The following is a 72,089-nucleotide window of genomic DNA, read 5'->3' on the forward strand; positions in this document are numbered from 1 at the left end:
TTTCAGGAATGTTGTTGTGCTGAATGCTTCAAGAAAACTCAATCCATATGCCACCTTTGTCAATAAGAAAGATATAACCAGTTTATGTAAATGACTTGCATAACAAAATCATCTGTATACAAATACAATCTTGTGAATGTCTACATGTATCGATCTTCTTAGTTCTACCACAGGTGAAGATTATAAATCCCTATATAACAGAACCAATCAATGTTTTGAATCTACAACTAATAACTTGTTAACTAGCTCCAAATCAAAATTTTCAACATCAGTACAAGATTGTCTCATACATACACATCACTGCAAATGTATCAACATCCAAGTGAAAGCATCCAATCACAGTAACGTGTATTGCCTCACAAAGGTATATGTCCTTTTTAACTCGAACTAGAGTACTAATAGCAACAATGGAGCTCAGGCTTTAAGGTTAATCAAACTATCAAAGCAATTCAACATCTCTATTTTAACCATACCAGATCAACCAAGCTTATACAGATATCAGATAAACAACATAAAATTAACTTCAAATCTTTTGGTAAAACTATAGATATAAACAGCAGCAAAATCGAAGCATTCTCAGAACTAATCAAAGGAATAAACTCCTGTACCTGATTAAGCAGAGATGGTTTGGCCGCCGACAAAAAAGTTGACAGTAAACTGGGTCGCCTCAACATTTCTCGATCTCAGATACACCTCTATGTATGTATGTATGTACTTGAAGTTATGAGATGTATAGGAGCACTTGGTTCGGATTAGAAAGTCAAAACTGAGATCAGTTAAGTTGTAGATAGTAGCGTTCCTCACCTCCCAAGCTTGTTTTTCACGGCGTGTTTTCCTGATTGGGGGCAAATGGTTAACGTGATCGGAATCAATTTCACATAGGCATTTTGTCGAACACCTTCCGCGCCATGTGCAGCTGTCTACTGTCGTTGGGTGCTTCAATTTTGTTGGAGCTTTTTGTATTATTCGAGTTGTGTAGGGGGTTAAACGCCATAAAGTGTAGAATCAATTGAAAGTTTGGTCAATCAACATGAAAAGTCCGTTTTACAAAAATCAAAAACCTTTGCTCAAGATTTGAACTTCTATTGATATTAGAGCCACCATTTCTTATACACTTACAAGTTATACCCGGCCAAAAGCGGTTTAACCCAAGTGCGGTTTTGGGCTGCCCGGTTAATGCTCCTCTAGCCCAATTGTTTTGTATTGGTTTCGATTTTCTATTAGAAAAACAATAGACTTTATGACGAAAGGAAAAAAAAAAAAAAACTTATGTTTATTCCATAAGAAGTGAATGTTTTTTCTTTCCATGGATTATTATAATGAGAAATTAAATATCTTCCTATATTTTGTTCCTATCAATCCTTCTACCTATTTAAATGATGACATGTGTCATATTAGTATCCTAAAATATCATTAAATTTCATTAAATGAGCATGAAATGTTACACATGTCACCATTTTATTGGATAGAAAGATATATAGGAATAAAAAATAGGAGGATATTCTATTATAATTACAAAACTAGTTGTGCTACCCGTATATTATACGGATTGACCAAAACAAAATATTAAATACAAATGATTAAACGACAAGTTTATTTGTTTGAAATTTGAAATAAGTAAAAATTATGAAAAAAAAAAACATTAAAAAACATGAAAAACTTAAATTAAAATTATGTGTTTAGTTGTCAAACCCGTGTATTAAATGTGCTAATTATAACAATATGTTAAATACAAAAATTTCAACTGTAAATTTATTTAAAATTGAAATTGAAATTGAAGTTTGAAATTCGAAATTTGAAATTTGAAATCAATATAATTATTATGGTATGTTTAATTTATAGAAACTAAATTAATGATATATTAAAAAATAAAAATGAAGTAAATGACAAGTGGAAAATAAATATTTAAAAATTATGATAAAATGACATGTGGCGTAATGCATGAGAGAATGACATGTGGTAAAATTATTTTCATTTATTAGGTAGGATTTTAAATTCATATAGCGTTCAATAAATATTAATCTTTAAAATTTTCAAGACATCGTATAAATGAATTTTTTTTATTTCCAAACAGTAAATAAAAAATATTCTTTTATTGTAATTATATTTTAAGATTTTCGTATTAGTTGGTTCCTTTAATTTTGTAACTTTTTTTACATCATATATAACTATTTTTAACTATTTTCAAAACATATACAATATAACTTGAACAAAATAAAATATATTTATGTATAATTATGTTATAATTTATTTTTATTCAATTATTTTTTTTAAGTTAATATTTTTTTATTTATCAATTTTATTTTAAACAAACAACATATTTGAAAGACTCATTTTATATTTCTGCGACTTAATAAATCATGACAAATGAATGTAATTACATGCTCATTCATTCATGTTATTTGTTTCATTCCTTCATGATTACATTCACTAATACTATTAATTAAATTAGATTATGACCCACATAAAACGCGAATGAATATATAAAAGTATAAAAAGTTGACACAATAATTAAAAAAAAGTAATATAAATAGAATTAGCTTTATTGGTAAGATTGAAAAAAAACAATAAAATGTTTGAATATCTATAATCGATGAAGGACCTCTTTGTAAACAACGTCTTTTGTTTTATTAGTTGGACGACCTTGTCACATATGAGTACATTCAATATTATATCTTTTTAATTTATACTATTCGTAGGTTAAAGAATCAATGCCAGTTGACTTTTTTCTTTCTTGTTGATGTATCAATTAATTCAATATAAATTGGTACTACATTTGGAACTTTTAGTGCTATTAGTCGATTTATTAATGATCCTCTAGTAAGTTCATGTTTTTTTAAAAAAAATTACAACTTTTTATATTTTCTTCGAGTTAATGTTTTATTGATTTGTAATAATAATAATAATATGATTAGTTTAGGAGGGTCCTCAAACACTTGTGGGAATTACATTTGACTCATTACAACAAGTTGTTGTTGTTGTTGTTATTATTATTATTATTATTATTATTATTATTATTATTATTATAAAAATTAACCTTTCAAAAAGAATTATTCCTTCAAGCTCTTTTGCATTTTTTATTGCAACCATTGATTTTCTTAGTTCCCGACATATATGATGTTTACACTCCTCTCCCATCTGATGTTATTGTTCAACTTTCTAAGGTGATGAAGTTACCAAAGACTGGTGTTGACGATCATTGAACATTAGCAAATAACATAAATGTTTTTTCAAGAATCATGTAAGTAAATCTATTTCTAACTCAAGTTACGACAACACCCTTGAGTTTGTCTGTCCTGTGTTTATCATAACATTTATTAAGGGTATTAGTATCAATTTATATATATTTTCAAATATAAGTCAATTTTGATGAAGGGGCAAAATACTCCTTTTTCTTGAGTTGGCAAAAAACTTTAACTTAGAGAACACAAGTGCGGCCTATATGAAAACTGTCAAATGACCTCTAGAATCTGAAATGTTATAAGTTGTCTTTGTAGTTGAATTATCTGCCATTTTTCATTTTCATTTAAGTTCTTTTTGGGATTAAACAAAAGGAAAAACAACATAATTTTGTTGTATGAAAAAAATTCGAAGTACAAGTCTACAATTGGTATAAAACCCTAAAATGATAGCTCATGACATTGACCTAACTTATCTAATTTTGTATCATACACTAAAAGAACAAATAAAAGAATAAAAAGTTGTTGCAATGAAAACTTTGTTTTGTGTACTAATAAGTTGGCATAAAACTCAACAGTTCTTAAATATAGGAAGAGTCTGCTCTTCAAAAATGAAATTGGAAACTATAACAAGTAACCAGTTCATGTAGATGTGCAGCCCGTAATCAAATTCAACCATCCAAGTATACTTGAATGACTAATTTTCTTATGGAGAGCATGATAAAATCACCGATGAGATATTCCTTTAGTGACAAGTTAAAAATCTTTTTGAATGTCGAATTCTATGAGGTGACTTCAGATTGAGCTGTCAAGAAGTTAGAATAATTTGTATATATGTGCAGTCTATAATCAATACTCCTATAATGCAAAAGTTAAAAGATTTTACAAAAAAAATGAAAATAAAACGCCCTAAAAAGAAGTGTAAAAGGGTCATTTACCAAACTTTAGATGACTACAAAAAAGAAACGCTCTTTGTTCATACTTACTTCACACATAGATCATTTTAATTATGCAAATGTCAATTTACCTATAAGGAAATTAAAAATAAATAAATAAGCCAAACCTGAGATCCTTTTTGACAACATATGCATTCGACTTAACTATATTGGATCTTGCAAAGCAAATGTATTGGTTAATTATGACATCCCCAAAATCTCGGCCAGAAAAGACCGATTTTCATTTATGCTTTTAAAATAATTTCAGAGTAAATCCTTTTGATTTGAAAGAGTTGCGGAGTTTGTTCCCAAAAACAAAACGTGATAAAATAATATTTACCAAAGCATTTTATAAAGAAATGTATTTTCATTATATAATCAAAACTCGGGATGTCGTGTTCCGATATAGACCATAAAACATAAACGATAACATTACAAGTCGTTCAACAAATATATACATATACAGACTTGTAAACAAAACAACTTGATGATTCATCCATCTTATGCCCTTGTGCCACTTCATGTATTACAAATAAACTGAGTGGGTCAGACCTGAGAGCCTGGTGAGCATATAGGGTTTTCAACCCACAATAAATAATTATATTTAATTTCCACCAACCAACAATAACCCAATTACCCATTCCCGTTATTCTCACTTTACGTCCCTAAGACAACTAACATAAGAGACCTAGTCTAAGAATATTTCATCGGGGCGACAACACATGCTTCGGGGGTTCCTCAGCAATATAAGTCAAATAAGGCAACCATGAGGGGGATGGAGTACAACGAATGAACACCCAAGTTCATTAACACCTACAGGTGGCGAGTCTGCTAATGTTCCACAAGACTATCTAGAAAAGTCTGTGGTCATCATCTAAACTCGCTAGATGACTGAATCAAAATAACATCGAGGCCTCTCATCTGTTTATTACACACCAATTATCTACCATGTTCTACCCAACGTATTAGTAGATAAAAATTTACATTTTTATACATATTTTAAAACCTGTATAGCATGCTCAATCAATACATTTTCCACATAACAGATGAGGCACACACACATAACACGTATTTCATAGAGAAATAATCAGATCTATAAGATAGAAGAAAGTGAATATACATTCACACACATAACAACAAAATATATACACATAGCACGTATTTCGTATAAAATACTTCATAATAATGTGTTGGAATAAAAGTGACTACACACTCACTTGATCAGAAGATGATCGGACAGCACTACGGCTTATAGAAGTAGTGTTTCTCCATAGATCTGGAAGATCTTTACAAAAATCGGGCTCCTCGTGGGTAGGGCTTCGGCTCGGGAATAACACTCTTCGGGATCCTCGGGACTTCGGATCTTGCTTCGGGGCTCGGGAATGATACCGGGGCTTCGGGATATGATTGGCACGCAAATCGAGGCAAAAACTAGAGAGAAGAAAGAGTTTGAACAAAAGAAAATGGCTGATCTCGGTTTCTATTTATAAGTTGGTGGGTCTGGGATTACGCTGGGCGTAATTTCAATTTACGTTGGGCGTACTCAGTACGTTGGGTGTAACTTGGTTACACTGGGCGTACTTTGACGTCACTGCATGCGTCAATTGGTGGCACTCGAGTATTGGTCAGGCAACTAGCACCCTTCTGAGTACGCTAGGCGTACTCAAATTACGCTCCGCGTAATTTGACTCGTCAAACTTCTAAATTGCGTAACTTTCGCATACGAGCTCCGTTTTCGACGTTCTTTATATCCACGCGTAGGTGAGACTACGCTCTACAACTTTCGTTTAGATTCCATCGGCTAATTTTGACTTTATTTTTATTATTTATTTTTAGTAGGCCCGGACAGGAAAACTTCGTTATAAATTCATAACTTCTTCGTCCGACGTCTGTTCTCGCCTAACTTTTCATCGTTTCGCTACTAACAACGAGATCTTCGATTCTCATTTAGATTGTTTCGGCTAAAAACCGCTCGATCTCAAATCGAGTATTCGGGCTGTATACTGCCAAGTCGAAACTTCAGAAAATCATAACTTCCTCATACGAAGTCAGATTTGGGCGTTCTTATTATGCATGCTCTCGGTTTAAGGAACTCTACGACTTTCGTTTAGATCACTAAGGCTAAATATCGCTCTATCTTAAATTCATATTTTACGTCATTCGGCGTCGTGCCGGTTCTGTCACAAAACTTCGACAGGTGATAACTTCTTCGTTATAACTCGGATTTTGGCATTCCTTATACCTCCAGAATCCTTGTTTCGACAACTACAACTTTATGTAAAGATATCGGGCTTATCTCACACTTTAATTTTGACGCTTATTTTATTCTTTATTAATTACATCTTTATAATTAAGTAATAAACACACAAATACACATAATTCACATAATACTCAATTATTTCATCATTAATACTTCAAAAAGAGTTACAAGGGTTAACCTAGACTATTACATCAACGAAAATGCCTAGCCTGGAAACGCGGGCGTTACAATTCTCTCCCCCTTAGGATGATTCCGTCCCCGGAATCACACTTAACAAGCAAATGCGGATAGCGACTCAACATGTCACTCTCCGTTTCCCAAGTGAGATTTGACCCATTCATATGTTTCCAACGGACAAGCACTAATTTGACCATCCTGCGTCAAAGCTTCTTAGTCTTTCGGTCAACAATTGCCTCTGGTTCTTCAATTAACCTCTTGTTTTCGTCAATTCTTAATTCCGAAATTGGAATTATATCGGGAACTTCTCCCGTGAACTTCCTCAAATAACACACATGAAAAGTGTTGTGAATTCCATTCAGTTCTTCGGGTAATTCGAGCTTGTAAGTTTGGTTCCCAATTCTCTGAAGAACTTTAAACGGTCCAATAAACATTGGACTCAACTTTCCCCTTTTACCAAATCTTACAAGTCCCTTCCACGGAGAGACTTTAAGCAAAACCGAATCTCCAACCTCAAAAGTCATCGATCTTCGCTTCTTGTCAGCATAGCTCTTTTGATGATCCTGAGCTGCTAACATTCTTTCCCTGATCACTTTCAACTTCTCAGCAGTTTGATGGACCATCTCGGGACCCATAAACTACTTTTCCCCAGCCTCAAGCCAACAAGACGGCGTACGACAATTTTGTCCGTACAAAGCTTGATAAGGTGTCATCTTTATGCTCGAGTGGAAACTATTATTGTAGGAAAATTCTACCAAAGGTAAATGTTCATCCCAATTACCTAGGAATTATAAGGTACATGCTCTCAGCATATCTTCAAGTGTTTGTATTGTTCTTTCACTTTGACCATCAGTCTGCGGATGGTAAGCTGTACTTAAACATAACTTGGTACCCATTTCCTCTTGTAGACTTTTCCAAAATCTTGAGGTGAAACGGCTATCACGATCCGATACAATCGTTAACGGAACACCGTGAAGCCTCACAATTTCCTTCACATAAGAATTCGCGAGCTTTTCCATAGACCATTTCTCATTGGCTGCTATGAAATGCGCACTCTTAGTGAATCGATCAACGACCACACAAATCATGTTGTGACCACTTTTTGTTCTGGGTAGTTTAGTGACAAAATCCATCGCAATGTCTTCCCATTTACCCATAGGCACAGGTAAAGGTTCTAAACTCCCATATGGTTTCTGATGTTGTGTCTTGACTCTCGCACAAGTCACACACTCGGCCACATACTTTGCAACATCAAGCTTCATCGTTGGCCACCAGTAGTAGGGTTTCAGGTCCCTATACATTTTAGTGCTACCAGGATGAATCGAGTACATGGTTTTGTGAGCTTCTTCCATCAGAAGATCTCTTATCCCTCCGGACTTAGGTACCCAAATCCGACCTTGGAACACCTTTAGTCCATGACTGTTTGTAACACCAACGTTTTGCCCAAACGTTCCTCCTTTCGGTCATTCTTCTCAGAAGCTTCCCCTTGAGCTTTCTTTATACTTTCCACAATCGTCGAGACAACTTCTATTCTCAACGCTCTTGGCCTTTTTCCTTCAAGATTGACTTTTCGGCTGAGAGCATCAGCAACAACATTTAGCTTTACCGGGGTGGTAAAGTATCTCACAGTCGTAGTCCTTAAGTAATTTTAGCCAGCGTTGTTGCCTCATATTCAATTCTTTCTGATTAAAGAGATACTGGAGACTTTTATGATCAGTGAAAAGTTTGCACTTTGTGCCATAGAGGTAATGCCTCCATATTTTTAGAGCGAAAACTACCGCTGCCAACTCCAAATCATGAGTCGGGTAATTCTTTTCATTCTCCTTCAGCTGTCGAGACGCATATGCGATCACCTTTTCTCTTTGGGTCAAAACACAACCCAATCCAACCCCAGACGCATCGCTATAAACAGCGAAGTCTTCAACTCCATCGGGTAGAGATAGAATCGGTACCTCACATAGCCTCTTCTTTAGCTTCTCGAATGCTTCTTTATGCTTATCACTCCAAGCATAAGTAGCTCCTTTGTGGGTCAAAGCTGTCAATGGATTAGAGATCGAAGAAAAGCCTTGGATAAACCTTCGGTAATATCCGGCTAATCCCAAAAAGCTTCGGATCTACGTGGGACTTTTTGGTTGTTCCCACTTCATTACAGCTTCAATCTTTGCTGGATCAACCATTATCCCTTCTTGGTTGACCACGTGACCCAAGAATTGGACTTCTCGAATCCAAAAATCACATTTGGAGAACTTTGCATACAACTTCTCCTTCTTCAAAACTTCTAACACTTCTCGCAAGTGTCTGCCATGCTCCTCTTGGCTTTTCGAGTAAATCAGAATTTCGTCTATGAACACTATCACAAATTTATCAAGGAATGGATTACAAACCCTATTCATTAAATCCATGAATGCTGCCGGAGCATTGGTTAGTCCAAACGACATAACCATGAACTCGTAGTGTCCATATCTAGTTCTGAATGCAGTCTTCTCGATATCTTGCTCTCTTACTTTTAGCTGATGATATCCTGACCTTAGATCGATCTTCGAGAAATAACTTGAACCTTGAAGTTGATCAAATAGGTCATCAATCCTCGGCAACGGATATCTATTCTTTATTATTGCCTTGTTCAGCTCTCTGTAATCGATGCACATTCTCATACTTCAATCTTTCTTCTTCACGAATAACACCGGAGCTCCCCAAGGTGACGAACTAGGTCTAATGAAACCTGTGTCCAATAACTCTTGAAGTTGCATCATTAGCTCCTTCATCTCCGTCGGTGCTAATCGATAAGGTGCTTTTGCTATTGGTGTGGTCCCTGGTAACAAGTCTATTCTGAACTCCACTTGTCTATCAGGTGGTAATCCAGGAAGATCTTCGGGAAATACTTCCGGTTAATCACACACCACTGGAATACTCTGCATCACCTTCTTTTCCTTCTTAGCATCAATCACGAATGCTAAATATGATGTACATCCCTTGGTCAAACACTTTCTGGCTTTCATTAGAGAAATGATTCCAGAATTTACTCTGCGTTTGTCCCCATACACCATAAACGAATCTTTCCCAGGCGGGGTTACTTTAACTATCTTCTTCTTGCATAAAATTTCGGCATCATTGGCGCTAAGCCAATCCATTCCCAAAACGATTTCAAAACCATTAAGTTCGATAGACAATAATTCCTCGTGAAACTTATTCCCATTCAGGTCGATTAAGATGTTTTTCATACGATGGCTAACAGGTACAAACTTGCCACTAGCGACTTCGACTAATAAAGCATTATCTAGTCTATCAACAGGCAAGGCTAGTTTTCTACCAAACTCATGCGAAATAAAGGAGTAGTTGGCTCCAGAACCAAACAAAATTTGAGCGGGTAATTTGTTAACAAGAAAGGTACCTGAAGCGACATCAACTTCATCTTTCGCAGCCTCAAGTGTCATCTGGAAGGCTCTCGCCTTCGACTTTGGTGGAATGTTGGGCTTCGCTGCCTCCTTCTTCTTCGGACAATCTTTCAAAATGTTTCCCTCTTCATTATAACCAAAACACATCCTTTTGTTGTTCGGACACTCATTGGAAAAATTCCCAATTTTTTCGCACTTGTAGCAGGTTACTTCCTCACTACATTTTCCAAAATGCTTTTTCTTGCACTTATCACACCATTTCACTTCGCCTCCCTTTCCTCCAAACTTCTTCGAATTTGACTTTGAAAATTTACTTTTCTTATTGGAACTTGAAGTTCCTTCAATTTTTCTCTTTTCGCCAACTTTAACCTTGTCGGCGTTCCTTCCCTTGATCACGTCCTCAACAGACTTGGCAGCCCAAATGGCTTCCTGTAGAGTAGGTGCTTGACGCACTGGCACCGCGTACTCCCATGAAAGTCCTTTTGCGTATCGATCAACCTTTTTCAGCTCATCTGGCACGATGCGCAAAGCAAACTCCATCTTATCGGTGAAAGCGTTTGTGTATTCATCAACTGACATGCTGCCCTTTGTCAATGTCAGAAACTTGTTCTCTAACTCCAACAGATTTTAGGCTGAAACAGAACTTGCGCTTGAACTGCACCAAGAATTCTGCCCACGTCAGTTGCAGTGGCTCATTAGGGCTTAAATTCTTTCCTAGAGTGTTCCACCAACGAACGGCTCCACCTCGGAACTGACGCACTGCATAGATAGTCTGCAACTTGCCTCTGCAGCCACAAGTCATGAAGGCTAACTCCATTTCTGAGATCCAATCCATAACTCCAATCGGATCCTCCTTTCCATTGAAGGTCGATGGTTTGCAAGTTAGAAAGTCCTTGTACTTGCATCCCATTCCATCATTCCTTCCATCATGGTTGTTTTGCCTAACTATCAGTGGGTTGTCTTGACCAACAGATCCACTGAAGTTTCCGCCTTCCGAGTGCCCTTCATTCAATTCGGGCTCTTCCACTTGAATTGACAGTTCTTCACGATTCTGTTGAAGCAACCGCTTAGTCTCCTCCATTTGACGATCCAACATCGTTTGAATCATCAATTGTTGTCGGCTCAGGTGCTGCTGCTACGACAGGTATTTGCTCAATCACTGGTGGTTGATTCCTATTTTCATCAGCATTTCCAACTCCACTTCTTGTTCTCACCATTTTTGATCTGCACACCGAATAAGGTGAAATTAGATCCTCATTCACGATAGATATTCAAATCATCATTATCACTCAGAAACGTTTACATGCTAGTTCTAATATCGTAGACGTACACTTAGAATTCTACACACATAAGGTTTCCAGATCCGGACGGCAACAGACCATAGATCCAAACAAATAATATCATATATGACAACATATAACATTTAGCACATAAAAGCATTTTAGGCAACTTTCCTAAAATAAACTAGTGCTCGTGTCTAAAATATCACAGACACACATCTCAAAATTTCACTTAGCATTCTAAGTTTAAGTCTAGAAATCCTACAAATTCCTAGTTCGCTTAAACTAATGCTCTGATACCAACTGTGACATCCCCAAAATCTCGGCCAGAAAAGACCGATTTTCATTTATGCTTTTAAAATAATTTCAGAGTAAATCCTTTTGATTTGAAAGAGTTGCGGAATTTGTTCCCAAAAACAAAACGTGATAAAATAATATTTACCAAAGCATTTTATAAAGAAATGTATTTTCATTATATAATCAAAACTCGGGATGTCATGTTCCGATATAGACCATAAAGCATAAACGATAACATTACAAGTCGTTCAACAAATATATACATATACAGACTTGTAAACAAAACAACTTGATGATTTATCCATCTTATGCCCTTGCGCCACTTCCTGTAATACAAATAAACTGAGTGGGTCAGGCTTGGGAGCCTGATGAGCATATAGGGTTTTCAACCCACAATAAATAATTATATTTAATTTCCACCAACCAACAATAACCCAATTACCCATTCCCGTTATTCTCACTTTACGTCCCTAAGACAAGTAACATAAGGGACCTAGTCTAAGAATATTTCATCGGGGCGACAACACATGCTTCGGGGGTTCCTCAGCAATATAAGTCAAATAAGGCAACCATGAGGGGGATGGAGTACAACGAATGAACACCCAAGTTCATTAACACCTACAGGTAGCGAGCTTGCTAATGTTCCACAAGACTATCTAGAAAAGTCTATGGTCATCATCTAAACTCCGCTAGATAACTGGATCAAAACAACATCGAGGCCTCTCATCTGTTTCTTACACACCAACTATCTATCCATGTTCTACCCAACATATTAGTAGATAAAATTATACATTTTTATACATAGTTTAAAACCTGTATATCATGCTTAATCAATACATTTTCCACATAACATATGAGGCACACACACATAACACGTATTTCATAGAGAAATAATCAGATCTATAAGATAGAAGAAAGTGAATATACATTCACACACATAACAACAAAATATATACACATAGCACGCATTTCGTATAAAATACTTCATAATAATGTGTTGGAATAAAAGTGACTACACACTCGCTTGATCAGAAGATGATCGGACAGCACTACGGCTTATAGAAGTAGTGTTTCTCCATAGATCTGGAAGATCTTTACAAAAATCGGGCTCCTCGTGGGCAAGGCTTCGGCTCGGGAATAACACTCTTCGGGATCCTCGGGACTTCGGATCTTGCTTCGAGGCTCGGGAATGATACCGGGGCTTTGGGATATGATTGGCACGCAAATCGAGGCAAAAACTAGAGAGAAGAAAGAGTTTGAACAAAAGAAAATGGCTGATCTCGGTTTCTATTTATAAGTTGGTGGGTCTGGGATTACGCTGGGCGTAATTTCAATTTACGTTGGGCGTACTCAGTACGTTGGGTGTAACTTGGTTACACTGGGCGTACTTTGACGTCACTGCATGCGTCAATTGGTGGCACTCGAGTATTGGTCAGGCAACTAGCACCCTTCTGAGTACGCTAGGCGTACTCAAATTACGCTCCGCGTAATTTGACTCGTCAAACTTCTAAATTGCGTAACTTTCGCATACGAGCTCCGTTTTCGACGTTCTTTATATCCACGCGTAGGTGAGACTACGCTCTACAACTTTCGTTTAGATTCCATCGGCTAATTTTGACTTTATTTTTATTATTTATTTTTAGTAGGCCCGGACAGGAAAACTTCGTTATAAATTCATAACTTCTTCGTCCGACGTCTGTTCTCGCATAACTTTTCATCGTTTCGCTACTAACAACGAGATCTTCGATTCTCATTTAGATTGTTTCGGCTAAAAACCGTTCGATCTTAAATCGAGTATTCGGGCTGTATACTGCCAAATCGAAACTTCAGAAAATCATAACTTCCTCATACGAAGTCAGATTTGGGCGTTCTTTTTATGCATGCTCTCGGTTTAACGAACTCTATGACTTTCGTTTAGATTACTAAGGCTAAATATCGCTCTATCTTAAATTCATATTTTACGTCATTCGGCGTCGTGCCGGTTCTGTTGCGAAACTTCGACAGGTGATAACTTTTTCGTTATAACTCGGATTTTGGCATTCCTTATACCTCCGGAATCCTTGTTTCGAACACTACAACTTTATGTAAAGATATCGGACTTATCTCACACTTTAATTTTGACGCTTATTTTATTCTTCATTAATTACATCTTTATAATTAAGTAATAAACACACAAATACACATAATTCACATAATACTCAATTATTTCATCATTAATACTTCAAAAAGAGTTACAAGGGTTAACCTAGACTATTACATCAACGAAAATGCCTAGCTTGGAAACGCGGACGTTACATTAATGCAAGTGAAGGATATGAAATTGATTTTCCAACATCCATTTTTGGGTAACATCCACTTTCATATCCCTTTTACACATACCTCAGCTCTCATCATGTGCGAATCTTGCTTCAATTAAAAAATACAAAGTTATACAACCATATAAATTAGATAAGTATTGTACTTTTAGAAAGCATGCATATTATGGAATAAGGTTAGAACACGTTTGGTCTTCAATGTAAGAATCTTAAGAATGACATAAATACAAAGATTCCCATGTATAGTGTCCCACAATTGGTTTTTTATTCCAATGAAGGGGATTGTATCCTATTACCTTGATGGTATATTATCTAAGAAAGTAAGACAGAAGGCTAAATGGAACTTGATGGAAAAACGCCATTGTTTCGTTGGTTGTACTGAAAAATATATAAATTTTATAAATTCTTGGAAGTGGATATATTATGTTTTGATAATCAACCTTCTATACATAAAAATACCAAATCTTCCCGATGATAAAGTTTGATAGTACACGGTCATTACAATTTTTTTGTCTCAATAGCTTAAGCATCTAATAACAGCTTAAGGATATGAATATAAACTAAAGAACTGCATACAATACATACCTAATAACCTCAAATGCTCCAGAGCTTCAAATATTCTTCTCACACTTCTTCTCTAAACTTTTACATATTGACGACATGTCTCCAATGGGTTGAAGCGCTTCAAGACTTATGAAATTGTTCATAATTTGTAATGATAACAGAATAGTTTTTAATCTTAATCCAAATATAAATTCTATTCGAGTACCTAAAAAACTACATTATGGTGTCCCTGCTTTACAGTATTAGGAAAATAAATAAGAAAATTCATACATTTTTTGCAACTTTTTCATAAATTGCATGAAAAGATCTATCAATATTTTTTTTGTCGATGATTTAATCTCCCTCATCATACCAAAATCATAGTATATTGATGATTCATGATTCATGATTCATCCAACCCAATTGCAAGGTTTCAAGGATGAGGATCAACATGAAAGAAACCGGTTGGTATCTACATAAAATAGGAAAAGTATATTAAAAATTCAGTAAAAAATAAAAACATTTTTTATTTTTTTTAATGAGCGTGTTCATTTGAGTGTTGGGCGTCTTATTTTGGGAGTTTTTCTATTTTATAAGCCCCGAAATACTCTTTTTTAGTCCAAAAGAAAAGTTTCATTTTATTTTACAGGCAAAATTATAAAAATATTTGACCACGTCTATTTTTTATGATCATACAGATAAATGTTGACCATTTTTTTATATTATTTTACCAACTACTCAATCAATCTGAACTCTGGAACTAATAACTCACCTAATATCTTTTGATGACAACTTCTCTGTCTATTCTATCGTTTTCTACAATTAAAAGCAAATATAAAAAAGAGATATATTTAACTATCATATTACTTGTTCCATCACTAACAAAAAAAAATCTAGCAAGAAACATATTTGATGATTAAATTGCTACCTAATGCAAATCGGCTCCTTTTTTTTTTTATTCCCCTTTTTGTTTATCATTATCTGTTGATACCATAAAAATGGTATTCGCAAGATGGTGTTAGATGTTCTTGAGGTACTGAGTGAATGCAAAGCAAGAGGTTAGAGTGGTGTAGAAAACAAACCTATGAATAAATCAAAAAGTCGAACGCATTAACTATGTGTGTATGTCGTCTTTCTAGTTTCTGCAACAGATAGAAAGAGGGAGGCGGAGAAGGAGCGATGATTCCCTTAATTCCTGAAAGCAAGTGTAGAAATTAGGTTTTTTTCATCAAAATTGAGAAATAAACACCAGAAATCGAAACATAAAAATTCAATTATAAGTCATTGTGTGGAGAAACAAATAACTGACTTGAAGAAGGAGAGCCCTAAGGTGAAACGCAAGAAATATGAAGAAAGGGAAAGAGACGAAATAGATGAGTGCTTGCGGTTGTGATAATAAGATGAAAGGGATTCGAGGTTACATAAGGAGGAATCAAAGAGATAAGATTATGAATTGTTTGCGCATAGAGACATGTGAAGAGAAATTGTATCTGGATTCGAGGTCGTAGAAAGGAGAATCGATTGAATCGTTGTGAAAGAAGACGAATGTACCATTGAAATTAGTGGGAGAATCTTTCTTATGTATCTTCCAGCATCATTGATCTTCATATTTTCTTCCCTGCAATAAATTAAAAAGAAAATAATGCTTGTGTTAGTGATTTTCAAACCAGAACGACAGAAACGACTAATGAGGGTGGGGTTGACCAAATAATGATGTCATTAATAAATTTCCTAATTTTAAAAATAAATTTATTTTTGGTGAGATTTAATTGTCATTATAGATTTCCTAATTTTAAAAGTAATTTTATTTTTGGTGAGATTTAATTGTCATTAATAGGTTTCCTAATTTAAAAAGTAATTTTATTTTTGGTTAAATTTAATTGTCATTAATAGATTTCCTAATATTAAAATTAATTGTCATTAATAGATTTTATAAAATTGGTGGACAAAAAAAAGATTGACCAAATGATGATGTCAGCATAACGATCTAAATGTAAAAAATATATGAATGAAATACAATCAATAACCCTGATTGTTGAAAATGATGTCACGAAGTTTCTCTTTTAATAATATTTAAAGATATCTTTTATAATGGTTAATAATTTGCAATAGTTTTTTTTATATAACATTAACTAATTTATCCTCCTTTATTTAAAATATTTTATAAACCTTCTCATTAAAATTTAGAGTAAATTACTGAAATCGTCCTTGTGGTTTGGTCAAAATTGCACGTTTGGTCCCTAACTTTTTTTTGCACTCGGATCGTCCCTGTGGTTTGATTTTGTTGCGTTTTTAATTTATTGCGTTTTTTTGCACAAAGAGATAAGATTATGAATTGTTTGCGCATAGAGACATGTGAAGAGAAATTATATCTGGATTCGAGGTCGTAGAAAGGAGAATCGATTGAATCGTTGTGAAAGAAGACGAATGTACCATTGAAATTAGTAGGAGAATCTTTCTTATGTATCTTCCAGCATCATTGATCTTCATATTTTCTTCCCTGCAATAAATTAAAAAGAAAATAATGCTTGTGTTAGTGATTTTCAAACCAGAACGACAGAAACGACTAATGAGGGTGGGGTTGACCAAATAATGATGTCATTAATAAATTTCCTAATTTTAAAAATAAATTTATTTTTGGTGAGATTTAATTGTCATTAATAGATTTCCTAATTTTAAAAGTAATTTTATTTTTGGTGAGATTTAATTGTCATTAATAGGTTTTTTTCTAATTTAAAAAGTAATTTTATTTTTGGTTAAATTTAATTGTCATTAATAGATTTCCTAATGTTAAAATTAATTGTCATTAATAGATTTTATAAAATTGGTGGACAAAAAAAAGGTTGACCAAATGATGATGTAAGCATAACGATCTAAATGTAGAAAATATATGAATGAAATACAATCAATAACCCTGATTGTTGAAAATGATGTCACAAAGTTTCTCTTTTAATAATATTTAAAGATATCTTTTATAATGGTTAATAATTTGCAATAGTTTTTTTTATATAACATTAACTAATTTATCCTCCTTTATTTAAAATATTTTATAAACCTTCTCATTAAAATTTAGAGTAAATTACTGAAATCGTCCTTGTGGTTTGGTCAAAATTGCACGTTTGGTCCCTAACTTTTTTTTGCACTCGGATCGTCCCTGTGGTTTGATTTTGTTGCGTTTTTCGTCCCTGTGGTTTGATTTTATTGCAATTTTCGTCCCTTACATACATAAAGTTAGGGACCAAACATGCAACTTTTACCAAACCATAGGGACAAAAAACGCAACAAAATCAAACCACATGGATGATCCGAGTGCAAAAACAAAGTTAGGGACCAAACGTGCAATTTCGACCAAACCACAAGGACTATTTCAGTAATTTACTCTAAAATTTAACTAATTTTTCCGTATATACCTATAAGAAAAGGATGATTAGAGTTTTAACTGTGTTGACTTATTTTTTTATTAATGATCCTTTTTATGTCTTTTCTGGCCATCCAACTTAAGCAACCCAAACCAACACATTAATTAATTAAATAACTCTTAATTATATTGTTTAATTTATAATAAATAAACTTATTTAATTAATAACTTATTTACTTTAGGTAGTAAATAATAATTTATACACTATAAATTATTTATTAGTTTAATGTTCTTTATTATGTTATCTTGTAGGTTTGTATGTAATTAGTAGTGTATAATATTATTTTATTCCTTTCATATTATTTTGACAAAACTGCAAATTTGGTCTTTGTGGTTTACGAAAACCTTTGGATGGGGTCCAAAAAGTTTACAGCTTGCACTGAAGGTCCAAAATCAAGGTTTTTCATTGTTTTTGGTCCAAAAAAACTTAAAAAGTTGATTTTACCCTTTTTCATTTTTTTTCTATTTTCTTTATTTATTTTGGTATTTAAATAATTAAAAATAAATAATAAAATAAACCCCACAACCCCGCCCTCCTCTCTCCCTCTCTCTCACATAGACACACACACAAATTGATATACAGATCGTCTTCATAGACATTCACACACAACAGGGACCAATCTTACAACAGCCTTTGCTGCTTCATTCTTCTCCTTCCTCCCGATTTGTATTGTTAAGCTTCTGCCAGCCTTATCCTCTCCGCCGGGAGAACACCTCTATAACCATTGAAGCGTCTCTGACAGTAGCACCTTTGACAAAATTAGACCTACCTGCGGTCTCGTTTTTGTTTCCCCCCTCAATTGTTTCTGACATATTTCACGTAGTCCACTTCAAAATCTTCAAGCCACCCGATGATGGCTATGCAAGTTGTGCTGATATCGATCTCCATACCAAATGGATATGAAGATGATAAGTCGATTATGTATGTAGAAATTGGGTTTGTGAAAGTGGTGCTGATATAGGTCTCCATATCAAACCATAAACCATCTCTTACCCGATTAATCGCTTCTGAAACCCCTAAGGGTTTCTGTCAACAAACAGGGTATTAATGGTCGGAGAACAAAAGCCCCCTGCTACAATCGAGATCCCCGAGGTGATTTGCGTTCAATCCCAAGGCCTCTGAGAATAATTGGAAAAGTATACCTCCTATTTCATCACTTTATTTGATTACTCGATTTGAATGTCTCTTAAACCTCCAACAATTGCATCACTTGATTTTATGCGATGTTTATGGTGATTGGCAGAAGATGGGAGGGATTTGGCGGATTCCAGCATCAACGAGGCCCTTCACACCAGTTTTTGTTTGGTCGAAAACTTTGAGCTTATATGGTCGATCTAGCTTGAGACTACTGAAGTAATGGTGGCAGCCATTTTTATGAAGACGATCTGTATATCTATGTGTGTGTGTGTGTCTATGTGAGAGAGAGGGGGGGGGAGGGAGGGGTTGTGGGGTTTATTTTACTTTCTATTTTTAATTATTTAAATACCAAAATAAATAAAGAAAATTGAAAAAAGAAATGAAAAAGGGTAAAATCGACTTTTCAAGTTTTTTTGGACCAAAAACAATGAAAAACCTTGATTTTGGACTTGTGGTGCAAGCTGTAAACTTATTGGACCCCATCCAAAGATTTTTGCAAACCACAAGGACCAAATTTGTAGTTTTGTCTATTATTTTTAATAATCAAGAGTTGTTTGGAGTCTCGGGTTTAATGTCTTCGGGGGCCTCAGAAAATTTTGTAGTATAACTTTTTTTCCCAAGAAAATATAATAACATAAAAAAAATACAATTTCATAAGTGCATATGATCTTCCAAGTTAATGTTAACATCTATTTATGAGAGTATTACCTGGCGATGAGATGCTAAATGATAAACTGAAACTCTATCACAATCATCAAAAATATATAGATACTTAAAAATCAAAGACCTATTGCACCTATGAATCTCTTATATAATAAAATTCATGGTTACTTAAAATTCTCTTTATCTATATATTAAAACTTGGTGTGAGATCATGTATTACATGAGTTTTCTAAAAGAAAAACTAAATACAAAATTCTAAACATTTGAGAAATTGAATTTATAAGAAAAGTGAAAAAATATTGAATTATAAAAATTAAAATATTTTTTTTCTTGTAAATTTAAACAAATAATTTAGATAATAAATAAAGAAAAATAATGAATCTTTAATTTAAATAAAGAAAATTAATGAATCTTTAATTTAATAATTTAAAATTAAAAGGAAAGTTCATTAATAAAATTGATAGACATTTATTATTGCATTTAAATACTATTTGGAATTTAATAAAATGAAAAAACCATAAAATGACATGTGGAATAAAAATTAATTTAAAATAACCACAAAATTACAAGGTGCAAAATAAATGAGAATGTGACATGTGACAAAAAGATCTTTATTTATTAGGGAGGATGTTAATATAGATATATTCGTTTTCCATGGGTACAAACTCAAGAAAGATAGAAACAATTAAGGTAACATATAATGAACTGTCATATGACAGACAACTCGAAACTGCAACAAGTGGAGAAAATGTAAAAAAATAGCATTGTACTTCAAAAAAGTATTATAGCATTTCCTTTAAAGAAATATGGAAAAAATCATTCACAATAAAAACAACAATTATTTGATTTTTCAACAAATCAACTTAATTCTCCCATTTTTTTGTCCCATTTCAAAATAGTTTGATAATGTACTTTAATGTCCCTTTTTCAGTCCCACAACACACATACACCGCAGATGCAAAAATAGAAAATAGTCAATATAATTGTAACGACTCAACATTATGAGGTAAAAATTTTATTTTTAAATCAATCAAAACATTAGTTATCTTTAAGTCAACATTCAATATTTGCTTATCCGGATATTCAAAAATACTTTTATAAGAAAACAATTATCAGAGTACAATCCCAAAATCATCATGATGCGAAAACATGGGTGGATGTGCTGCGATCAAGCCGAACTCTTCTCTTTGAAACCAGAAGTACCTGAAACAAAACTGAAAACTGTAAGCACAAAGCTTAGTGAGTTCCCCAAAATACCACATACCAACATACAATTGGGCCTCGCCCTGGGTATAATCTAACCCAATAAGCAAGTATGGGCCCTGACTTGGGGTATATTTCAACCTGATTATATGATAGTGGGCCCCGCCTTGAGGTATATTTCAACCCGACATGCAATAATGGGTCCCGCCTTGGGGTATATTTTAACCCGATCATGCCATAATGGGACCTGTCCTGGGGTATATTTCAACCATATCATACAAGCACAAATATATGTGATACAACAACTAGCATCCTTCATAACCGAATAATGGGTCGGCATTGGTGCCTTCAACCCATGGATACAGGGAGGAGACTCACCTCAATCTGCTGATAATCAAATAACTGCTCGTACCATTGAACCGGATAACCTCGCGCCAATAAACAATAAATACAATCTTAATCAAGAATTATCCTGATAACCCACAACCTAAGGCCCACTCCATAAGCTAACTCCTAAAGGGTAAAAGACCATTTTACCCTTTTCTTACTTGTTCCATAACCAAGGCCCAGTCCGAAACCCAAAATGGCAATCCAAAGCCCAAATCAAAAGAAATAAAAGCCCATTATGGCCCAATAACTCGATTGGGCCCCAAAACCATCATGGAACTACTTCCAAGAAAACCCTAAGTCCATCCATGGTCTAAAGTCCAAAGTTCAATGGCCCAACAAGGCCCCAGCTTCAAAAAGCCCAAAATGCCAAACTGGGGAGCACACCCCGCGTACTAGAATGGTATGCCCAACATACTCACCCGAGAAGCACAGATTACAAATGACTAATGCACGAAAAATTCATTACGCTGAGCGTACTTCCTGCTTATGCCCATCGCACTCGTCAAGGACCAAAAATCCATATTAAGCTTTTAATGGTTAAGCCAAAGACTTCCAAACTCAAATATGACCCTAATGAGATGTATTAACATGTAAAGTTGGCAACTTTGCTCATTTACATGGATTAGTGGGTCCAAAATCCTTAATAACATCCATAATGAACATCCAACTTATGCATGGTCCAAGATAACTCACAAATATTACATTTTTATGAACTTGGGGCTGAATGGAGCTAAGATCTAGCATCCATTGCTTTTGGAGTAGATCAAAAGCTCACCTTTAGCACTAAAAGACTCAAAAGCCCCAAGATACTCCATAAACTAAATCTAACACATATGATCATCAAGATAGAAACTTTATACCTCCAAACTGCAGATCAAGAAGCAACAAGCTTGGATCCAAAGGCTTCAAGCAATCCCACACTTCTCCAAGAAGTTCCTTCTTCTTCAAAGATCACCAAAATGCTTAAAATACCTCCAAAAGCTCAAAAGTCACTAAAATGGGGGCTAGGGTTTCATTTATATGGTTTATAGGGATGGAGGCTGAAGATAATAGGGTTTGGAAAACATACTCCTTTAAGGCCTCGTGATCCATCAGAGCAATACGCCCATCGTACACCAAAGTACTGTAACATCCTTAAAATTTCATAAAATTTAAACTTTTCAAAACAACCTTTTTTCTATAGAAGTGTTTACAAAAACCGTTGTTCCCAAAACATTATTTAAAAATCAGAATATCTTTCAACATAGTTTTCAAAACATTCACATTATTAGAGTTTCCCCGAAATCATAAGTCCAAAACGCGAGGATGTGTATGGTCACGCCTTCACCTTGCCACGATCCACTGAAGTACTTGAAACCATAAACCAAAACTGTGAGCAAGAAGCTTAGTGAGTTCCCCCAAATTACCACCACCCAAACAGACAACATATACAAATAACAACATTCATATAGAGCCTTCAACATGTTTGGACTGCCTCACCGGGCCTTCAGCCTGTCTGGACCGCTCACAGAACCTTCAGCATGTCTGGACCGCTCATAGAATCTCACCGGGTGTTCAGCCTGTCTGGACCGTTCTCCAATCCTTTGTCCTGGCTGGTCTGCCTCACAGGCCTTCAGCCTATCCGAGTCGCCCTGGGTCTGTTGGCCTTCAGCACAAAGCAGGTCTGCCTCAACCCAACTACACACACAAACCATGTCGAAGTATACATAACAAATAAGCATACATATAATGTACCGAGATAAACGTTACCGGGTTTGTTGACTAGCAGCACAAAGCAGTACAGTCTCAACCCAATCCCACTACATTAACACATGCTACTCGAAAACATATAGCCAGAACAGATAACAGGTAGATCTAACAGATCACTGAGCATAACATCATCTTATCTACCAGGATACAGATCTAACAGATCACCACAACATAACAACATACTTAATATCAACAATCTAAGGAATGCATAGCCTTATATATTCAGAGGTGAGATAGTCACCCGGACAAATGATCCCACTCTAGAACCACAACCAAACAAGGAACGGGTAAGAGAGCTTGGATCAAGAGACCTCAGTCTATCCTACATGAATATATACAACCCTTAAGGCATCCCTCTACTAATAGATAACCAAAACTAGTGCGCCAACATTAGTGCCTTCGACCCACGAGTACAATGAGGCGAAACTCACCTCGAATGCAGAAGCTCCCTAAAAGAAAGTCCTTAGTTGTTGCCCTGTTGGCTTTCGAGCTATCAAAACCAATAACATACACAATTAGCAATTGATTCCCTTGCTATAATCCATAATCCATACTTCGGGTAAAATGACCATTTTACCCCTAACCCAAAATGAACCAAAACTGAGGCTCAAAACCAAAAGATCCACGAAGGCCCACTAATGGCCCGATTTTCCGAATTGGGACCAACCCCATATGGTTCCTATCCTAATCCCATATTTTCCTTAAATCCAAATCAGGTTATCACAAACACCCCTCGGGACAAACTTGGTCAAAGACATACGTCAAAAGTTAAAGTCAACGGTCCAAGTTGACCCAACTTGCTGAGTTGTCCTTCAACTCGTCGTGTTTCTCCATCAATCTGCACAGATCGGGAAAAACCAAGTCAACTCGCCGAGTTCCTCAATCAATCTGAAAATGTCGGGGAAAACTGAGCGAACTCGCCGAGTTCGCCATAAACCACCTCTTAACACATTAAGCACGTAATTTATGAAGTCATGACTCCAAAACATAGATCTGACTTCCATGATCCAGAAAACCACGTAAATTTGCCAACTTTACGCTCATGCTTGTCTAAATGAAGCTCTTAAGCTTGGAATGGACTTAATAATTGACTTAATGCATGCATGACACCAAAATCCTCATAAAGTTTGCATCTTTAAGCTCAAGGTACCAAAACCAACCCAAATCTGAAAGAACAACCCCTAAAAGACTTTAAAGAGGCCAAAACACAACAAAACCCAAAATAAGGAGATCTAATCAAATATTAAGCAAGGTTAGGACTGTATACCCGAAATGTGCTGGAAATGGAGCAAAAAACCCAGATCTGAAAGCACCTACTCGAACCACCACTTTTCACCCAACTTTTCTTCCTTCAATGATCTTTAAACACACCAAAACACACCTACAATGAACTCACAACACTCAAGGAGGCTTTAGGGTTTCAAGATTAGGGTTAAGGGCTATGGATGCTAGAAATGAGGCCAACACCTAGGACTTAAGGTGTTTAAATAGAGTGCAACACCCTAAAATTAGGGTTTCCTTCTAAGTGGCTAATTTGTCGAGTTGAGGCTCCTCAACTTGTCGAGTTGCCTCATTAAACTTTGCAGTCAAGCCAACTTATACTCGCCAAGTTAAGGCTCCTCAACTCGTCGAGTAGACCCATTAAATCCCCACGATTCTTCATCTTCAACTCGCCGAGTGCAACTTGAAATTGGCATAATCACACAATTAACCTTATAGATTACAGGTGTTACAAGTAAGCCCCACGTACTGGACTCAACACTAGTACGCCATGCGTATACATGTGTACGCCCCGCATACTTGTTTCCCCTAAAACCATGAATCTTCTAAAGGCCATAACTTCTTCGGTATAAGTCCGTTTTCGACGATCCTTATATCCACGAAGAGGTAACGAGAAGCTCAACACTTCTATCAACTGATACCTGCCTTAAAACTTCCCGAACAAAAATCCAATTTCCATAAAAGCCCGAACTGACACTTTACCAAAATACCCCTTGGCGCCAAAACACAAATCGAACTCCCGGATCATCCAAATTACATTACCGACACCCCAAATTATTCTAATATTTATATTCCTATAAATTTTTTAAAACAAAACAGACTGCTACAACAAAATTGGATAAAGCCACTAATACTTTTGAATGTGAACAATCCACACATCATAATAGATAATTTAAAGCATAGAAGTTGTAGTAGAAATTGATAAATTAAATGGTAAACACACATTTTTTCCTAATTGACAAGAATGACATGAAATAGAGTTTTTATAATTTGCACAAGGAATCAACCAAATATAAACTAAATATTGAAAATTATGATGATTGTGGTGATCGAGATGTTGATGAAAAGTTTTGAACATATCATCACATAACATATAAAAACATAAGCATATTATAATTTTATTATAGAAAGACATTCTTCAGTTGCATAGATTAGACTCTCCCCCTTATAAAAAGCCAACATAAATTTATGTTAATACATCCTATCATGTTCTTTTGAGAGTGGTCATAAAATAAAATAAAAGTGGCTAAATGAAATAAATAACAATGTGTATTAGATCTTCCTTTTTTTGTTTATTTAAATTACTTAGTATTTTGGATTGAAACACAAACACAATTAGATACAAATTATCAAGTAAAATAAAAGTTTACATGAAGTTGACTCTAAAACATACGAAATTGTAAATCTCAATCTATTATGAGGATGAAACTAGACAAATAACAATATAAATACAAACATTGAATCACAACTTTGGAATGTACCAATAATAATATGCTCTATATATAAAATTTGCCATGAATTTAAACAAAAAAAATGAGATTATCATAACAGAAAGGAAAATTACAACCGAGAACACTGGACAATTCTTTTTGGTAAATCTCTGATTCGGGGGGCAAACAAAGAAGAAAGTTAATGCAAACAAAGAAGAAAGTTTATGTCATCTAATGAAAGCGGGGAATAGAGAAATAAGAAAAGCAGATTGAGGATATTGATTCAAGAGACGAGACCTAATACCATTGTATCGTTAAAGAAATTAACAAATAAAAACCCAATATCTCCTTCTAAGATGGATGAAGTTCCGATTCAAAGTAAAAAGAAATCATGATCTACACATAATCAAAGCTTTTATTAGCATAAAACCATAAACCTAAGTTTAACCTTATATAGAGTAATGGACTAAATTAAAAATGTTAACAACTCAAGATTTTCCCAACATCATCATTTCATTCACTATGAAACAAATGGTTTACATATACAGAATATAACAGAAAATCTCACTACAACAATCACTCACACTCAAACATATATCAGAAACAAGATTAGATCATAAGAACAAGTTCTTAATCTAAAAACCCTAACTAAAACCCTAAGTACAGTACTCAGAGAGAATAGATGAGATTGAGATGAACGACTAAATACATGAAAATATCTTCACTTCAATATTACATTCACTGGGTAGACCCAAATCACTCAGAGCCCCATGGAGCACTCGGAGATCCGTGTGCAAACCTGACACACCTAAATAACTTATAACTTAACCCACACAAAAACTACATATTTACACAATATACCCAATGCAGGAAGTAATTTCAGTTGTAAGTTTAAGAGTATATTTTCAACCCCCTCCCAATCTAAACATTGATTCAAATTTTTTTTTTGAAACATCTATTAAACCAAGTCTATTAGAAATATATTCATGTTGAGCTGATCCAAGAGCTTTGGTTAAAACATCAGTATTTTGATTTAAAGAATCAATGTTATCAACTTTTAAAATACCATTTTCAACTTTTTTCTCTAACAAAATGAAGATCTACCTCGAAATGTGTAGATTTCCCATGAAAAACAAGATTTAACATAGGTTTAATAGCATATTTATTATCACAAAAAATATTTACTGGAGTTAAACCTTTTATTCCCAAATCAAAAAGTAATTTTATAATCCAAACAATTTCTCAGGTTACTGAGCCTAAAGCTCTATATTCGGACTCAGTGGAAGAACGAGAAACAATACTCCATTTCTTGCTTTTCCAGGATACAAGAGAACCAACAAAGTAAACAAGATATGTAACATACCTTTTACTGAATAGACATTTAGCCTAATGAACATCAACAAAACCCACAAGACTAAGAGAATTATTCTTAGTTATATGAACTCCTTTTCCTGGAATATCTTTCAAATATCTCAATAATCTAAAAGCTATATTTAAATGTGACTTATAAGGTTTGCGCATACATTGACTTAAAATTTGAATTGTATATGAAATATCTGCACGAGTCATGGTCATGTAAATCAATTTACCAATTAATTTCTGAAATTCAATAATATTTATCACATAATCAGAACTATCTAAATCACATTCCTTTTTAATAACAAGATTGGCTTCCAAAGGAGTCTTAACAAGTTTGTTAGTCTATATATTATTAGATGTTAGTCTATATATTATTAGCCCGCTTGTTTATGGACCCTTTTGTCTTTAGCCCATTAGGGTTTCTGTCTAGCTAGTATTTATATCCACTTTATTCCTTGTAGTCTTTATGCTTTTCTCTGAGAACCCTCGTAATTTATCTTTGTTATAATCATATGCCAATGTTATGATAACATTGGCATATGATTATAACAAAGATAAATTACGAGGGTTCTCAGAGAAAAGCATAAAGACTACAAGGAATAAAGTGGATATAAATACTAGCTAGACAGAAACCCTAATGGGCTAAAGACAAAAAGGCCCATAAATAAGCGGGCTAATAATATATAGACTAACATCTAATAATATAGAGACTAAAAAATATTATTAGATGTTAGTCTATATATTATTAGTCCGCTTATTTATGGGAGTTTACATTTCATCACCTACTCCCTTGCATTGTGATAATAAAAGTGCGATACAAATTGCGAATAATTTTGTTTTGCATGAGTGGACAAAGCACATTGAGATTGATTGTCATTTTACTCGTCATCACCTGCAACTTGGGACCATTTCGCTTCCATTTGTTTCATCAACCTTGCAGCTTGCGGATATTTTTACGAAGGCTTTATCGGCTTCTCGGTTTCGATTCTTATGTGACAAACTCTCAATGCTTATTGTTGCGACATTGTGAGTTTGAAGGGGGATGTTAGTCTATATATTATTAGATGTTAGTCTATATATTATTAGCCTGCTTGTTTATGGGCCCTTTTGTCTTTAGCCCATTAGGGTTTCTATATAACTAGTATTTATATCCGCTTTATTCCATGTAGTCTTTATGCTTTTCTATGAGAACCCTTGTAATTTCTATTTGTTATAATCATATGACAATGTTATTAAGGTTTACAAGCCAACATCCCAAACTCATTTAACAATTCCAAACAATACTTTCTTTGATTAAGACAAATTCCTTTATCTGTTTTTATTACCTCAATTCCAAGAAAATATTTTAACTCTCCTAAAAATTTAATTAAAAATTGTGACTTTAAAAAATTCTTAACATTTTCCAACTCAACCTTGCAATTGCCAATGATAATAATATCATCCACATAAACTAATAGAATGACAATAGTATTTTTAACTTCTTTAACAAATAATGAGTAATCATTAATACTTTGTTTAAAACCAAATGAAGAAAGTGGACAACTTAATTTCTCATTCCACTTCCTGGGAGCTTGCTTAAGCCCATAAAGATACTTAATTAACTTTCAAACTCTGACATCATTCTTAGAATGATATCCTTCAGGAAGTTTCATATAAACACTTTCAGATAAATCACCATATAAAAAGCATTGTTTTTGTCAAGTTGATATAAAGGCCAAGAATGATGAATAGCTAAAGCCAAACAAATTCTAACAGTAATAATTTTAGCAACAGTAGAGAATGTATCTTCGTAATCTGTCACACCCCAAAACCGAGAACGTCAGAAATGTTTTGGGTCGGAGGACGTCATGTATAGTATCACAACACAGTAATAGTAAACAAACATCATCCATTGCATTAAATATATAATTTTAATACATGTGTGTTCCTTGTAATGTAATAGACACCAAAAATGAATGATCAAAATAAAATACGAGTCTTGTCTGTGCTTCGTCTTCTCAAAAAAAACTTGTCACCGGTACCTGTCTACTGATGACATGAGAATACAAGTTACTTTGAAAGCATAGATCAACATTTATGCTGGTGAGTTCATAAGTATTTTAGTGTCTTTGATTTGAAAAACTGTAAGGAAGAGACTTGTAAATGTTTGATGAAAAAGTTCGTATAAGTATGAAAACCCTAGAAAATCCCATATTTCCTACTAGTATAAAATGTAGTCTTCTACCAAGACCCGATAGTTTTGGAGGTTTGCTTCTCCGTATGAATGAAGGTTTTTCCCCATGTAACTATTATTATCAAAATATATAGTTTACCTCATCGTTTATGTGAATGTGTCATAAGATAAAAGTAAAAAGGAAAATTATATAATCATTGAAATACTATCCTTTGGTACTAGGATAAACACAACATAGTAACTTGCCGAATAGTATTAACCGTAGACATCCGTCGATGTGCATTTTCCCTCTGTAGCTAACAGCTGGGTGTAGAATGCTTAGTCCCGTACGTATATAATAGTATCTATTCATATAATATGTAATAGCATCTCATCATATAGTATGTAATAGTATCTCTTCATATAGTATGTAATAGTATCTCTTCATATAGTATGTAGTACATTTGTATAGATTCATGAATGAACTAACTCTTGTATGTTCCAATTGTACTAGGAATAGTAAGTAGTATCTCCTAAACTATGCCTATTATAGTTTACTAGTAATGTAGTTTGAAGTGTCCATGTATGTTTATACACCTTTGCTATACAAAGTGTTGGAGCTGAAGTCACAACCATCTTATCAAATACATATTATATATATATATATATATATATATATATATATATATATATATATATATATATATACACTTACTACATAAGTGTATAGATATGGTTTTTTATGAATACATAAGTGAAAAAGAGGTTTTGTAATACATTTAAAGGGTTTGAAACAATAGATAATCATGACTTAATGTCAGTTATAAAACGATTTAAAAGTAGTTTGTTTGATAAAACGGTTTGAAAGTATAGTAAATCCACATGTTTGATAGTTATTAATCACATGTGATTGATATAATAACTATGTTATTCAACTTGTATTCCCCACCCCCCATAAAAGCATTTAAAAGCATGAAAAAGCATTTAAAAGGTTGTTTAAGGGGTATGAACTCACCTGAAATGAGTGATGCGATAGTAGGAGCGGTAAAGGATGCTAAGTGTCAAGTGAGGACTTGAACATGCAAAATGATCCTAGTTAACATATAATAAACATATATCTATCTAATTAGTCATTTAATAACTAATTAACCAAGTTAAGACACCCTAGGACATGGAAACACTTTGATTCAAGTGTTATAGGTACCAAAGGGTTGCATCTAAAGGTTGTATGGCATGGCACTGGAGTTTATGGCCCAAGGACCACTCCTTATGGAGTTTACGACCCATGGTCATTTCCCCATGAGTTTATGGCCGTAAACTCATGGTACTAAGTTCCATTTGGTGTTTTGAGGTCTTATAAGTCAAGATTGAGCATCCATTGATCAAGTCCAAGCCTTAGGAAGCATTAGGGGCACAATATCACCACTTTGTAGAGTTTACGGCCTAAGGACCATTTCCTTATGTGTTTACAGCCGTAAACTCTTATGGGGACATGGTTTATTTGTTGTTTAAGGTCCTAAACATTTCAAGGAAGGATCAAGACTAGCATCCAAGGCTTAGGAAGGGACTAGGGTTCATTTAACCCCATTTAGAAGGGTTTACGGCCCAATAACATCCCTTGGCCGTAAACTCCATTGATCATGTGTTTCTTGATGTTTTATACGTGTAAACAAGTTCATTATAAGAACACAAGAAGCTAGGGAAAGTGTACTTACAAGATAGAAGCTTGATTGGGTGTTTAAGGTCCAAGAACACTAGTGTGTGTTCTTGGTGTTTTAAAGAACACTTGAAGATCTAAGTGAAAATCATGAATGAATGGATGAAATGATGTATAACAACTAGATGTTAGGTTATAACAACAAATCAAGTTAAGAAACACTTACGTTTTCGGAAGATCGGGTGAAGAACGGGATGCTACTTGAGAGAGAATGGTAAGTGTTCTTGAGTGTGGAAGTTGAGAAATGAAAGAAATGGGGAGTAAACTCATGCCTAAGGCATGAGTTTGCGGCCAAAAGAGAGTTCACGGCCCAAACCCTCCTTGTTTGGCCACACCAATCCAAGGTGTTGATTGTTCCATTGCTATCCCGATATTCTAGAAATCACTTCCTTTTATCCGTTCGTTTCATGAATAATTAATAAAAATACTCAAACGGACTTTAAACCGGATAAAATTTAGCAGAAAAGTATTTAACTTTTAATGGAAGTTCTGGACTGTAGGGTTTGTACGAATGAAAATTTTGGGTTGTCACATAATCTATCCTTTCTCTTTCATTATACCCTTTGACAACTAATCTAGCCTTATACCTTTCTATTTCACCGTTTGATTTATATTTAATTTTATAAAACGAACGAAAACCAATAGCCTTTCTTCCTTTAGGAGGATCAATGATTTTCTAAGTGTTAATTCTATAAAGAGATTCCATTTCCTCATTTATTGCTTTTATCCAGTTTGGATCTAAAGCAGCTTCACTATAACTTTTGGACAGTTTTATTAAGATTAGCAACAAAAAAAAAGATTTTCACTATTAAGAGTTGAATAGTTAACAAATCTTTCAATACCATATTTGAGTTTTCCTTCCACAACATAACCACTGAACCTAACTGGCATGTGAACATTACGTCCAGACCTAGTGACCCTAGAAGACTGACCATCAAAAGGATTAATATTAATTGAATCATTTTCCTCAGTCAAAGTAGAGGAATTTGGAAACATCACACCAGAAGAAGGCACATGTGCTTCACCAGTCTGGTTGCTGACATCAGAAGGACAAGTCTCATCCAAGTCTTGGTCTGCACTAGTACCATCCGACTGATGGACACTTCTAAAATATTCCAAATTAGTATTATCAAGAAAAGTACTAGAATGCAATGACTCATCATAGGAAAAGAGATCACTTAAAGGGACATTAGATTTATCAGTCAAAGATGAAGACTTTAGCTTGAACGGAAACACTGATTCATAAAATTTTATATCCCGAAAAACAAAAACAAGATTTGAATCAAGACTCAAAACTTTATAACCTTTTTTATCAAAATAATAACCAAGAAATATGCACTTATCAGCTCTTTCAGAAAACTTGTCAGAATTATTCAACTTAGTTGCAAAACACAATCAACCAAAAACCTTAAGTTTATCAAAAACAAGAGCATTATTATAAACAAGCTCATAAGGAGAAGAACCATTTAAAATAGATGTAGGAGTTCTATTAATAAAAAAACCGAAGTTAAAATTGCTTCTCCCCAGTATTTAAGAGGTAAACCAGATTGGAACATTAAAGACCTAGCAATATTTAAAATATGTCTGTGTTTTCTCTCCACAACTCCATTTTGTTATGGAGTATGAACACATGATGTTTGATACAAAATACCTTTTGACTCCATTAATTGTATCATTATATGATTCAAAAACTCAATTCCATTATCTGACCTAACAATTTTGATTTTAACACCCAACTAATTAAGCAAAATATTAAAGAAAACAAGAACACAATCATATACTTCATCTTTTGACTTTAACAGATAAACCCAAGTTTCTTTAGTGTAATCATCCAAAATAGTCAAAAAATAACTGAATCCTTTTGTGGTTGTCACTCTATAAAATCCCCAAACATCTAGATGAACTAACTCACCAAGTTTGGATGTAACAAATTGACTAACAGGAAAAGATTCTCTTGTTTGTTTAGCTTTATGACATATATCACAAGGTGGAAGGACTTCATTACCAAATTTAAGTTTGTTTTTTAAAGAACTCAAAGCTTGATCAGAGGGATGCCCAAGTTTGTTATGCCAAATTAATTTGGACACACAACAAATAGAAGTAGAGTTATTGACACTAGAAGAATTACTTGAAGGTACACTATTTATGTAATAGATACCTCCAGATTCTCTACCATTCCCCACCATCTCCCTTGATTGTAAACCCTGAATTTTGCAACTATGTTCATTAAAAACAATCTCATAATTACTGTCTTTATAGACTTTGTGGACAAACAACAAGTTTACATTAAAGTCAGGAACAACAAAAACATCAAACAGAGTTAAAGAATTAGATAAATTCATATTACAAATTTTCTCAATTTTAGTTAAAGTACCATTAGGATAACTAACAAGAAGATCTAACTTAGACACATCCACAATGTCATGAAGAAGGGAATCAGAAACAATCATATGTTGATCAGCTCCTGAGTCAACAATCCATTTTTGAAAATTAACAGATGAATTAAAGACTTGAAACAAGCAAGTACATGCCATATTAGCACTAGCAGATGCTTCCTCATTAAGTTGCCTATTACCAATAAGTTGTAAAATTTTTATGTATTGTTCCTTAGTGAGCCGATGCAACTCAAAATCTCCAACATAATTAGAAAGATTAGAAGTAACTGTACTTCCAGAAGTAGTGGTAGTAGAATTGGCAAAAAAAATCTTATTACAACTATTCTGATTATTAGACTCATTCCTTGGCTTGAAGTCCTTAGGGTAACCAATTAGTTTGTAACACTTTTCTATAGTATGACCTTTAATTCCACAATTCTTACATTAAACAGATTGACTTTTATTTCTATTAAAGTTATTAGAATTCGATATGTTATTAAACCTACTATTGAAAGTAGTGGACTGGGATTTAGATAAAGACTGAGAAGATTGAAGAGAAGACAAAGAACCATTTCTTTGAAGAGATTCTTCCCTTAAAACAATAGAGAAAAACAATTTTTAAATTAGGTAAGGGTTCCATTAGTAAGATATGACTTTTGACTTGACTATAAGACTCATCAAGTCCAGATAGAAACTGCATAAGTTTTACGAGATTAGAGTGATCTTTGAGTTTAATAAAAGCCTCACAAGTACACTCAGTTAAACTAGTAAGACCATCAACATCTTTCCATAAAGAATCAAGTTTATTAAAGTAATCTGATAAAGAGATTCCATTATGTTTAAGAGAATTGATCAGTTGATGTATATTAAAAACCACATAACCATCAGACTTCTCGTATGTTTCAAAAAGATTTTTCTAAATATCCTCAGCAACCTCATAATAAGCTTGACTCTAATATAGAGGATCAGAAATAGAAGACAGGAGCATAGAACAAACAACATCATTAGCTTTATCCCATTTAGACTTTTTTGATTCATCAACATAACTCTTTTTTAAAGAACCATCAACAAATCCAAGTTTATTCCTAGCCTTAAGAGCCCTAGAAATAGAGCTTCTCCATAGTCTAAAAATTTCATTACTAGTTAATTTTGTGGTGACAATAAAGTGATAGCATTATCAAATGGGTGAATGTAGAGAGGGTCATCAAAATTAATTTGATCACCCTTTCCACTTCTATCAGGTGAAACAATAGGATCACAGGCCATAGAAACATATAACAAGATAACAGACAAGAATCAACAAAGAAACATACACCTATATTGGTCTAAAGACCAGATGGTCACCACGTATCTTGGGGCCCAAGACTACCAGTACAAAGTCAAAGAAACACAAACAATAATGCAATGTAAGCAAAAAAATAACTGGTGTACACAAGACAACAAGGATCTCCCAGAACATAACAATATCAATAAGAAGTAAAGTAAGAAAGGAACAAGAAGATCCTCACAAAACTGCAGGGAACACACGATGCAAAGTCGACGCTCTTCGTCCGTTCCCTACTAGGGTTTATCGGTGACCAAATCCAACCCCTAGAGAGTTATTTAAGACTAAGAGATTGATCGACTAAGATCCAACCGATGAGACTCCAAGAAAGAACCACTACAATCAAGCCAACAATATCCTGCAAAATCATAAACAGTCTCACAGTACCAGGATCTTAAGAAACAACCAAGCAGAACACATATATTTGATTCAATCTAAAGGTATAACAACGGAAACCCTAAATTGAAACGAATAACTGAAGAGATCACAGTTAATGTAATAAACATAAGGATTCAGAAAAGAAACCCTAGATCGAACAACTACTGTGATGATCTAACAAAAAGGAGAAAATGAAGGATTCATAGAATACCTTTCTTAAACCGACGATCTGACGAAGAAATCACCAACGAGCGTCTAAAGAGAAGAATCAGAGCCTGAAAGCTCTGATACCATCTTAAAAACATAAACAACTCAAGACTTTCCTAACATCATCATTTCATTTACTATGAAACAGATGGTTTATATATACATAATACAACATAAAATCTCACTACAACAATCACTCACACTCAAACATACATCGGAAACAAGATTAGATCATAAGAACAAGTACTTAATCTAGAAACCCTAAGTACAATACTCAGAGAGAAGAGATGAGATTGAGATGAACGACTATATAAATGAAAATATCTTCACTTCAATATTATATACACCGGGTAGAACCAAATCACTCAGAGCCCCATGGAGCACTCGAAGATCCTCATGCAAACCCGACACACCTGAATAACTTATAACTTAATCCACACAAAAACTACATATTTACACAATATACCCAATGCAGGAATTAACTTCAGTTTGTAAGTTTAAGAGTATATTTTCAACATAAATAAAAAATACATACGGTTTTAAAAAGAGAGACGATATTACTGGTGCCTTGTATCAATATTACTGAGGATCAAAATAAGATGAGAGATAAAGAGAGGTAAAAAACAACGCCAATGAGGAAAAACGACGACGATGTTGGTGGTGGGGAGGAAGTTAAATGACAGTGCGACGACGACGTTGGTGGTGGAGAGGAAGTGACATTAGTGGCAAAGAGGAAGCGTAGCAGAGGCGTGTGAGTGGTGATTGTGAGGGGAGATATTCATCTTTTGAATTTCAAAATAACGAATTATGAAATGTGTTTTGAAAAGTGAAGATGAAATTATGGGAGATAGAGTGTGATTTGGCGATGACCAGAAGAACCCATAAAGTTTGGGGTTTGAGCAGGAAAACAAAAGAAAAGATTAACCATAAGAGGACACGTGGTCATAAAAAGTATTCTTTTTTATAATAGGCAGTTATAATATAACTTAACTAATACAAAATAAATGCCTTCCAAATATAATATATTAAAGTGATTTTGTATAAGTTTCTTCATATTTAACTAGGAGAAGCCCATGCTCCGCATGGGGTGAATAGGGTTTTGACGTTAATTGAGTTTTGAATTGACAAAATAAATAACATATATAAAACACAAAGAAATGTGACCAAAGTCAAGAGAGTTGGAAAAATGGTGGCGCAAGTATAAAAGAAAAAACAGAGGGGGCAGTTTTGAAAAAAGCTATAAAAATGTTAGAAAACCAAAAAATAAAGTTTGTGGCCAAAGTAAGAAAATTCAAACTTTCCTGTTCATTCATGCCCACGGGATTTTATATATATATATATATATATATATATATATATATATATATATATATATATATATATATATATATATATATATATATATATATATATATATATATATATATATATATATATATATATAATTTGGTGATGATGCGTTTTCTTTTTGTGATATTCAATCACAAATTCCTTAACAATTACAACAACATATAATTGAATTCAGCTAATCAAATAATCAATTCCTTGAAAAAAAAGTCAACCATTTGAAATTTGGATGATTATCATTGATATTGGTATGATGATTTTATTTTGGCATCTTATTTAGTTTAACATATCCAAATACTACATTCTTAATCCTTATCTCGTTCTCGCTTAGTAAATAGAGAAATTAAATATCATCCTACCTTTTGATTCTATCAATCTTACTATCCATTTAAAAGATGACATGTGTCATATTAGTATCCTAAAATATCATTAAATCTCATTAAATTAACATTAAATTTTACACATGCCACAATTTCATTGGATAAGAGGATATGTAGGAACAAAAAATAAGAAGATATTTAATTTCTCTAATAAGTACGATGGGTGCATAGGATAATTTGAGTGTCCGTACTTACTTTAAGCTTGTAATATGTAAAGCTAGTATTTTGTTTTGTTTAACTTCTTGCTAGTCTTTTATTACATCCATTGCTAAAATAAAGTTGTTAGTCTTAAACAATCAGCTTGTTATCTATAGATGTTAATCAGTTACGATGAGGTTTAGTTGATCAAATAATTAACGTTCAATTTATTAATGATTGACTTGTTTTGTATATATTAATATTAATATTGTTGGGCTCCATGAGGAGTTGAAATTCCGTTTTGTCCGTAGCAACAATAGTATCCTGGCTGCTCTCCAAAATCCAAATGGAAAGTAAAATAAATTAGAAAATGTTCATAAAAATCATTGCTAGCTATATATTTCGTTGGGCTCACGTCGTTTATATAAACGCGCCGTCATGGCGCCCACTCCCATATTTGAAGGCTACAAGCAAAAGAAGTCAATTGTTTATAGAAAGAAGGCAATCCATATGAATGTATCAACTACATATTCATATATTTATGTTAGCAAAATAAAATAAAATTTTGAAGATAGTCTAAAATTCTTTGGAGACGAAAAAAAACATGATTGAGATATCTTATTTATTTGAGAAATTAAATTACTTTTTACTTTTTATTCCTACAATTATTCCTATCCGTTAAAATTATAACAAATCACCATTCAATTTAATTTTATTTGATATATTCATAATATAACTTTAATGAATTAGGTTAAAAAATATGAAATGATGACACTTGTCATAATTTTATTTGATAGAAAGATTTGTAGGCATAAAAAGTAGGAATCAATTTAATTTCTCTATTTATTTTATTACTAATGAACTTCGAAATATCATATATTTTTTTTTTTGGAAATGACAGACTACTTAGCAAAAATCTCACCACAATATTTCAATAGTGACTCCGAGTTCGAGCTTCTTTACAGGGCAAACTCAGTCTCTAAGGGGATTTTCAAGGACAACTTTCCACACATGAGACATAATTGCAAGAGACAAATATAACAAGTTCAAAGATTTGAACTCCTGACCTCAAACCCACGTGGATATCAAATCCGGTGCATCAATCTAGCTAGGCTAGATATCACTTGCTCCAAATAACATATAAGTTTAAAACTTATAGCTATGATTAAAATTAATCATTTTCAACTATTTAGAGAAGCTTAACTATGTATAGGTGGTTGCAAAAATTAATCATTTTCAACTATTTAGAGAAGCTTAACTACATATAGGTGGTTGCAAATATTAATCATTTTCAATTATTTAGAGAGGCTTAACTATATAACGATCTGTCTTTATATGTGATATTTCAATATTTAAAAGAATATGAACAATTATTCAATAAACTTTTTTCAGGACACACTAAAATACACGTATTGGAAATTTGAAAAATATATAATAGTACATAAAACTATCCAAAATATTCATCTTAAAACAAAGGTGTTGATGGTATGACTTGTTAAACAAGCGTTGTTTATAATTTGTTTAAAGACGCATGGATCATCTCATTTCTTAGATAATGACATGATGTTGTTAGGTTAAGTGTGCACCTCATGTACAATGAGAATTGTTGGTGTATAAAAAATTAAAAATAAAAGCTCATCAAACTGTATTATGTTTTCTGAACGACAATAAAATATTAGAAAAAAATAATGATTACGAGAAGTCATGAGTATAGCAAAGATTAGAAAGTCGCACAAAAAAGTACTTGACACATAAACAAATTAATCAGCCGAATACATTTTACACTATATGAAAATCCACAAAACTGAAAACAACTTAACGTTATCAAATCGATCAAGACATTACATTTGGAAAGTTGTGATATAAACTGCATAAGCCATATTCAAAACCGAGTGAATGTCTGAAATTAATTGAGAAAGATCGATCGAAATTCCACCGCTTATAGCTTCTCCCAAAGCTCGCTAGCAATAGAACAGGAAATAAATAGGTGATAAGGTGTTAACTTTAAAAGGAACAATACAATTGCAATACGTGTGTTGTGTTCGGTAAACCCATTAATTCGTTCCTAACCTTTTTGATTTTTTTAGGCATGAGTTTTCCCTTTTAATTTCTTCCCAATTGAGATCGATGTCTTTTCATTTAACCCAATAAAGATTTAATTACTTATATTCCTGATGAAGTTTTATATATTATGAATCATTCACGAAAAATATTACATATGATTGCTCATGTAATTAATCTAGTCATAACATCTAATTTTGAGAAATACGTAAAGAACATTAAAAACTGACTTTTAAAAACAGATATCAAAACCGGGTCCTAGCAAACCGACTTTTAAAAACAGATATCAAAACCGGGTCGTAGCTAGTTATTGGTGATACAAATAATAAATATGTAATTCAAACAACCCCTGAGAATTGAAACAGTTTGTTTATAAGAGAATCTTCCTTCTAACATCCACATCTAATTTGCAATTGGCGACATTGTCAAATGTCAACTTCCTCTCAATTCATAAATTGACATTATAGACATATATATAGCGATGTATCTCACAAACAAAGCAACAACACACAAACTGTTTAGCCATGGCGATGAACCTAGCCTTGCTTATACTCATCGCAATTTCCATTTCTGCATGTCTTTCCTCAGCCTTACCAAACGACATGAACTGGTGGTGCGATAAAACGCCGAACCCAGAGCCATGCAAGCATTTCATGAGCAGTAAAACTCAAAAATTGGGTTTCATTTTTGGCAAATCCGATTTTCGCAAAGCGGCTTTGCAATTAGCCATGGAAAGGGCACTTAACGCCGAGAGTCACACCAAATGGCTCGGCCCAAAGTGTCGAAATGAGCGAGAAAGGGCTGCATGGTCCGACTGTCTAAAGCTCTACGAAAGCACTATCCTGCAACTAAACCAGACCATCGACCCAACCATCAAGTGCACCGATGCCGATACACAAACATGGCTCAGCACCGCGTTGACCAACCTCGAGACTTGTCGAGCTGGGTTCGTGGAGCTTAATGCTTCGGACTACATGTTGCCACTCATGTCTAATAATGTTACGAAGCTTATTAGCAATACTTTGGCGCTCAACAATGGTTCGACGAAGCCAATCGAGAGTTATAAAGGTGGGTTTCCGACGTGGGTTTTTCCCGGAGATAGAAAGCTTTTGCAGACGGCGGCACCGAAGGCTAACCTTGTGGTGGCACAGGACGGGTCCGGGAACTATAAGACAATCAAGGCGGCGATTGATGCGGCTGCAAAGAGAAGTGGGAGTGGGAGGTTTGTTATTTCAATAAAGAAGGGTGTTTATAGAGAGAATATTGAGATTGGGAACAAGATGAAGAATATTATGCTTGTGGGTGATGGACTGAAGAATACCATCATCACCGGCAGCCGGAGTGTTGGCGGAGGGTCCACCACCTTTAATTCCGGCACCGTTAGTAAGTCACATCTCCCCCTTTCTCTTCCTCAAAACAATAAAAAGGACTTTTACAAATGTTTCCACTTGTCAACAACGATAGAAAAGTTCTTTATATTTTAAAGACGATTTCTTGCATACCGAATCAAGAAAGTGAAAAGTCATTCAATTCTAAGTTCTAACCATATATTCATTCTTTACTTGTACTGCTACAGTTGTAACCGGGTCCGGATTCATTGCACGTGGAATAACATTCCGCAACACCGCCGGCCCTCAGAACCACCAAGCGGTGGCGTTAAGGTCTGGCGCCGATTTATCGGTGTTCTACCTCTGCAGCTTTGAAGGATACCAAGACACTCTCTACGTCCACTCCCAACGCCAATTCTACAAAGATTGCTACATTTACGGCACTGTTGATTTCATCTTTGGAAACGCCGCCGTGGTTTTCCAAAACTGCATGATCTATGGAAGAAGACCCATGGCTTCTCAAAAGATCACCATCACAGCACAAGGCCGAACCGATGACAACCAGAACACAGGGATCTCGATTCAGAATTCTAGGATCATGGCAGCATCTGACCTAAAACCTGTCTTGAGCTCGTTCAAAACATTCTTGGGCCGGCCATGGAAGCAGTATTCGCGAACGGTTTTTATGAAAAACTATATGGAGAGTTTGGTGGACCCGGCCGGATGGTTGGAATGGGATGGGAATTTTGCTCTTAATACTTTGTATTATGGAGAATATAGGAATACTGGACCGGGTTCTTCAACCAGCCGGAGAGTGAAGTGGCGTGGGTATCGAGTGATCACCAACACCAACGAGGCTTCTAAGTTTACGGTTGCAAATTTCATCGGCGGCCAGTCGTGGTTGCCTGCTACCCGTGTGCCATTTCATGCTGGCCTTTAAACTTTACTTGACGTTTAATGTTTGATCAAATTCTTGTATTTTTTGATTTACCATCATTTTACTCGTTACATTTTCTTCCCTTCAAATAATGAGAGTTTATTAACTACAACATAGATGTGTTAAAGTTTAAGAAATTAAAAAGATGGAATAGCAACTTGAATGTATTGCATAGTTAAAGGGCATTTGGCGTAACATGCGAGCACTATAATGTATATTGAAAATGTGTATCCAGCATCCTAACAAAAATGGTTGCGAGGTTGAACTCCTGGGCGGCTGGATGATTTTGTATATTAAAAAGTATGATATGATTAACACTATGTTAGCGGTTCCAAAATAAAGAAAACCTTTCATAAATTTCATATAGTTTTATAGGATTGTCATAAATTTCATATAGGATTTACAATCGAAGACAAGACACGATAAAAATACATGTTACAAAACGAAATTGTGGCGAAATCGAAATTTGAATTTTTTAACGCCCCAAAATTAAAATTCAGACCAAAATTATTCATTTAAAAATAAAAAATATTTATTCAGTTTACAACAACAAGAATCTAAATGACATTATTTGATTTAAACATTTATCAGAATATTGTCAAAAGTCATCATGTGTGGAAATATCCAAATGGATGTGATGCAATTGAGCCGTGCCCATCGTTTAATATAAGAAAACTTGAAACATTTAAACCACAAAACGTAAACACAAAGCTTACTGAGTTTCCTAAAATATCACATACAACGCAACACAAATAAACAACTATGATTTATCAGCAACCCTAGAGACTACCCGAAGTCTTAGTGGACAAATAACACACCTTATGCGTTATGAGCAACACTGGAGTCTACCAAAATCTTAGTGAATAAACAGCACACCCTGTGGGTTATCAACAACCCTAGAGAGTATCGAAGTCTCAACCACACATAGTAACACCTATCATAGTAACAACAAATAAGACCCAGATGATTTGCACACACACACAAACATATATATATATATATATATATATATATATATATATATATATATATATATATATATATATATATTACCACACATGCAAGTACAATCAAGTGGGCCCATATTGATGCCTTCGACCCACGACTATAGTGAGAAGACTCACCTTAATCCGATGCTAATCAATCATGCACACACACACTCACACGGGTTGCCGATGTGAATGCTCCTCACACTAATCATAACCAAAAAGATCTTGATTAACAATTAAGGCAATTAACCATAAACAAGGGTCCGTATATATTCAATCATGCCAAGGGTAAAAGACCATTTTACCCTTCCCTTACTTGACCGCCCCATCTAACCATGGCCCAAACCTAAAATGACCCAAGGCTCAAAAATGGCCAAACCATCTATCTGATTGAGTACGCCCCGCGTACCAACCCCTTAAACCCGACGTACTACTCGATCGAAGAAAGGGATTTGGGTCGAAACTCGTTACACACATTGTATGTCGCTGATGTCCAAACTGCACTTTGAGTGCTTAATCCTTTAAGGCAAATTGTCCAAAACTCGGATCGAACTCCTACAAAGGTCTTAACTGATAAAGTTGACAACTTTAAGCTTTTGCATGGCTTGATGGTGTAACGCCTTGTTCTAAAATATTCGTTTATGGAATTTCAGAGGTCAAGGCCAGGGGCGTTTTAGTCCTTTATTAATTTGGAGTTATTATTCAAGAAGTTTCCGGGTCGGGTTATGTTGTTAGAAGCGTAGGATTTCTCACCACCTTTCTGTGGATACAAAGTTCATCAGAAACGGATCTAGAATGAAGGAGTTATGACACTTTGAAGATTTGTCAAGAATGGCCCTTAAAGAGAAAAGTTTGCATAGAAGACCATTCATGCATGTGTTGAAACACGCGTGGGTACGCCCAGAGTAGGCTGGGTTACGCCCAACGTAATGAGGTAGCTGGGTCGCGGATGTTTAAGGCGTACGCCCAGTGTACTAGGAGGTACGCCCAACGTACGTTAAAAAGTTATGAAACCCTAATTTCGGATGGAACACTATATAAAGGACATTATGGTTCCAACCCTAGCCCCCATGTGAGCCTCCCCAACCTCAGAAGAAACCCTAGAACGTCCCTACCTTCATTTTATGAGATCTTGACCTTGGAGAACCTATTTTGGTGGATTAAATCTTGGAAGCAAGGAGAAGAAGGTTGGCAAGGAGGAACCTTTGAAGCTAGAGCTTGTAGATCTGGGATAAGTGCTTCATTTCGGACCTTTGCAAGGTAAAAAGTCTTGAGCTTGATGATTAACCTCTTAGATCTCCTTAGTACAAGTTTTTGGACCTTTTGGTCCCAAGATTGGGACTTTATCACTTAAGCTCGTTTCTAAGACCAGGGTTGCCTCCCTTAGAGTCATATGAGTTCCAGAAGCAGTAAAGTTTCGACCTTTGTGGTCCTATTAAGTCCATGCATGAGATCTAGTCCCCTTTGTGGAAGTAGAAGAGTGTTTTGAGAGTTTGGGTTGGTTTGGGCCATGTAAAGTCACCAAGTCAGTGACTTTATGGTTTAATGCATAGAATAAGACCTAGATCTAAGTTTATGGCTCTTGAGTCGGAGTATTAAGCACTTAAATGAAAAGTGTCTTAACAGAATGAGTACGCCGAGCGTAATTGCAGGAACGCCCCGCGTACTCTCTAGCAGGCCAGTACGCTAAGCGTACATTAGAGTACGCCCCGCGTAGCGCAGTCAGTTAGGCTTATTGCATTTTGGGCCTCGGTGTGGGCTGAGTTGAGACTTACGGTCGTTGGGCCTTATTGGGCCATCAGAATTCAGTTGTTAAGGACCAAGGATTTAGCATTGGGCTTGAGTAAGGTCCAATAAAGGGCTTTGGGGCCCAAAGGAGCAAATTGGGCCATTAGTGGGCCTTTTGTGGGGCCATGGATGGATTTGGAAGGAATTGAGGGTTTGGGCTATATTGTGACCCATGCCATAGCAAGGGTAAAATAGTCATTTTACCCATCAAAAGATTCCCCTTTTTGATTTAGTGTTTGACTTGTCATGATAGCTAGAGAGCAGCCGGGACAGCAGTCGGGGATCTTTCACTCGAGTTTTCAGCAGTCAGCGTTTCGAGGTGAGTTTCCTTCCAGTAGGAACGGGTCTAAGGCCACAATGCCGACCCGTTTAGCTAGCAGTAGTTTCCGGATTTCGGTCCGATGCAGTAGTTAGCATGTTTGATGCCTTCGTGGCTCAGACAGGATTTATGTGTTTTGTGTTCCGGGCTATGGACCGAAGCAGTATGCAGTATATGTGTGTTCATGCTAGTTGTTATGTTTATGTTATGCTTTGTGTAGTTAGTCCGAACTTCGGTCCGATGCACGGGACAAGGTCCCAGTCAGTTAGTCCGGACTTCGGTCCGATGCAGGAGACAAGGTCCCAGTTAGTTTTTGGACTTCGGTCTGATGCAGGGGGCAAGGCCCCAGTTAGTCCGGACTTCGGTCCGATGCAGGGGACAAGGTCCCAGTCAGTTTCTGGAATTCGGTCCGATGCAGGGGGCAAGGCCCTAGTTAGTCCGGACCTCGCTCCGATGCAGTGGGCAAGGCCCAGTATGTGCTTATTATGTTGTATGGTATGTGGTAGTTTGGGGGAGCTCACTAAGCTTCGTGCTTCCGGTTTTCAGTTTTGGTTTCAGGTACTCAGTTTTCAAAAGAGGAGCTTGGAGAGGTTGCGGTGCACACACCATAGTCAGTTAGCCTGGGGAATGTTTTACTCTGATAATGAGATTATGTTTTGAATTTAATACTCGAAAATTATGTTATGACTTATGATACGTTTTTATAAATATGGTTTTAGTAATGTTTTAAAAGAATTTTTTTAGTCGTGATTTTTGGGTCGTTACAAGTTGGTATCAAAGCCTTGGTTTGAGGGATTCGGACATACTTGAGAGTGTGTATGGACTCAAACTAAGGAAACGGTAAAAGGTTTTCAAAAGAAAAACATTTTCAAAAGGAATTTTTGGTAAAAAGGAGTTTGAGAAAAGAAAAGAATTTTAGAAAAAACGAAAAGAATATTTAGAAAGAAAGTAACTTGAAAAGAGAAAAGGGGTGTGGTGCATACAATCAGCCGAGCTCAAGTAAGTACTCCCAAGTTACCCATACAAGTTTATTATTATCAGTTTCAGTTTCAATTTAGTTCCAGTTTCAGTTTCAGTAGAACAACATGCTAGTATAGGACTAAGGATCTAGGAGGATGTCTTATGTGCCTGATTTATGTGTTTCGGTTTAAATAAGAATTTCATGCTAGTATTGAGTAGACAATATTAGGATAGCCTGTGTAGGTTATGCCTGATAGTATGAGCTTAGCATTGTATGTCAGTACAATTTCTTGTTATGAGAATAGTTTTGCCTGAGTATGTTTCCTTTATCCGAATGCTGCTTGCTTTGTGCGCTCTTTGTGGGACTCTGAGTGATGGGAGTTAGCATTAGGTGAATACGTCACATCACATGTGATCAGGGTTGAATAATCTCAGAGTGCTGGATTTGGCCCTACTGCGCAGCTCTCGTTTGAGTCTAACCGTTGTAGGGACGAGACTTTTACTCGAAGGATTATCCGAGCCTCATTGCATGTGATGGTATTTAGGTGGTGGCTAATTGGCATTACAAGGAGGCCTTCAGCAGCTGAGGACTGGTTTGGGTGGAGTCAGAAGTTCCCTAGGGCAAGCCTAGGAAGGTAGTAGCAGAGATCAGTAGCAGTAGAGTGACTTGGTGGAGTCGAGGCAGTTCTTGAGGAAAGTACGGATAGATGTGGAAGGTAGTATGTAACAGCCCGGAATCCCAGGTATTATTAAAATTATGTTTTTGGGGTGATTTAAGAGGGGACTCGGCGAGTTGGAGCCTAGACTCGCCGAGTAGGATCGCGGACTTGGTCGCGGGTCCGCGACTGGACTCGACGAGTCCAGATATGGACTCGGCGAGTCGACGCTGTTCAGCAGAAACCCTAACCGTTTAGTTTGGATCGTATTTAACGCCTCTTAGGCCGTCATTTTCAGTCTTTTGGTCAATTAAGAGGAACCCTAATCGCTGTGGACGCCTAGAGCAAGGGAGAAAGCTTTGGAACTTGGAAGAATTGGTTAGGCAAGAAGAAGAGGGATTTGGCTAAAGGAATATCAAGGAGGATTGAGTCCTGAGATTTGGGGGACACAGAGAGTGCGTTTTCAGGTAATACTCGGACCAAATCTGTTATTTCGATGTATTTATGAAATTAGGGTTTATAGAACCCATTTAGTGATTTGATGAAGTAATGCCTTGTTACCCCACGACTATAGTCTTGTATTAGGACCTTTAGAGGTCCAGAAGGTCCCATGAATGTGTACTTCGGGACGAGACCTATCTCAGGAAGCAGTTACTCGTCTGCATGGCATGGACTCGCCGAGTTGTTCTTTAGACTCGGCGAGTAGCTTGAAGATTTACTGGGACTCGCCGAGTTGTTCATCAGACTCGGCGAGTGGAGTCGGGGTGGCCCCGCGATTCTTCCATGAGGACCTCGTCGAGTCAAGAGGGATACTCGACGAGTAGAAAGGGAATATTCAGGATTTTGTGAGGACGACTAGACTCGCCGAGTCGCCATGGTACTCGCCGAGTCCAGTCGAGTTGACCGTTGACCGTTGACCAGAGTTGACCTAAGTCTGACTTCTTAGGGATAGTCACACTTAGATGATATGAGTGTTAATGAGTTATATAATGTTATAGGAGGGTTGTAGCTCGTTGGTTTGTGCGCGAGTGATTTCAGGAGTTGCTAGCTTTCAGCACTTACGAGGTGAGTCTTCTCACTATACTGTACCCGGAAGGGTTTGACTGTGTGACCGGAAGGTCGGATATGATATGTGATATGTATGCTATATGTGGTATGTTATATGTTATATGTGCTATGTATGTTATGGGCCGGAAGGCGAATATGTTATGGGCCGGAAGGCGATATGATGTGTGATGGACCGGAAGGTCGGCGTGGGTAAGGCCGGAAGGTTTACCCAGCAGGGACGGAAGTCCCCTGAGACACATGGACCGGAAGGTCGGGCCGGAAGGCAATGTTATGTGGACCGAATGGTCCGGGCCGGAAGGCGTATGTGCGTAAGTTGTATATTGGGGAACTCACTAAGCATTTATGCTTACAGTTGTTGTGTATGTATGTATTTCAGGTACTAGCGAGGACCGTGGGAAGGCGCCGGCATGATCGATACACACTGAAGAATGTTTCATGATCTTGGGAGTTTGAATAATTGTATTGACCGAATGATTAAACTGTTTATGTCTTGTTTTAATGGAAATAATTATGTTTTTAAAATGAAAAATTTGTTTGAAAATTTGAGTTGTTACAATTGGTATCAGAGCTAGGGCACGGGTCGATGTGTTCGACGGGGACGTCGAACCCTATAATGGGGGGTGAAAGTGGGTTAGATCTGATCCCACATCGGCTTGGAAGGAGAACGAAGCATTTCCTTATAAAGGGGTGTGGATACCTTCCTTGTCACAACGCGTTTTAAAGCCGTGAGGGCAGCAGATCCCATAAGAACTCTGCAGTTAAGCGTGCTCGAGCGGGAGTAGTACCAGGATGGGTGACCCCCTGGGAAGTCCTCGTGCCGAGTGGCCCAAAGCGGACAATATTGTGATACGTGCCAGAGGGGGGTGTTACAAATGGTATCAGAGACTGGTTTGAGGGATTCGGGTGCACCTTCGGGGGTAACTGAACTCAAACCGAGGATTTGAGGAAACTTTTCAAATAACGGCATAAACTTTTGTAAATGAGTTTTGTGGTAAGCAAGAAAGAAGCAGTGTGTACGATCAGTCAGCGCCCGAACGGTAAAAGATCCCCAAAATACCTTACAATATTATATGATATAAATTGTTATGCATGCTAGAAGACTAGGTATTCATGATAGGACTAGAGTGGCCTGATTTGTGATGCCTTAGTCTAGGGAAGTTGCCTGTATGTGATGCTTTGCTAGTATGCGGGTAGATAGAGCGTATCATAAGTAGAGTACTCACTATCTGGAGTTTGGGGAGGAGGACTTGGGATGAACATTGATGCGGTGTGGTCGGTAGTATTGGGCCCGTACTACCGAGGACACCGGGTCAGTGGGAGGCCCAAGTAAGAATCCCTGGATATCTGGGACTGAGTAGGGTTGCGTGTCGAGTACGATTATACTCGGTGGAATCTCTGATAGTTTTATGTTGTATTTCAGAGATATCATGGTTAGACCGCGGCACGGGGCGAGTACGAGCGGTGTGAGTGACGAGGATATTCGTCAGATGATCCACGAGGAGGTGGCGGCGGCGATCCGGGCTGAGATCCCGGAGATGTTTGGGTCTATCAAGACCACCTTGATGGAGACGTTCGACGAGCGGTACGCCGCATTGACTGAGGCTGCAACCGCTGCAGCTACCGCAGCTGTGGCCGCTGCTAGGCCACAGGGGGGTGACTCATTGCTGTTCCGAGAGTTCAGCAACACGAAGCCACCAGAGTTCGACGGGACGCAGGATCCGATTGCTGCGATGAGGTGGATCGCGGATATAGAGGGGTGCTTCTATACTTGTTCATGCCCGGAGCACCTGAGGGTACGGTTCGCTTTGAACCAGCTCCGTCTGGGAGCGAAGGACTGGTGGAAGTTCGTGACAGCGAATTTCACTTTAGCAGAGACTGCAGCGGTGACATGGGAGGGATTTACTGCCATGTTCAGGGATGAGTACGTTCCCCCGGTGGAGAGGGAACGATTGGTGCAGGAGTTCTTAACCCTCAAGCAGGGTACCGATTCTGTTGCGGTGATTACACGGAAGTTCCATGAGAGGGCGATGTTTTGCCCTGAGCTGGTGTCCTCAGAGCAGGCTCGGATGAGCCGATACTTGGGTGTCTTGAGGAGGGATATTCGGGAGTTTGTGTCAAACTCCACTTATCATACTTTTGCTGAGCTTCAGGCGAATGCCAGGAAGCGCGAGATCGAGTTGGAGACCCAGGCTAGGGAGGAAGCCGAGTCTCAGCGAGTGGATCGGCGACCGGCCCAGTTCCAGCCGGCAGCCAAGCGGGCCAAGCCCGCCGATTCGAGGACAGGAGGTTCGAAGGGTCGCACTTGCGGGAAGTGCGGCAAGAGTCATGATGGAGTATGTCGATCTGGTGCTTGCTACAAGTGTGGCAAGGAGGGGCACATTGCTAGGGAGTGCCCCAAGGGATTTTCGGTTTGCTTTCATTGCAACCAGACTGGCCATAGGAAGGCTGAGTGCCCTCAGCTTCTTCAGGGATCTGCACCTGCTGCCGGAGTTCCTGCGACTCGACCGGTGAAGGCCGAGGCCCCGAGGGCTCGGGGAAGAGCCTTTCAGCTGACAGCGGAAGAGGTCCGCGCTGCGCCCGATGTTGTGGCAGGTACGTTGTAATTCATGTACTTATTTTAATGTCGATATGTTATGCTTATGTTATTATGCGCGTAGGTACTTTCCTTGTGAACTCTGTGCCTGCCTTAGTGTTATTTGACTCGGGTGCGAGTAGGTCCTTTGTGTCCTTGGCCTTTAGTCAGCATATTGGCGTTAGTCGTGAGTCGTTGAGTCGACCTTTGAGAGTCTCTATAGCTGACGAGAAGGTGATTTGTGCTACGGAGGTTCTTCGGGGATGTGTACTAGAGATTTTCGGGGTTGGATTCCCGATTGACCTGATTCCTATCGCGATGGGGGATGTCTGTGTCATCGTGGGCATGGACTGGTTGAGCCGGTTCGGCGCTGTCATCGACTGTGAGCGTCAGTTGGTGACTATACGAGACCCATGTGGGGGAGTTCTTTCAGTATACGGCGAGGGTACCCGTTCGGGATCAGCTTTTTGTTCGGCCGCTAGGGCGAGGCAGTGTCTACGTCAGGGCTGTAAGGGTTTCGTGGCGTATGTGATGGATACGCGGGAGGTTTCTGAGAAACCGAAGTCAGTTGAGGAAGTTCCGGTGGTGCGCGAGTTTTCAGATGTCTTTCCCGAGGAGTTGCCGGGAGTACCGCCTGTGAGGCAAGTAGAGTTTAGTATCGATCTGGTTCCGGGGGCAGCGCCTATTGCCAAGGTGCCCTATCGTCTTGCACCTCCAGAGATGCAAGAGTTGTCCTCGCAACTCCAGGAGTTGCTGGGAAAGGGATTCATTCGGCCGAGCAGCTCGCCATGGGGAGCACCTATTCTGTTCGTCAAAAAGAAGGATGGTTCACACCGGATGTGCATTGATTACCGGGAGTTGAACAAGCTAACGGTCAAGAACCGTTACCCGTTGCCGAGGATCGATGATTTATTCGATCAGTTGCAGGGAGCATCTTGGTTTTCCAAGATCGATCTGAGGTCGGGTTACCATCAGGTGAGAGTACGGGATGAAGATGTCCAGAAGACAGCGTTTAGGACGCGATATGGACATTATGAGTTTGTGGTGATGCCTTTTGGACTCACCAATGCCCCGGCTGTGTTCATGGATCTCATGAACAGGGTATGCAGGCCGATGTTGGATCGGTCAGTGATCGTATTTATCGACGACATTCTGGTGTATTCGAGATCGAGAGAGCAGCATGAGGAGCATTTGAGGGAGGTCCTTGAGGTATTGAGGTCGGAGAAGCTTTATGCAAAGTTCTCCAAATGTGAATTCTGGTTGCGGGAGGTCCAGTTTCTAGGACATGTGGTTAATCAGAAAGGGATATTGGTCGACCCGGCCAAGGTTGAGGCGGTGATGAGTTGGGGGGTGCCGAAGTCACCCTCTGAGATCAGAAGTTTCCTTGGGTTGGCAGGGTATTATCGGAGATTTATCAAGGATTTCTCCAAGATCGCAGTGCCACTCACCAGATTGACCCGGAAGGGTGTTACGTTCTCATGGGGGCCCGAGCAGCAGACCTCCTTTGAGACACTTCGCCAGAGATTGTGCGAAGCCCCGGTATTAGCTCTCCCAGAAGGGATGGAAGATTTCGTGGTATATTGCGACGCATCGATTTCGGGATTGGGGGCAGTGTTGATGCAGAGGGGTCATGTGATAGCTTATGCATCGAGGCAGCTGAAGCCTCACGAGGCGAGGTATCCCACGCATGATTTAGAGCTGGGGGCAGTAGTGTTCGCTCTCAAGATTTGGCGCCACTACTTGTATGGGGTTCGATGTGCGATATACACGGACCATAAGAGTTTGAAGTATTTGATGGATCAACCCAACCTAAATATGCGTCAGAGGAGGTGGTTGGATGTGGTCAAGGATTATGATTGTGAGATCCTGTACCACCCAGGCAAGGCTAATGTGGTAGCCGATGCATTGAGCCGCAGGGCGGAGAGCACTCCATTGCGAGATGTGTGCTTGAGACTGACCGTGATGACTCCTGTATTGGACGATATTCGTAGGGCACAGGCTGAGGCTGTGCGACCAGAAAGGCAGAAGAAAGAGCGGGTTGTGGGGTTAATCTCAGAGTTTGTCAAGGATGGTCGAGGCCTTATGACGTTTCGGGGTCGGATTTGGGTACCGTTCGTGGGCGGTACGCGTATTACGTTGATGGAAGAGGCTCATAAATCGAAATTCTCGATCCATCCCGGTGCTACAAAGATGTATTTGGATCTAAGGAAGGAATATTGGTGGCCCTGTATGAAGAGGGACGTGGCATGGTTCGTTGAGAGGTGCTTGACCTGCCGTAGGGTTAAGGCTGAGCACCAGAGACCGCATGGCAAGTTACAGCCATTGGAGATCCCCGAGTGGAAGTGGGAACAGATCACTATGGATTTTATCACCAAATTGCCAAGGACTGCTAGGGGAGTAGACGCAATTTGGGTGATCGTGGATAGGTTGACAAAGAGTGCACACTTCCTTGCCATCAGTGAGAGTTCTTCGGCGGAGAAATTGGCGGAGATATACGTGAGAGAGGTGGTGTCTCGGCACGGGGTGCCGATTTCGATTGTGTCAGACCGTGATGTGCGCTTTACTTCCAGATTCTGGAAGAAATTCCATGAGGAGCTGGGTACTAAATTGCATCTTAGTACCGCATACCATCCCCAGACAGACGGTCAGAGCGAACGGACAATTCAGACGCTGGAAGACATGCTCCGAGCGTGTGTGTTAGACTTCGGGGGTAGTTGGGATGCGTACTTACCCTTGGCAGAGTTTTCCTACAACAACAGCCATCATTCGAGCATTGGTATGCCGCCTTTCGAGCTGTTGTATGGTAGGAGGTGTCGGACTCCCATCTGCTGGGGAGAGGTGGGACAGAGAGTGATGGGCAGCACGGAGATCATACTCCAGACGACAGAGCAGATTCAACAAGTGAGACAAAGATTATTGACTGCCCAGAGCCGACAGAAGAGTTATGCAGACAGGCGCCGATCCGAGCTTGAATTTCAAGTCGGCGACTTTGTTCTCCTGAAGGTCTCTCCTTGGAAAGGAGTGATTCGGTTCAGGAAGAAAGGCAAGTTGGGGCCCCGGTATATTGGGCCATTTCGTGTGATTGCAAGGATAGGTCGGGTAGCCTATCGGTTGGAGTTGCCAGCGGAGTTGGGTCAGATCCATGACATTTTTCATGTGTCGCAGTTGAGGAAGTGCATAGCCGATGAGTCGGCAGTAGTTCCATTGGAGGATATTCAGGTGGATGCGAGCCTGAATTACGCGGAGAGACCAGTGGCTATCAGGGATCGGAAGATCAAGGTTCTGAGGAACAAGGAAGTACCTCTGGTGTTGGTTCAATGGCAACACCGTAAAGGATCAGAAATGACTTGGGAACCGGAGCGCGAAATGCGGGAGCAGCATCCGGAACTATTTGCAGAATGAGACTTCGAGGGCGAAGTCTAATCCAAGTGGGGGAGAATTGTAACAGCCCGGAATCCCAGGTATTATTAAAATTATGTTTTTGGGGTGATTTAAGAGGGGACTCGGCGAGTTGGAGCCTAGACTCGCCGAGTAGGATCGCGGACTTGGTCGCGGGTCCGCGACTGGACTCGACGAGTCCAGATATGGACTCGGCGAGTCGACGCTGTTCAGCAGAAACCCTAACCGTTCAGTTTGGATCGTATTTAACGCCTCTTAGGCCGTCATTTTCAGTCTTTTGGTCAATTGAGAGGAACCCTAATCGCTGTGGACGCCTAGAGCAAGGGAGAAAGCTTTGGAACTTGGAAGAATTGGTTAGGCAAGAAGAAGAGGGATTTGGCTAAAGGAATATCAAGGAGGATTGAGTCCTGAGATTTGGGGGACACAGAGAGTGCGTTTTCAGGTAATACTCGGACCAAATATGTTATTTCGATGTATTTATGAAATTAGGGTTTATAGAACCCATTTAGTGATTTGATGAAGTAATGCCTTGTTACCCCACGACTATAGTCTTGTATTAGGACCTTTAGAGGTCCAGAAGGTCCCATGAATGTGTACTTCGGGACGAGACCTATCTCAGGAAGCAGTTACTCGTCTGCATGGCATGGACTCGCCGAGTTGTTCTTCAGACTCGGCGAGTAGCTTGAAGATTTACTGGGACTCGCCGAGTTGTTCATCAGACTCGGCGAGTGGAGTCGGGGTGGCCCCGCGATTCTTCCACGAGGACCTCGTCGAGTCAAGAGGGATACTCGACGAGTAGAAAGGGAATATTCAGGATTTTGTGAGGACGACTAGACTCGCCGAGTCGCCATGGTACTCGCCGAGTCCAGTCGAGTTGACCGTTGACCGTTGACCAGAGTTGACCTAAGTCTGACTTCTTAGGGATAGTCACACTTAGATGATATGAGTGTTAATGAGTTATATAATGTTATAGGAGGGTTGTAGCTCGTTGGTTTGTGCGCGAGTGATTTCAGGAGTTGCTAGCTTTCAGCACTTACGAGGTGAGTCTTCTCACTATACTGTACCCGGAAGGGTTTGACTGTGTGACCGGAAGGTCGGATATGATATGTGATATGTATGCTATATGTGGTATGTTATATGTTATATGTGCTATGTATGTTATGGGCCGGAAGGCGAATATGTTATGGGCCGGAAGGCGATATGATGTGTGATGGACCGGAAGGTCGGCGTGGGTAAGGCCGGAAGGTTTACCCAGCAGGGACGGAAGTCCCCTGAGACACATGGACCGGAAGGTCGGGCCGGAAGGCAATGTTATGTGGACCGAATGGTCCGGGCCGAAAGGCGTATGTGCGTAAGTTGTATATTGGGGAACTCACTAAGCATTTATGCTTACAGTTGTTGTGTATGTATGTATTTCAGGTACTAGCGAGGACCGTGGGAAGGCGCCGGCATGATCGATACACACTGAAGAATGTTTCATGATCTTGGGAGTTTGAATAATTGTATTGACCGAATGATTAAACTGTTTATGTCTTGTTTTAATGGAAATAATTATGTTTTTAAAATGAAAAATTTGTTTGAAAATTTGAGTTGTTACAATGTATGGGCCCGTACTACTGAAAGCAGAGGATCCGTACTCGAATCAAGAGGGGCTGAGACAAGACCAAAGAACTTTTAGGGTGTGTGTGAGAGATCCCTCAACAGCAGTGAGTATTGATTAGTAGAGTGTTATGTTTCCAGCATGGTGACGTTGCATGAGTTACCAGTTAGCAGTTCAGGTATCGGGGAGGGATCTGGCTCAGGTTCTAGAGTCGGGCAGCTTGATGATCAGATGAGGGATTTCATTTCCGCAGAGATCATGCGCAACATCATCGATCAGACTCCAGTGATTTTTGGTTCGGTTTGAGAGGCCATCGTGGAGCTTATGGACAGTCATCTGGAGGCCTTTAGGGCTGGGATAGTTTTAGGACAGATTGGGGCTCGTATAGAGCTCGATGCTTATGGAGTTCAGGGATCCATCGGGGAAGGAGATCCCATTTCTAGTTTTTGTCATCAGTGGATAGGAGTGAGTGGGGCATCCTATCTCTAAGAGAGACCTCTGCATGATTGGAAAATTGAGGAGGTTATGGGAGCCATTCGCGAGGATCTGCACGATGTGGTCGTGTGGATCACTGATAGGTTGATCGCGAAGCTCTAGGATCAGACAGCTGTTGTTCAGTCGACGGGCGGTGTCGACAAGGTAACGCAGGAGCGAAAGATGGGCAGGGAATCAGAAAGGAAGAGGAAAACGGATGAGACTCAGGTAGCCACAGGTTCGGGTAAGAGGCTCAAGGGGTTGGATTTGAGGATGAGGGACTATCAAAGCCGCAGTCGATGCGGGAAGTGCGGTAGGACGCACTTGGGGGCGTGCAGGCGTAGAAGTGGTGGCGATGCCGAATGTTTCAAGTGCGGCCAGCTTGGCCATTTTAGCAGAGATTGTATTGTTACCATCGCCCATGGACTTGATCCGATATGTTTCCATTGCAGTCAAAGGGGACACAAGAAGACCCACTGTCCGAGTTTGTATACAGCAGGGTAGGTGCCAGCTCTTGCCCTTGGGACTTCAAGTACCGCAAGCGGTTGCCGAGGCCGGGCATGGGTGCCCACGGCTCGGAGCCGAGTTTTCCGGTTGATTTTAGCAAGGATTGGAGCAGCACTGAGTGATGGAGGTATGTATCTTTTACCTCCCTGTCAATTGTTATTCATGATATTATTGTAAGTTGCTGCATTGATGTCAATAAGCATATGTGTTGGGGTATTATATTACCTGCTTGTGACGGAGTTTTATGCCATCTACATACCTTGGAATTGAATGGTGAATTGGAGGTCGTCCCCTCTAGATCAGGTTACTTCGGATACAGTAACTGTAGCATGTATGTGTAAGATTCAATAGTGTCTCACTATTTGCGGAAGGTGTTAGTCGGGTAATGATCAGTTATATTCTCAGTAGTGACAAGCCAGAGTTTTAGTGGAGTAGCTAGCGGTCAGTAGGGAAGTGGGTTGGGGATGTGCACCCCAAACGCAGGTTCTCGGGATGTAGTCCCTAAAGCAAATACAGTTAAGGATTGAAGGGTGCTCAGTTAGATAGCAAGAATGGTTAAGATCTGGTAAGAGTTAGTTGGAGCACCGACAGAGGTAAACGTTGGCGGACAACATATCGCCCTTTTAATGGAAGGAAGGTTGGGAATCCTTTCAACCAGTGAGCAGTAAGGATTTAGTCGAATCCAAGTGGGGGAGAACCCTCCGAGTATACAAGGATAAGAGCACGTAGACCCAGAATGAGTATACGGCCTCTGAGAAGAAAAGATAGTAGCACAGTGATTGATGGATTGAGGAGTTAAGAATTGGGAGTTTGAGGAACTTCCCAACAGTTAGTTCATGTAATCGAGATGGTTAGAAGCTGGTTGGGAATCCAGGATTGGAGGACAACCTGTAGGGCTCTAGTGAGTCGGAATGAGGATCCTGAGAACGGTTAGCAAGAGACGCTTTCGTATTAGTAGCTAGTGACAGAGTCAGCATGCAGGGTTGTGTAGATTCAGGAGTTGGGAGTTTGGAAACTTCCCAACAATAGCTTCTTGTATCCGGATTAGTAGACGGTTGGTTTGGGAACCAAGCCGAAGAATTCCTCGACGAAGCGCTAAGTATATCAAGGATATAAGATGTCGAGGTTGATGCAGTATTCAAAGATTGAGGGCTGGTTTTGAGAAATCAGGATGAGGAATCACTAGCAGGACTAGGGATAGTCAGGATGTCCTCAGATAGTAATAGTAGTAGTAGTGTTGTAAGTCTGCGGGGGTAGCCGTAACATTCACTAGCAGTCAGATAGTAGTAGTAGTAGTAGTGTTGTAAGTCTGCGGGGGTAGCCATAGCATTCACTAGCATTCAGATATTAGTAGTGTTGTAAGTCTGCGGGGGTAGCCGTAGCATTCACTAGCAGTCAGATAGTAGTAGTAGTGTTGTAAGTCCGCGGGGGGTAGCCGTAGCATTCACTAGCAGTCAGATAGTAGTAGTAGTGTTGTAAGTCTGCGGGGGTAGCCGTAGCATTCACTAGCAGTCAGATGGTAGTAGTAGTGTTGTAAGTCTGTCGGGGTAGCCGTAGAATTCACTAGCAGTCAGATAGTAGTATAGTGTTGTAAGTCTGCGGAAGTAGCCGTAGCACTCGTCAAATTAGTAGATAGCATGAGCGCGTTATTTGGACGCGGGGGAAATAGTAGTACCCACCAGTTCGGGTGCAGCGGTGAAGATATGTGAATCCATGGGTTAGATTTCGGATTTCCCAAATGGTTCAGTTATGGTTAAGCCGGCGATTCGACAGTCGGATCGTCACCACAGTTATGAGATCAGAGTAGCAGTGGACCGTTGGGGTTCGGGTATGTTAGGGGCTACCATTAGTCTGGGATCCATCATGTTGTAGTCATGGAATTAATGACGTCAGGATGTGACGTTTGGACCTAATCGATGGATCGAGAGGTTGTTAGAGCCATAGTGACAGGATAACTAGTGGAAACTAGTTCCAGAGAAAGATTTTGTTCAGAAGTCGTGGGAGCGACTAAGTGAGGAGTCCTTTGACTCCACAGTTGAGTTGGAACTCGGTGTTGCAGATAACCGACAAATGATTGGAGACCAGGAAGGTCTTGAGATAATTTGGGAAGCAGTGTTTCAGGCAGTTTAGTGTTTCAGGCGTATTCAGAGTTTCAGGCATGTTCAGTGTTTCATGCAGTTCAGTGTTTCAGGTGTATTTAGAGTTTCAGGCATGTTCAGTGTTTCAGGCAGTTTAGAGTTTCAGGCATGTTCAGTATTGCAGGCATTTTAGTGTTCGGATAGTTTCATAGTTTTGGACAGTATTAGTATTTGTGTTGGAATTCAAGTAAGGACGATATAGTTGGTTGATTTGGGAATGGCAAGTCCCTCTCAGCAGGATCAGTTAAGTCTTCTGCCAAGTATAAGTGATCTGCAAGGGTAATTAGGCAGGTAGCCTTTCTTTCGGGAGGGGAGACTCAAGTTTTTGGAGGTTGAGTAGTCAGATGAGAAATAAGAAGGCTGGTTCCATCAGCATCGATTCGGTATGGGTGGCAGAATGGATAGAATGGTTATAGATAGTCGAAGTATCTTTAGAAGTCGCTGAAAGCGACTATGAGATTGCGATGGGGTGTAGTAACCGGTAGGAGTCCAGTAAACCAGATATGGAGGCATCAGTAAGGACCAGGGCGGTCTCGGTTCATCCGGAAGACGGATAAGGGAAAACATAAATTTTCAGTCAGTGGCAGTAATGGAAATCGGACTATGGTAGAATTCGACTAGTTGATTGATGGTTACTCAATGCTAAATAGCGAAAAGTGTTCAGTGCATAGATTGTGGTAAGCAGTAAGTGGGTTGTGAAATATATGACCATAGCGGACTTCGAGGACGAAGTCTAGTTTAAGTGGGGGAGAGTTGTAATGCCCTGTTCTAAAATATTCGTTTATGGAATTTCAGAGGCCAAGGTCAGGGGCGTTTTAGTCCTTTATTAATTTGGAGTTATTATTCAAGAAGTTTCCGGGTCGGGTTATGTTGTTAGAAGCGTAGGATTTCTCGCCACCTTTCTGTGGATACAAAGTTCATCAGAAACAGATCTAGAATGAAGGAGTTATGACACTTTGAAGATTTGTCAAGAATGGCCCTTAAAGAGAAAAGTTTGCATAGAAGACCATTCATGCATGTGTTGGAACACGCGTGGGTACGCCCAGAGTAGGCTGGGTTACGCCCAACGTAATGAGGCAGCTGGGTCGCGGATGTTTAAGGCGTACGCCCAGCGTACGCTAAAAAGTTATGAAACCCTAATTTCGGATGGAACACTATATAAAGGACATTATGGTTCCAACCCTAACCCCCATGTGAGCCTCCCCAACCTCAGAAGAAACCCTAGAACGTCCCTACCTTCATTTTATGAGATCTTGACCTTGGAGAACCTATTTTGGTGGATTAAATCTTGGAAGCAAGGAGAAGAAGGTTGGCAAGGAGGAACCTTTGAAGCTAGAGCTTGTAGATCTGGGATAAGTGCTTCATTTCGGACCTTTGCAAGGTAAAAAGTCTTGAGCTTGATGATTAACCTCTTAGATCTCCTTAGTACAAGTTTTTGGACCTTTTGGTCCCAAGATTGGGACTTTATCACTTAAGCTCGTTTCTAAGACCAGGGTTGCCTCCCTTATAGTCATATGAGTTCCAGAAGCAGTAAAGTTTCGACCTTTGTGGTCCTATTAAGTCCATGCATGAGATCTAGTCCCCTTTGTGGAAGTAGAAGAGTGTTTTGAGAGTTTGGGTTGGTTTGGGCCATGTAAAGTCACCAAGTCAGTGACTTTATGGCTTAATGCATAGAATAAGACCTAGATCTAAGTTTATGGCTCTTGAGTCGGAGTATTAAGCACTTAAATGAAAAGTGTCTTAACAGAATGAGTACGCCGAGCGTAATTGCAGGAACGCCCCGCATACTCTCTAGCAGGCCAGTACGCTAAGCGTACATTAGAGTACGCCCCGCGTAGCGCAGTCAGTTAGGCTTATTGCATTTTGGGCCTCGGTGTGGGCTGAGTTGAGACTTACGGTCGTTGGGCCTTATTGGGCCATCAGAATTCAGTTGTTAAGGACCAAGGATTTAGCATTGGGCTTGAGTAAGGTCCAATTAAGGGCTTTGGGGCCCAAAGGAGCAAATTGGGCCATTAGTGGGCCTTTTGTGGGGCCATGGATGGATTTGGAAGGAATTGAGGGTTTGGGCTATATTGTGACCCATGCCATAGCAAGGGTAAAATAGTCATTTTACCCATCAAAAGATTCCCTTTTTTGATTTAGTGTTTGACTTGTCATGATAGCTAGAGAGCAACCGGGACAGCAGTCGGGGATCTTTCACTCGAGTTTTCAGCAGTCAGCGTTTCGAGGTGAGTTTCCTTCCAGTAGGAACGGGTCTAAGGCCACAATGCCGGCCCGTTTAGCTAGCTGTAGTTTCCGGATTTCGGTCCAATGCAGTAGTTAGCATGTTTGATGCCTTCGTGGCTCAGACAGGATTTATGTGTTATGTGTTCCGGGCTATGGACCGAAGCAGTATGCAGTATATGTGTGTTCATGCTAGTTGTTATGTTTATGTTATGCTTTGTGTAGTTAGTCCGAACTTTGGTCCGATGCACGGGACAAGGTCCCAGTCAGTTAGTCCGGACTTCGGTCCGATGCAGGAGACAAGGTCCCAGTTAGTTTTCGGACTTCGGTCCGATGTAGGGGGCAAGGCCCCAGTTAGTCCGGACTTCGGTCCGATGCAGGGGACAAGGTCCCTGTCAGTTTCCGGAATTCGGTCCGATGCAGGGGCAAGGACCTAGTTAGTCCGGACCTCGCTCCGATGCAGTGGGCAAGGCCCAGTATGTGCTTATTATGTTGTATGGTATGTGGTAGTTTGGGGGAGCTCACTAAGCTTCGTGCTTCCGGTTTTCAGTTTTGGTTTCAGGTACTCAGTTTTCAAAAGAGGAGCTCGGAGAGGTTGCGGTGCACACACCATAGTCAGTTAGCCTGGGGAATGTTTTACTCTGATAATGAGATTATGTTTTGAATTTAATACTCGAAAATTATGTTATGACTTATGATACGTTTTTATAAACATGGTTTTAGTAATGTTTTAAAAGAATTTTTTTAGTCGTGATTTTTGGGTCGTTATAGATGGAGCCCAAAACCAAGCCCTAGGTCCATAGCTACACAAAAAGTTCAACAACTCATGCATGGGTGAGCTTACAACCCCCAAGATCCGATTTTTATGACTTATTAGCATCCAAAATGACTAGAAGTAATGTTCAAAGGTTCTGGAGTAACTTCTACTCACAAGATCCAAGCCATAGGACAAAGACATTTTTGGATTGGGTGTCTAAACCTATGACTATAATTGGTATAACCTTGAATTGATGGTAACACAGTCCTTTTGGGTTGCCCTCAAACCTTGCAATTGAATATGATAACTTTTAAAGAGAGAGACTAATTTATTAATTTATTATGGTTAATAAATTAGTTAGAAATCAAAACTAAATAATTTGTTAATATACCATGAGAATAATATATTAATTAGAAATAGTAATATTTAATTAATAATTAATAAAAAATCAATTAGAATTAATTTTGGGATTAACTTGATTAATTAAAAGTACAAAGGACAGAGGTTAAAGTGTAATTGTATAATAGTTGAGCAAGAGACATTCTAGAACCTTCAAAAGACATTGGACGATTTTGTAAGGATCTAGAGGATCTAGAATTATCCTGTAACATCCCGAGTTCAGGAATGCAAATTCCGGGTTCAAAGTGTAAATGTGAAAGAGCAACTCGGCGAGTCCATGGGTGGACTCGGCGAGTAGGGTCGCGATTCTGGTCGCGTGTTAAGTGGCCAACTCGGTGAGTCGGCGGCTGGACTCGGCGAGTTGGTGCTGTGTGGAGAAAACCCTAATTTCGGAGGATGAGCCCTATATAAAGGACATTATACCCTCTCCCCAGCCTCTTTACCCTCTCTTGAAGTCCAGAAAACCCTAGGGAGCGTTTGTGAGTGGTTTGAGAGCATTTGAACCTTGGAGAAGAGATCTTGGAGAGTTAAGAGGCTTGGAGCAAGGGGCTTTGCTAGGATTCGGATTTCTCTTCTTTTGGAGTTTCGTTTTGAGGTATTATTTCGTTGCTTTGGCTTTTATTCTTCATTTTGAGGTTTTTGGAAAAGATAGCATGTGGTGTTTTGAGTTGGAGGTTAGATCTGAGGTTGCTACCTCAGATCTGGAATGGAGAAGGTCTAGAGTGCATTAAATTCCCTGTTCTTGAGTGATTGGTGAAGCCATCTTGTCCCAAACCCTAACCCTAGAGTGTTATATGCTTATATCTCTTTGGATTCGTGTAAAGTTTGCCACTTTACGTGATGGATGGGTTGTAGAAGGGTAGATCTATGGTTTGGATCATTTGCATGGCCTGGAAAGCTTCTGTATGGATTAAGATCTAGAGGTACTCGGCGAGTCACAAAGGTGTACTCGGCGAGTTGCTTGAAGATGGGCAGGAACTCGGCGAGTTGGAAGAACAACTCGGCGAGTTGGTTGAAGATAGCCTTGAACTCGGCGAGTCTGTTCTTGGATTCGGCGAGTCTGGTCATGAGGTCCTAACCTTATTCTGGTTGAGCCGTGAATCGGTGAGTCAAGGGAGGACTCGGTGAGTTGAGTGCGAGGGGACTCAGAGTTGTGGGACTCGGCGAATCTCGGGGTGACTCGGCGAGTTGAGTCGCGGTTTGGGGAAGTTCTGAGCATGGGGACTCGACGAGTCGACGGGTTGACTCGGCGAGTAGGGTCAACCAGGAGGGTTGACTTTGACTGAGGACTTTGAATTTGACCAAGAGTTGACCAGTTGACTTCCAGGAGTATTTTGGTTGTTATTGGTGATTATTGGTTTCAGCGATTCAGTGGTGGAGTTCGTGATGCTGGTCGGAGCAGCGTGGACTTTTCTTCAGTCGGCAGTAGCAGGTGAGTCTTCTCACTATACTTTACCTAGAGTGGTAACATAGTTATGTGATAGAGATATTATATGCTATCTATGTGATGTGTGGCACTGCATTATTTCTATGTGATATATGTTGTGTGTATATCAGAGTTAGGACCGGAAGGTCCACAGAGCTAGGACCAGAGGGTCCGCAGAGTTAGGGACCAAAGGCCCATAGAGTTATAGCCTCGAGTGGCTAATATATGTTATATGTGGTATTTTTAGAATTTTGTGCCAGTGTATTTGTATGTTGTTTATGTGATGAGATTTATTGTGATATGTGATTCAGAGTTCTCAGAGTTAGGACCTTTGGGTCCATAGAGTTAGGGCCAGAGGGCCCACCGAGAGTTGGGACTAGAGGGTCCCACTGAGACACACTGACCAGAAGGTCAACAGAGTTATAGCCTGGAGTGGCTAATATGTGTTAGAGTGGTATTTTGGGGAACTCACTAAGCTTCGTGCTTACAGTGTTTTGTGTTATGTGTTTCAGGTTTTCTCCGGATCACGGGACGGCACCGGCTTGATTGTACACACCAAAGGAAGCGGTTGTTTTGAAGACCCTGGTTTATTATTTGATTGAACAAAAGAGTCATGTATTGTAATTTAAACAAAATGGGATTTTATGAAAAGTGTTAAGGAGAAAAGTAATTTTAAATGAAAATTTTGTTTTGAAAAATTTCGGCGTTACATATCCTTGGAGGATAATTAGGAAGCTAGATAATTACCAAAAAAATAAGTTAATGTTATTTTATTGTTTTTAGGGTTATCCAGGGTTTCCTTTTTACACTATAAAAAAACCCTTGGGATCGAAATTTAGGCCATGACTTCTAAGGGATAGTTAGGCTGAAATCAGTGACGAGTCTAAAACATAATATCACATGGTTCACTATTTAAGCGATACTGATAGAAATGAAAGAGTAAAAAGCGGGCCGATTTGTATAAGCAAAAAATGATTTAAAGTTATTACAATTGTACCTGATGATGTGTAACGCCCGTAGATCCGGGCTAGTCAATTTAGAGACGATAAGCGTCAAAAATGACTTTTTGTTAGAATAGTGTTTAAAATAAATAATCTTAACCAAGTTGTAGTATATGTCACAAGGTTTCCGTACATATAAAGAACGCTGAAATCTGAGTTATAACGGAGAAGTTATGACCTGTCGAAGTTTCGGGACATATTCGACACGACGCATTAGGACGTAAATAGTGAATTTATGATAGAGAAACTTTTAGCCATGGAAATCTAAACAAAAGTTGTAGAATACGTTAAACTGAGAGCGTGCATAAAAAGAACGTCTAAATCTGACTTCGTATGAGGAAGTTATGATTTTTCGAAGTTTCAACTTAGCAGTATGCAACCCAAAGTACAAATTTGAGATCAAGTGGTTCTAGCCGAAATAATCTAAACGAGAATTGAAGATCTCGTCTATAGTAATGCAACGGTAAAAAGACAGACAAAAACAGATGTCAGATGAAGAATTTATGAATTTGTAGCAGAGTTTTTCTGTCCCGGCCTACTAAAAATTATATAATAAAAGTTAAGTCAAAATTAGCCGACGGAGTCATAACGAGAGTTGTACAGCTTAATCTCACATACACGTGGATATAAAGAACGTCGAAAACGGAGCTCGTATACAAAAGATATGAATTTCTGAAGTTCGGGGCATGAACCCCGACACCGTGTCAGAGTTCACGACGTGAACTCAGAGATGACGTCTCCGGGAGCCTAACAGACCCAAGTTGCGATGACGCACCTGATGACGACTTAACTCACGACGTGAATATTTGAGATTCACGACGTGAATCCATAAAAATGGCCCTATAAATAGAAACCGAAGGGCAGCCGACCATGGTTGCTAATTCCTTCATTCTCTCACTCCCGATACCATTTCTAGCCCTCTTGAAGCACCCCCAAAGCCCCGGTATCATCCCGACACCCGAGGCAAGTCCCAACGCTCCGAAGATCCCGAGAAGAACAGAGTTTTCGAGCCGAAGCTCTGCCCATGAGAAGCCCGGTGTGTGAAGATATCCCGGATCCATCGAAGAATTACTAGTTGAAGAGCCGTAGTGCTGTCCGACAATCCTCTTATCAAGTGAGTGTATAGTCACTTTCATTTTACACATAGATATGAGGTATTTTATATAAAATACGTGCTATGTGTATATATGTTGTTTGCTTATTTGAGATGGATGATGAATGAATGTTTTATACAAGTTTTAAATTGTATATGTATTTTATATCTAAAATATGTTGAGTAAAACATGGGTAGATAAAGAACGAGGGATGAAAGATGATATAGATGTTATTGGCAGCTGCGCCTAATAAATAACATTGGCAGCTGCTCCTAATAAATAATATTGGCAACTGTGCCAATTAGAGAATCAATGATGTTGTTGGTAACTGCGCCTAATAAATAATATTGGCAACCATAGCAATTAGAGAATAAATGATGTTATTGGCAGTTGCGCCTAATAAATAACATTGGCAGCTGCGCCATAGGCACATATGGACTTTGTGCCTATTCCTTAGGATAATCCTTAGGAATGAATGAGTAAAGGATAGATGATTCTTAAGATCTTTAAGAATAAAGAAGATAATGGGGATGAGAAATTTGGTTGATTGTTTAATGTTTAAACATAATAAATTTATTATTTGTGGGTTGAAAACCCTAGATGCTCACCAGGCTCCCAAACCTGACTCACTCAGTTTTTCTTTGTATTACTAGTAGTGGCACCAGAGCATAAGTTGGATGACTTATCAAGATATTTTGGATTATAGATCAGTAGTCAGTAGTTGTAAATAACTGTTGTAAGGTCTGTTTTGTACTTTTTATGTTTTTGGTCTGTATCAGAACATGACATCCCGAGATTTATGTTATATACTGCAAAATACATTACTTTAAAGAAATGCTTGATAAGTTCTTATCACATTTTATTTTGGGAACAAATTCTGCAACTCTTTTAAATAAAAGGATTACTCTGATTTTATTTTAAAAGCATAAATTAAATCGGTCTTTTCTGGCCGTGAAAATGGGGATGTCACAGTTGGTATCAGAGCATTAGTTTAAGCGAACTAGGAATTTTTAGGATTTCTAGACTTAAACTTAGGATGCTAAGTGAAGATTGTGAGATGAGTGTCTGTTGTATTTTAGACACGAGCACTAGTATATTTTAGGACAGATGCCTAAAATGCTTTTATGTGCTAAATGTTATATGTTTTCCATATATGATATTATTTGTTCGGATCTACGATTTTTTGCCAACCGGATCTGGAAACCTTATGTGTTTAGGATTCTAAGCGTAGGATTACGGTATTAGAACTAGCATGTAAACATTTTGAAGTGATATGGATGATTTAAATATCTATCATGAATGAGGGTCTAAATTCACCTTATTCGGTGTATAGATCAAGAATGGCAAGAACTAGAAATGGGGATGGAAATGTAAACAAAAACAGGAATCAACCACCTGTAATTGAGCGAGCACTTGTTGTAGCAGCTGGACCAGAACCCATCACCATGGCTAGATTAGAAGCCATGATTCAGGCAATGATGACTGAACAAAGAGAAGAAATGAGGCAGCTATTGCTGAACAACAGGAGTGAACCTTCAATGCCTGTTGAACAACTTGAACTCAATGATGATCAGTCTGAGGAAGGAGATTATAGTAGATCTGTTGGTCAAACTGAACCGCTTGTGGTTAAGAGGAATAACCACGAGGATAGAGTGGAGAGAAATAGATGCAAGTATAAAGACTTTATGACTTGCAAGCCATCAACTTTCACTGGAAAAGAAGATCCCGTTGGAGTAATGGATTGGATCTCAGAAATGGAATTGGCTTTCATGACATGTGGTTGTCAAGGCAAGTTACAAACCATATTTGCAGTGTGTTAGTTCAGAGGTGGTGCTGTTCACTGGTGGAACACTTTGGGGAAGACTCTAAGCCCTAATGAGCCACTGCAACTGACTTGAGCAGAGTTCTTGGTGCATTTCAAGTGCAAGTACTACTCGGCCTAAAATTTGCTTGAGCTAGAGAACCAATTTCTGACATTGAAAAAGGGAAGCATGTCCATTGTTGTGCGTATTGTCCCAGACGAGTTGACAAAAATCGACAGATACGTAACGGGACTTCCATGGGAGTATGCAGTGTCAGTGCGTCAGGCACTTACTATAGAGGCAACTATCTAGGCTGCTAAGTCTTTCGAAGATATGATCAAGGGAAGAGCCGCCAACACGGTTGAAGTTGGCGAGAAAAGAAAGTTTGAAAGAACTTCAGGTTCCAATAAGGAAAGCAAATTTTCAAAGTTTGGAGAAGGAGGAGGAGATGAAGCAAGTTTATGTGATAAGAGCAAGAAGAAACACTTGGGAAAATGTGGCGAGGAGGTTACATGTTTCAAGTGTGGAAAGCATGGGCATTACACCAATGAATGTACATTCAACAAAAGGGTATGTTACGAATGTAGTGAGGAAGGGCCCTTCAAGCAAGACTGCCCAAAGAGGAAAGGAGCTACAAAGCAAAATGTGCCGCCAAAGCCAAAGGCAAGAGCATTCCCAATGACCCTTAATGAAGTAGGTGACGATGCAAAGGATTAGGAATAAGGATTTTATATCCAAAGATCGAGTTATTAAGTAGCAATGTGAATAGTAACATGTGGTGTAGCCTATTAGAGGCATAGTATAGGGTGAACTTGAACCTCAGTGTAATCGTTTCAATAAATATTACAAACCCTAGTTTTGTTATCTGATGTGTTGGATGATTGTGTGATTTTATTATATGGTGACTTGGATTGACTGCAGGACAATACTTGGGACGAGTATGAGTAGGCGTGAATGGTAGTAGAGGCCTATACTAGCGGAAGCACATGACTCACACTTGGATCAGGGAAAGTCACAAGGTTACCAGGAAGCTAGTGATTAGTCTCTTTTTATTCAAGTATGTCATTTCCATTGTTTTGGTAATGACTAATGATATGATTGTTATTCCGACCCTAGTGGTCATATCAAATTGAGTCCGACTATGATGAGTTTGTTACGTGGTTCAGAGAACCAAGTTCTATGTAACATCTGACTTAAGTCAGAAGATTGAAATCAATGCGATCAATAGCATCGCACTCTTTGTTAAAGAAGCTTGTAGCTAGAAATGCTACATGCTAAAATGTGATTATATCACATTAGAATATGAAGGAAGGTATATTCCATTTTGGAATTTGACTCGAAGAGACTTGAGTCTAAGCGTTGCATCATACGATGGTAGATCATTAGAGCACGGACCATTGGTCTGTTATAATAGAAAAAGGAAAGCAATTATTCTAAGAAGAAGGAGTCCTCAATAATGATTTATTTTGTAACTCGAAGGTTATGATTGAAAGTCCTACATAGTACGAGGAGCAGGTGCAAGATTGAGCATCTCTTGCGATCGAGAAGCCCAACAGTTAGATACTCGTTCGAAGAAACATATATATTACGGTTATTACGTAGGATGGAAAGATAACGTATGGAATCATTATACAAGCCCTATTTTCGTTGATGATTCTGGTACGTAATCATCCTAAGGGGGAGATAATTGTAACGCCCGTAGATCCGGGCTAGTAATTTAGAGACGATAAGCGTCAAAAATGACCTTTTGATAGAAGAGTGTTTAGAATAAATAATCTTAACCAAGCTATAGTATATGTCACAAGGTTTCCGTACATATAAAGAACGTTGAAATCCGAGTTATAACGAATAAGTTATGACTTCTCGAATTTTCACGACAGATTCGGCATGACGTTGTAGGACGTAAATAGTGAATTTACGATAGAACAATTTTTAGCCTTAGTGATCTAAACGAGAGTTGTAGAATACGTTAAATCGAGAGCGTGCATAAAAGAACGTTTAAATCTGACTTCGTATGAGGAAGTTATGACTTTTCGAAGTTTCAACTTAGCAGTATGCAACCCAAAGTTTGAATTTGAGATCGAGTGGTTTCTGGCCGAAACAATCTAAACGAGAATCGAAGATCTCGTCTATAGTAATGCAACGGTAAAAAGACAGACAATAACAGATGTCAGATAAAGAAGTTATGAATATCTAACAGAGTTTTCCTATCCCGGCCTACTAAAAATAATATAATAAAAGTTAAGTCAAAATTAGCCGACGGAGTCTTAACGAGAGTTGTACAACTTAATCTCACCTACGTGTGGATATAAATAACATCAAAACGGAGCTCGTATGCGAAAGATATGAATTTCTGAAGTTCAGGGCATGAACCCCAACACTGTGTCAGAGTTCACGACGTGAACATAGGGTTCACGACGTGAACTCAGAGACGGCGTCTCTTGGAGCCTGACAGACCCAAGTTGCGATGACGCACCCGATGACGACTGAACTCACGACGTAAATATTTGAGATTTACGACATGAATCCAAAAAAATGCCCTATAAATAGAAACCGAAGGGCAGCCGGCCATGGTTGCTAATTCCTTCATTCTCTCACTCCCGATACCCTCTCTAGCCCTCTTGAAGCACCCCCAAAGCCCCGGTATCATCCCAACACCCGAGGCAAGTCTCGACGCTCCGAAGATCCCGAGAAGAAAAGAGTTTTCGAGCCGAAGCTCTGCCCATGAGAAGTCCGGTGTGTGAAGATATCCCGGATTCATAGAAGAATTACTAGTTGAAGAGTTGTAGTGCTGTCCGACAATCGTCTTATCAAGTGAGTGTATAGTCACTTTCATCTTATACATAGATATGAAATATTTTATATAAAATACGCGCTATGTGTATATATGTTGTTTGCTTATTTGAGATGGATGATGAATGAATGTTTTATACAGGTTTTAAATTGTGTGTATATATATATATATATATATATATATATATATATATATATATATCTTTACTATCTTATAAAAGAAATCTCACTATTTCTAAAAATAGATTGAATATAATAATATTATTTTTTTAAGACGTTCAAATCATTAAGCTAATAGTACAAGTAGTCATCAATAAAATAATATTAAATTTTAACCTGTGTTTTGAATCCTTATATTTCTCAACAAATTCTATCTTCTTCCCTGAATTTCAGATAATTCAAAATTTGAAACCATTAGAAAATACATGTTGATTCAAATATCCCTCCTTCAGATGGCTCTTTCTTAACAGGTTTTTATTTTAATCCTTACTTGTAATTGATTTCATCATTTTTAACTTTTTGTATTTTTATCTTATAAATATATTGGGTGAAGGCTTTATTATATCAGGCTTGTTCCTAAAAAGGTTTTTACTATGTTTCTTTATTGTGTTGGCTTTGCAGGTTCAAAGAACTCAACCAGGAGGGCCAGTTAGAGCATTGTATTATCATTAGTTTGTATATTTTGGTATCTTACTTTTGCAATAAAGAACGGTTAAACACAAGATTTGACATGATTAAGGTAGTTTGTATATTTTTCATCTTGTTTAGTCTAAAAATGAAACCTTTTTCATCATTGGTCCTTATACTATCAAGTTTCATCACATAGACTTCCTGATTATGGTGATTATTATCCTTATTATAAGGTTCTATATAGATTTTGTTCAATATTTTAAGGTTTCGAGAACCTAAATCAATATGAATCCTTGAATTAGATACCATCGTTGAAAATGTTTTAATTTTGACCAAATTTGGTTTAAAATCACAATGAACAAGTTGACACCTGAGTATTTTGGTCTTCTCAAAGGCCTATTTATCGACTTTTGAATCACAACACCTGATATTCTAAAGGTTTATTTTTATAAACTATTATTTATATATTTTAGTATTTTACTTAGTAGGACATTAAATTAATAATGGAATTAAGGAAAACGAAAAAAAAGGGGACGATAACTTATGAAAAAATGACGTATTAGAGGTTCCCCACCGGAATAAATGGAAGTAATAATCATTTAGGGGGTGTTTGGAAAAAAAGCTTATTGCTTATTAGTTTATTAGCTTATAAGTTAATAAGTAAGTGTAGGGTAACTTATGAAAAAATGACGTATTAGAGGTTCCCCACCGGAATAAGTTATTTTAATCCAAACACTTTTTTAACTTATAGTGATGTGGAACCTAATAAGTTGTTTTAAAAAAGCTTAGCCAAACACCCCTTTAATATGGTATGGTAATGCTCTTGAAAAATAGATGTCATTTAATATTCATTTCTCGAAGTGAACGTAAAATTGTTTTAACTCTAAAGAGATCAAATTATTCGCCGCCTGCCGCTTTGCGCGGGTAGACGGCTAGTATATATATATATATATATATATATATATATATATATATATATATATATATATATATATATATATATATATATATATTATATTTACAAATATGTTGGGTAAAACATGGGTAGATAAAGAACGAGGGATGAAAGATGATATAGATGTTATTGGCAGTTGCGCCTAATAAATAACATTGGCAACTGCGTCTAATAAATAATATTGGCAACTGTGCCAATTATAGAATAAATGATGTTGTTGGCAGCTGCGCCTAATAAAAAATATTGGCAACTATACCAATTAGAGAATAAATGATGTTATTGGCAGTTGCGCCTAATAAATAACATTGGCAGCTGCGCCATAGGCACATATGGACTTTGTGCCTATTCCTTAGGATAATCCTTAGGAATGAATGAGTAAAGGATAGATGATTTGTTTAAACATAATAAATTTATTATTTGTGGGTTGAACACCCTATATGCTCACCAGGCTTCCAAGCCTGACCCACTCAGTTTTTCTTTGTATTACAGGTAGTGGCACCAGAGGATAAGCTGGATGACTTATCAAGATATTTTCGATTATAGATCATTAGTTGTAAATAACTATTGTAAGGTATATTTTGCACTGTTTATGCTTTTGGTCTGTATCGGAACATGACATCCCGAGATTTTTGTTATATAATGCAAAATACATTTTTCTAAAGAAAATGCTTGATAAATTCTTATCATATTTTGTTTTGGGAACAAATTCCGCAACTCTTTTAAATCAAATGATTACTCTGATTTTATTTTAAAAGCATAAATTAATGCGGTCTTTTCTGGCCGTGAAAATAGGGATGTCACTTGATGTCTTAAAAGTAGATATATTTTCACAATTATATCACTTCTAATTGCAAACAAATAACAACCAATACAATCGCAATATATATATATATATATATATATATATATATATATATATATATATATATATATATATATATATATATATATATCTTACAAAGTGTCACCGATGTAAAACAATTAAAACCAAGTAATCAACTATCAGTTGCAAAGATAGTATAATGTTTGTAAAAGATTTTAAAGCAATGAACTTTTCTAGTTTCTTCATCATTCATTTGATTATCCTTGTGTAACACCCCGTTGTGAAAAGTACTTTGATTGCGGGTTCGGAGGCCCAAGGTATAAGCGATTCGGTCTTTTATGGGTCTCAGGTTTTATTCAA

At 38.0% G+C, this 72,089-nt stretch overlaps 3 protein-coding genes across 4 annotated transcripts in view; 1 reads left to right on the forward strand and 2 right to left on the reverse strand.

Moving 5' to 3' along the window:
* LOC111910851 (UMP-CMP kinase) overlaps positions 1–1,186 on the reverse strand; it is a 2,648-nt gene extending 1,462 nt beyond the window's left edge. Inside the window, exons 1-3 of one of the 2 annotated variants that reach the window (XM_023906660.3) lie at positions 805–1,186; positions 609–695; positions 1–54 (exon numbers count right to left, since the gene is read on the reverse strand). The exon at positions 1–54 is cut by the window's left edge and continues 3 nt beyond it. In XM_023906660.3, the coding sequence (XP_023762428.1) occupies positions 1–54; positions 609–674 (120 nt within the window). In that variant the 5' untranslated portion in view covers positions 675–695; positions 805–1,186. Of the gene's footprint in view, positions 55–608 lie in introns of both variants that reach the window. The other variant, XM_042899622.2, reaches the window with a different exon arrangement.
* A 30,475-nt stretch (positions 1,187–31,661) lies between these two features.
* Positions 31,662–34,522, reverse strand: LOC128132492 (uncharacterized). Its single transcript, XM_052769092.1, has 6 exons — positions 34,480–34,522; positions 33,952–34,072; positions 33,763–33,848; positions 32,663–33,678; positions 32,533–32,617; positions 31,662–32,185 (listed from the first exon to the last, which is right to left on the reverse strand). The coding sequence occupies exons 1-6, from the start codon at positions 34,520–34,522 to the stop codon at positions 31,662–31,664; spliced, it is 1,875 nt and encodes a 624-aa protein (XP_052625052.1).
* Positions 34,523–39,490: 4,968 nt separating this feature from the next.
* On the forward strand, positions 39,491–41,468 carry LOC111910848 (pectinesterase 2). The gene is made up of 2 exons (XM_023906658.3): positions 39,491–40,474; positions 40,668–41,468. Exons 1-2 carry the CDS (start codon positions 39,616–39,618, stop codon positions 41,357–41,359), a joined length of 1,551 nt encoding a protein of 516 aa, XP_023762426.1. The 5' UTR covers positions 39,491–39,615; the 3' UTR covers positions 41,360–41,468.
* The last annotated feature ends 30,621 nt before the right edge of the window (positions 41,469–72,089 follow it).

Source organism: Lactuca sativa, chromosome 2, assembly GCF_002870075.4.
Source record: "Lactuca sativa cultivar Salinas chromosome 2, Lsat_Salinas_v11, whole genome shotgun sequence".
Taxonomy (NCBI): domain Eukaryota; kingdom Viridiplantae; phylum Streptophyta; class Magnoliopsida; order Asterales; family Asteraceae; genus Lactuca; species Lactuca sativa.

What these genes read in the sequence shown, in the direction of transcription:
- LOC128132492 (XM_052769092.1), bottom strand. Translation starts at nt 34,522, where the DNA reads ATGGCCTGTGATCCTATTGTTTCACCTGATAGAAGTGGAAAGG. An exon ending in ACCTGATAGAAGTGGAAAGG is followed by an intron (nt 34,073 to 34,479) that starts GTGATCAAATTA and finishes TCTCTTTATCAG; the next exon opens with ATTACTTTAATAAACTTGAT. An exon ending in CCAGTCCACTACTTTCAATA is followed by an intron (nt 33,679 to 33,762) that starts GTAGGTTTAATA and finishes GTGGAATTAAAG; the next exon opens with GTCATACTATAGAAAAGTGT.
- LOC111910848 (XM_023906658.3), top strand. Translation starts at nt 39,616, where the DNA reads ATGGCGATGAACCTAGCCTTGCTTATACTCATCGCAATTTCCATTTCT. An exon ending in CTTTAATTCCGGCACCGTTA is followed by an intron (nt 40,475 to 40,667) that starts GTAAGTCACATC and finishes GTACTGCTACAG; the next exon opens with TTGTAACCGGGTCCGGATTC.